The sequence below is a fragment of the Nicotiana tomentosiformis genome, chromosome 1 (genome assembly GCF_000390325.3).
Source record: "Nicotiana tomentosiformis chromosome 1, ASM39032v3, whole genome shotgun sequence".
Taxonomy (NCBI): domain Eukaryota; kingdom Viridiplantae; phylum Streptophyta; class Magnoliopsida; order Solanales; family Solanaceae; genus Nicotiana; species Nicotiana tomentosiformis.
In genome coordinates, this window is record NC_090812.1 from 109,567,709 (window position 1) to 109,639,797 (window position 72,089).

The following is a 72,089-nucleotide window of genomic DNA, read 5'->3' on the forward strand; positions in this document are numbered from 1 at the left end:
AGTGAGAGGATGGATGGCAGATTTTGGCGAAGGCCTTCCAGTGGATGCCTGCTTGTATTCAGGTAAAAGAGGGTCAAAAAGTAGCACCAGGTTTCAGTTTTCTTTCACCTTATTGCTGAATTAACCAAAATTAAAAAACTTCTCCGACATTTGTGTTTAATTATTCAGGTGAAGATCCAATTGCAGCACATAATAGATATCCAGAATTATGGGCAAAACTCAACAGGGAATTTGTGGATGAATGGCGAAGCACACACGTAGGCCAAGAGAGAGAAGATCTAGAGGAAACTTTGGTTTTCTTCATGAGGGCTGGTTATAGGGATACTCCTAAGTGGGCAATGCTATTTTGGGAGGGAGACCAAATGGTGAGTTGGCAAAAAAATGATGGCATCAAGAGTGCAGTGGTTGGCTTGCTTAGCGGAGGACTTTCAGGATATGCTCTTAATCACAGTGATATTGGAGGCTATTGTGCAGTAAACTTACCATTTTTCAAGTATCACAGAAGTGAAGAGCTTCTCTTGCGATGGATGGAATTTGCCGCTTTCACCACCGTGTTCCGGACACATGAAGTAAGTTTAACGTTCCATCCCCTGGAATGAAATTCCATGATTTTTTCTTTCCACTCCCAATGCTGAAAGATTTAACGAGTTTTGCCATTTCTGAACATTCACTTCAGGGGAACAAGCCATCTTGCAACAGCCAGTTCTACTCCAATAATAGAACACTGTCACATTTTGCACGTCTTGCAAAGATCTACAAAGCATGGAAGTTTTACAGGATTCAACTAGTTAAGGTAATATACGATCACAATCTGGTTTTTTCAAATCAAAATTTTAAACCAAAAGATCTAAGAGTTAATACCTTCTTGAATTGCACAGGAAGCCTGTCAGAAAGGGCTGCCAATTTGTCGACATCTCTTCCTTCACTATCCAGAAGATGAACATGTATATAGCTTAACACATGAGCAGTTCCTAGTTGGCACAGAGATACTTGTGGTACCTGTGCTAGACAAAGGCAGAGAAAATGTTAAGGTCTATTTCCCGATAGGAGAAAGCTCTTCATGGAAACATATTTGGACAGGAAAACTGTATTCAACACAAGGTTCCGATTCTTGGGTGGAAGCACCAATAGGATATCCTGCCATTTTTGTTAAAAATGGTTCTCCTGTTGGAGAAACCTTCTTGGAAAAACTCAGCGAATACAATGTCTTATAATGCAACAGCCTAGAGATAGACGATGCAATTGGTTTTAGGGCACATAACCATGAAAGTAGCATTTAACATTCTTTCTATTCCATAAGTACATGGATGTTGGTGATAATACACGTGTAAAGTAGTGAAGAATGTATTTAGTAGAATCATTTGACTTTATATCAAAGACTATCATTGCATTAAAATTTCACCAGAAGTTGAACAAACGGAAATTATTTGTAGAGTTTGAGAGCACCCTTCTCCATGAGTGAATAAATACAGCAGTCTATAGGAATAAGTAAATCCCTTAGATATTCCTCGAGCTTAATTATCAGTTATTGATTTTGGCTGAGTGGAATGCGTGAACCAGTAAGTACAGTTTGATTTTAGCTGCTGCCAACCAACACAACCAAAGTCCCATTATTTCATAAGATTGCTATATATAGTTACAATTATTCCATATGTCACATGCTGCGTGTTGGAACTCTAACAGGAAAAAATTGCCTAAGTACTTGCCTTCAGAGAGTTAACATCCAAACTTGACTTTTTTATAGCCTGTTTGGCCAAGTTTTTTTTTGGCCCAAAAGTATTTTTTTCAAAAAGTTGAGGTGTTTGGCCAAACTTAGATAGAAAAAAAGTACTTTTGAGGATAAGCGGAATCAGTTTTGAGAAGCAGAAAAAAGTAGGTTACTCCAAAAGTACTTTTCTGAGAGACACTTATGATAAAAATACACTTAGAAACAGTATTTAAAAACTTGGCCAAACACTAATTACTATTCAAAAGTATTTTTCAAATTAAATAACAAAATACAATATGCTTATCGCCAAAAATACTTTTTTGAAAAATATTTTCGAGAAAAACACCTCCGATTTTAGAAGCTTGGCCAAACAGGAATTTAACCATCTAAGTCTTCTGAACAGAGTGGTCCAATTAAAAGCAGCAAAAACGTGAGCAAATAATCTGAGCTTCTAGTTTTCAGTTACATTCAAATAATATATTCATTGATGCAGAAACTTATTTTGTCAGCTGCTTAGGACACAATTACCGATATATTAAGGTCAAACTCCAGTATATTATACTGAAACTCCAGTATATTATACTAGATATACTGGAACTCCAGTATATTATGCTGAAATATTTTTCGAATTTTGAACAATATTTTTGTTCAAATTTATCTTTACATTGACTAAATTTTAATTACTTTTGAAATTGTGACTATCTTTCAATTATCACTTCTAAATCTGGTTATTTTTTAATTTCACCCCAATTTATGCGCTATTCACGCGAAGAGAATTTTAAAGGTTGCATTATATCAAGCAGCAATTGGAACAGAACTAACATAAACGGTTCTATTTATTGAAGTGTTTAATAATTGTTGTTTCCAAAAAAATCACTCCTTCATAAAGTATTTTTTATCAAATCATTAAATACATATCATTTGTCTTCGATTAAACTTGGTGTAATACGTATTTTTTGTCTTGAACTAGCAAAGAAATTCTTAACACAATTTAATTTAATGGTATGATTCATTACGTACCCAACTTGTAAAGATTGACGAAGTTGAGAAATTCAAATGGTCCGGCAACAAGGTCGCTCACTTTTTGGCTACTCAAGGGCTCAATAATAGGCCTACGTCAATCAACTAGCTCTATTACCAGCATCTCCTTAGAACGTTGGTACTGGCGGATAAGGATGATATTGTTACTACTAACAATATTCCTACTATTGTTCACAATAATTTGGCCGAGCTTGGGAACCTATGTGTTCTTACAAACTCTACTGATGTAATGTCTAGTACTAGTTTATACTCTTCTTTAGATTTTTACTAATGTAAGGCATGATAATCCCAATGAGACATGTAGGATGTGTAATGCTGTTATATAGAAATGAATAGAAGCATTCCAACTTCCAAAAAAAAAAAAGAGATTAAAAACTTCCAAAAGAAAACGAATAAATAGAAAATTCTGTAAAGGAAAAGGATAAAACCAAAATGTTAGGCCCTTCAAAGTTTTTAGTAAGAGTGAATCTCAGCCTTCGTTTTTCTCTTGTACACATGACATGCATCGGAGTTACCAAAGGACAATACGTAAAAGCAATGGACCAAAGACAATAGGAGAAAAAGCCTAAAGGCAAATCTAAAGTTTCTAAACAAAAAAACAAAAGAAAAGGTACCCCTAACATATATATGAGGACCGCAAAAACCTCATTGTTCTCCCTTATTATATAGTAGAAGTATAGCGTATCAAGCTAATAGAAGAAAAAAAATTATAAGGAAAAAATAATAAATTTCAGAAGAGAAAAAAAGATTTATGTAATTCGAATTTTTTCCTACTTCACGACCACACAAATAATACCTTTATTGATACTAAAAGAGAAAGAAAAATAGGAGGGATGATTTATATATAAACAGGGCCGGCTATAGGGTAAAGCGTCTAAAGCAAATGCTTGAGGCCCCAAAATTTGGGGGCCCATTTTTTTAATATCAAAATAAGTTTATAGGCTGTTTTAGAAAAATAATGAGTAGTTTTTACCTTAAAAATTAGATATTTTTTTTTATAAAAAATAATAATAGATGTGTAACTAATTGAAGTGAGGGTAATACTTTTTATAAATGTAAATTTCTTTCAAACCTTTTTCGGTATGAATAAAAAATCTAACAAGTGAAATTATTATATTCCACTTTTTACCCATTTTTTCATTTTCTTTTTTTGATTTGTCCAAGAGTTAATCGCTCGCATGACTTTATACTCTTATATATTCTCTTTCTTGCTTTTTTCAGGTTTAAATATGATAACTTAGTAGGAGTAGTTTTATTCAAAAACCCATAGCTTAAAAGTACTATTGATATCATATATTGTGCATTCTTTTTTGTTTTTTTCCTGAATTTTCAAGCATTTTGTGTTATTGAAGGAGCAAAAAGATATCTTGAAATAAAAAATCATCATTTTTCTTGTATTAAATTCTATTATTATAACTTTCAAGTGTTATTATCATCTCATTTTATTCTTACTTCATAGTTATATATTGTCTTTTATTCATTTATTAGAATTTAAATATGCCACGAAAAATCTGAATTAAGTTGTTCAAAATTAAAATAAAAGAGTTAAAAACTATTATAATATTGTCCAAAACAGTTTTAGGAGAGATCAATTATAAAAAGTTAGTATTAATAATTTTGTATCTCAAAATATTAGAAAAATAGAATTTAAATAAATAAATATATATATATATATAAAATAAATATATGTGTGTATGATTTTTAAAAAATAAAAATAAAGTTTAGGGCCTCTTATCTAATATTGGCTTTAGGCCACAAATACTGTTAAGCCGCCCATGTATATAAAGAGCGAATATTTTTATATAGGCAGGGTTGATGTGAATCGCGGTATCACAACGCAATTTGTAACCAGATTTCTTTCTTTCACATTTTGCAAGCCACCAATTGTGACCTTTTCTTTCTTTTGTAGTTTTTTTAAATCTTTTTGTCTTTTCTCTCTTTTTATGGAGTATTTGTTTACATATGAGTTTATTATCATTAATCTCTTCCTAAACTCATATCATACCATAAAGAAAAAAAAATATTATTTTGGCGTCTTCATATTTGTGATGACCCAAAAGGTCATCTTATGATTTAGAACTCGAATCTGCGCTCTTAAACCTTAAAAATCTCATTTTTATCCTTTTCGATTTGTGTGCGCAGTCCGGGCAGGTTTTCAGAAAGCTTTTATGTTGAAAATTAATGAAAATAAGAATTTTTACCTTAAAAGTTGATTTTTATTGACTTCGGTCAATATTTTTGGTAAACGAGCCCGAATCCGTATTTTAATGGTTTCGGTGGGTCCGTATCGAATTATGGAACCTAGGCGTATGCCCAAAATCGAATTTGGAGGTCCCTAGCTCAAGTTATGAATTTTTAATGAAAATTAAAAGTCTAAAAATTAATTATTTTAAAGAATTGATTGATGTTTGGCATTGTTAGTATCGGGTCCGTATTTTGGTTTCGGAGCCTGGTACAGGTTCATTATGATATTTAAGGCCTATCTGTAAAATTTAGTGAGAAACGGAGTTGATTTGACGTGATTCAGACATCCAGTTGAGAAAATAGAAATTTTAACGTGTTCTTGAGAATTTTATTCGATTTGGTGTTAAATTCGGAGTTCTAGGTGTTATTTTGGCGATTTGATCGTGCGAGCAGGTCCGTATGATATTTTTAGACCTGTGTGCATGTTTGGTTTGAAGCCCCGGGGGCTCTGGTGAGTTTCGGATAGGCCACGAGATGTTTTGGACTTTGGAAATGTGGTTTTCTACAGATTCTGGTGTTTGTCATATCCTTCTTTGCGTTCGCAAAGGTCCTCTCGCGAACGCGAAGAGTAACCGAATGAGGCTGAGACTTCTTCTTCGCGAACGCGAAGGCCTGGTCGCGAACACGAAGTGATGGGGGTTTACACTTCGCGAACGCGACCGGCTCAACGCGAACGCGAAGCATGTGGGGACCTGGGAGGGGGGAGTTGGTTGTTCCTTCATCGCGAACACGAAGTCCAAGGGAGAGTAACCATCGCGAACGCGAGCTGGGTCTCGCGAACGCGAAGGCTTGGCATTCAGTACCCTTCATGAACACGACAGTGGCCTCGCGGACATGATGCATGTTGTCGCCCAGTGCATAAAACAGAATCAAAAACGGTATTTTAGCCAAAATTCTTTTTTCTCAAAAATAAAACGGTGAGATGCGAGTTTTCAAGATCCATTTCTTCCCCAAATTGTTGGTAAGTGATTCTAAATTATTTTCTTTCAATTACCCATTACATTTCTTGAATTTGCAACCTAAAATCTAGAGTTTTCATAGTAGAATTAGGGGTTAGGGTAGAAACTAGGGATTTCAAGAATTTGGGAATTTATACCTCAATTTGAGGTCGTATTCCAAAACTAATTATATATTCGGGCTCGGGGGTGAATGGGTAAAAGTATTTTGGTCCGAACCTCGGGTTTTGACCAAGCGGGCCCGGGGTCAATTTTTCGACTTTTTGGAGGAAAATTTGAGAAATTTAATTTATGCAATATAATTGATTCCTTTAGAAATATTTGATATTATTGAGTCATTTTTTAATAGATACGAGTGGTTTGGAGGTGAATTCCAAAAGAAAAGTTGTGATTGAGAATTAAGTGGTCTTCGGAGCGAGGTAAGTGTTGTGTCTAACCCTGACTTGAGAGAATTAGGCACATTAGATTACTTGCTAAGTGAAATCCATGTGAGCGGCGTATATGTGAGGTGACGAGTACTTATGCGCCGCCAAATTTACCTGTTTTTTTTTCTTCATGTTTGTTTGTTTTTCTTAAATTGTCTTTTCATATGTCAAATTGCTATGTGTTATGCTAGTATTGTTTAATTTATCGTTCTTATCATGTTTACGGATTTTCTAGTGATAATTGAGTTTTTATTTCAAAGTTAGAGATTGATATTATGGAACCAAATATTGAAGTAAGGTTTGTACTTGTTATTCTGTCTCCCTGTTGTTATTTATGCATTGCATTATGGTAAGGGAGAGTGTTAATGCACGAAGGGTGATGTCGTGCCATATTGTGAGTGTTAATGCACAAAGGGTGATGTCGTGCCATATTGTGAGTGTTAATGCACGAAGGGTGATGCCGTACCATGATATGAGAGTAAAAGCACGAAGGGTGATGCCGCGGTGTTTCTATTAATTTGATGGTGAGATTGAGAGTAAAAGCACGAAGGGTGATGCCGCGACGTTTCTATTAATTTGATGGTGAGATTGAGAGTAAAAGCACGAAGGGTGATGTCGTGTATTTTTCCTTACTGTATTCACTATTCTTGTTGATTCATGGTATATTGACTGCTCCGGTGATCATTCTGTTGTAATTCTTTATCTTGTATTCCCCTCAGTATGTTTCCCCTCCCGACATTTCCTGTTTAGTTATTCATTCCTGTTATTTGTGTATACACTGTTAAATTATACAGGTTGATTTGTAAGTGCCTTGCCTTAGCCTCGTCACTACTTTGTCGAGGTTAGGCTCGACACTTACCAGTACATGGGGTTGGTTGTACTAATGCTGCACTTAACACTTTCTGTACAGATTTTGATACCGGCTCAGGTTGATCGAGATTTGCTACTGGTCCGCTGTTCGGAGACTCAAGATAGATCTGTCGGCGTTCACAAACCTTGAAGTCCCCGTCTATCTTTTATGTCTTACTGTTTTCTTTTATTCAGATAGTTGTATTTCTTTCAAATTATTACTTGTAGTAAATTTTAGAATGCTCGTGAATTATGACTCCAGATCCGGGTGGTAGTAATTAATACAGTTTTATGATATTTTGCACTTTTTATATTTTATTTTAGTTAATTATTGTTATTTACTGAATGGAAATAAGGAATTGGTTTAATGATTCTCTAACGTTGACTTTCCTGGCAAGTGAAATGTTAGGCGTCATCACGGTCCCGTCGGTGGAAAATTTTGGGTCGTGACAATATTATTAGTCTTGAAGGCCGTTTGAGGAGTGCTAAATCTCAATTTATCAACACCGATAACTATGGTCAACATGTCTGCCGAGTTATTCGATCATGATATCTTTTGTCGGGAAAGAGTTCAATCACTTAAGAACTCTCGGATATGACGATATCTTAGTTGGATTATTTTTTAAATCTTGCATGTAATAATAATTTTTTAGCAAGATAAATTGCACTTTGATTACCTAGCTATTTCAAAAAGTTCTTGAGCTAACCTAGTTATTTCAAAAAGTTTTTGAGCTAAATCATCTCCTTTTCACCTTCTGAGATTGTCATGTATTCTGCTTCAGTTGTAGATATAGCAACAATTTTCTGAAGTCTGGACATCCAGCTAACATAAGTATCACTCAAAGTGAACACGTAGCCTATGATACTTTTTTGACTATCTGAATTACCGCCTAAGTTTGCATCAACAAATTTTTGTAAGATAATATTGCTCCTTTTAAAATAAAGTACCATACTTGAAGTACCTTTGAGATATCGTAAAATTTATTTTGTACCTTCCCAATGCTCCTTTCTTGGATATGACATGTATCTACTAAAAACTCTAACTACATGGCTATGTCTCGTCTAGTACCAACCATAACATACATCAAACTTTCTACTGGTGAGTTTTATCAACCATACTAGATTTGAATTTTTATCACCTTCCACTATGTAAATATTTTTTTAAATATTATATATATTTTTTAGCTTTGTTACATTTTTTTTATATAGGTTAAGAATAAAAATATAATTTAAAAGTTTAATTATTAATATTAATATTATTTTTATTTTTATCTTTATTTTAAAATAAAATAAATTTAAAAACCGAAAACAATTATTTTTTAAAAAAATTTCCGGATGGGAATAAAAAATATGAAAAGTAGAAGTATGGAATTAAAAAGTAAAAGTAGGTGAAAATTGTTTAATAAAAAAGTAAAAGAAAGTAGAAAATTAAAAAAAATAAAAGTAAAAGAATGTGGAAATTTTAAAAAAATAAAAATTAAAATAAAGTTGGAATTAAAAAATAAAAGTAAAGGTAGGTGAAAATTTAAAAAAAAAGTAAAAGAAAGTGGAATAATAAAAGTAAAAGTGGGAAATTAAAAAATAAAAGTAAAGAAAAGTGGGGAATTTATTTTTATTCTTTAAAAAGAAGAAAAATGGGAAGTGGGAATTTTTTAATTAAAAATATAATAAAATAATTTAAAAAAAACACTGAAAAAATTCCGAAATATTTTCTATATATAGAAGAGAAAATGTGAAGAGAGAAGAGAGAGGAGGGAATGGAGAGAATTGTTTTCTTCTTCTACGCTAAGAGAATTTCTACTCGTGTCATTCTTTCTTCCTCTTTCTTTCGAAAAATTTTGCAATTCATCACCCCGTTTAAGACTCCAAAATACCCCAAAATCCAGCTTCAAAGCACCCAAAATCAGCCCCAAAAAATACCGTCAAAAGCCAACGCCGAAGTGAAGTCGCGTTAGAATTCCGTCGTTTGAGATCCTGGTTAAGCGCTGGTTTTGGATTTTTGTTGTTTTGGAGCTTCTCTTTCACTGTACCTGCTAGAAATTTTAGCAATAAAGGTGCATCCTCTCTTTAAACTTCTCTTTGAATTTATAATGTTGGATATTAATTTGTTAGAATAGAGTCTGCTTTATTACATTGATATAAATGCTCATAAATTTGATTATTTGCATAATATCTCTAATTATGTTTGAGGTTTATTAAGTAGTATTCTTTCTTAGTTTAGTTTGGTTAGTTTATAACTAATTGCTAAGTGGGTCATATGATTTGTTTGCAAATTAATTTTAGGCATCATTAGTCAGTAATGTTAAATGACCCACGTTTTGGGCCCAAGGCGAGAAGAATAATTAAATTGTTGGCATGTTCCCAATAAACATGTAAGCTAGCTCTCCTTTATAAATTAATATAACTTCAAATGACTTCCATAATACCTACGACATTCACAATAACTTCCATAATTCAATAGCTTCACAAATAATCTCAAAGTAGTTTAGCAAAATTAACTCATGAACATCGTAGCTTGCTTTAGGCGCGATTAATTTTAAATCATCGTGACTATGGGTACGGCTCCCGTGGCATAGTCATGATACATAACCTCAAATTCGAGCGCGCGTTTCACGTGACTTGACCTTACAACTTCAAATCAATTAATAATAATAAACATGTTGCAAATCACGGGTACAAAACTACATTTCATGTGGCGCGGTTTGCAATGTTTACAAAAATAGCTAGTGCGCAACATCGCGGCTTGTTCAAATAAATTTCATAAATATTAAAAGCGATTAAAAAGTAAAAATGCACAATAGGTTTTAAATGTGTAATAAATTAGAAAATTAGGCCATATATTAATTGTTAAGCGACCGTGCTAAAACTACAAAAATCGGGAGTGCCGCATACCTTCTCCCGAGTTAACATAATTCCTTACCCGGTCTTCTGTATTCGCGGACCATAAAAATAGAGTCAATTTCCTCGATTTGAGATTTTAAAATAAATCGGTGACTTGTGACACCATAATAATTATCCCAAGTGGCGACTCTGATTAAATAAATAATTCCATTTTAAATAATGTCACATTAATTGAAAAAACTCCATATCCCCTATCCCTAGGGAAAAAGGGAGGTGTGACATCTCTGGTGACTCTGCTGGGGACCGAATTCAGAATCTATGGTTCAAGGTTCAGAATTCAAGCTTAGATGACTGTTATACTTGGCTACTTGTGGTTGTTTGATATTACTTGTTTGAGCCTAATATGCTAAATGACGCTTTTTACCGCTTTGATATTGCTTGAATTGTATATAAAACTATTATGAAACCCTTCTTCTCTCTGAGTCTTCTAAATCTTTTAGGAAGTGCACGCCGGCGTGCAGAGGCGGAGCTAGGGATTTAAGTGTATGGGTTCTAAATTTTAAAATAAAACATTACTTCCAGGGGGAATCGAACCCCCATCTTTTTCAGCGAACCCACAATATTTACCGTTGAACCAAGATAACTTTTGTTACTAGGTTCGGCAGTATATATTTATATAGTTTCAATACAAATATATGGTTCCAGAAAAAGTCATTGGGTTCGCCCAAACCCGCACCCACAACTGTAGCTCCGCCCCTGATGACGTGATTTCTTTTCTATTAGTGTCATACCCTAATTTAGAACGAGGATCGGATCAGTTATAAAGCCGGATCGCCTTTAGGTTCCTGGTACGTTGCCCTCCTCCCCCATCCCGGCTCGAGTTGTCCGCTCGGGTAAGTCATGTCTAGAATAACACACCCCAGGATTCAAACCTAGAATAACATAGCCTCATGCCGGATTCCTAGTAGGAATGTTTGTTTGCATCATGTGTATTTGACTTTGGGGACTCAACACAGGGGTTGGGTCCGTCTAGGATAGGTGTACCCAATTTAAAAGACCATCTGATGCATTTTACGTGCTACTTGTGCATTTATTTATTTCGGCTTGCATGTTGACCGATTTCTAGAATAAGGAAAGAAAATAAAAAAAAAACAAGAGTGAGGTAGGAGAGAAAACCACCCGGTTCTGAAAATCCCGAAATTCTGCCAAATTTTTGAAAAAAAAAAAGAAGTAGAAAAAGAATAAGTCATTTCAAAATAAGTCATATTTTCTTGTTGCGTCAAAACTTACCAAATTACGCGGGTCTGATTCTCACCGGATGTGAGATACGTAGGCAAACCTCATCGGTTCCGCTCCCAAATTTTCAAAAATCCAAAAATATTTTTCTTTAATTCCTTCTTTAGAAGTTTTTCCTTCAAAAATCCCAAATAAAAGAAAAAGATTTTAAAGCCAAAAATTATTTTCTTTCTTTTTAGAAGTCTCTCATTTGGAAAACAAAATCAAATCAAAATCTAAAAATGTGTTTCTTTTTTTTAGAATCTTTCGATCTAAAAAGATTGATGAATAAATTAGAAAAAGAGTTAGCTTATTTAGTTTATTTCTGGTATTCCCGAACTACGCAAGATCTGATTCATGCGGTGTCATAATACATAGGCAATCCCCATCGAATTTGATCATATCTATTAAATAAACTGAGTGAAAAAAAAATAGAAAGAAAGAAAAGAGTGACAAAAAATAACAAAGAAAACAAAGAGCGAAAAAAAACAAGAAAGAAAAATCCAAAAAGATAACTCTGTGTCCAGTTTAAAAAGAAAACCGCGGAAAAGTTTCGTGAATATTCTGTCCAATGGCGTAAGCAAGCTGCCAGGGTAAAACCTTCAATGGACGAATCAGAAATGATTACAGTCTTCCTACAGGCCCAGGAAGCGGACTACATCCAAAACATGATATCTGTTATGGGTAATTCATTCGCTGAGGCTATCAAAATTGGGGGAATGATCGAAAATGATTTAAAAACGGGCCGAATCTTGAGTCATACTGCCTTTAAGGCCACATCACAGGCTGTTCAAAATAGTTCAGGGGTTTTGATGAAATGAAACAGGAGAGAAGAGGGAGCCATGATGGTTTCTAGCTCGAGGGGACCCGCAAGTCATTCAACCAATCATATATGCTTCCTAAGGTCCCATAACACTATTATCCCTATCAAGATACTGCTTATGTCGTGGCACCGCCTCCCTATGCGGTGATGAACGTGCGACAGTACATGCGGCCACAACATTATATACAAAACCAAGCTCCACCTCCCCAAAATGCCCATCCTTACCAAGCTCCGTATAATCCCCAACCAAATTTTCCCCAATACAATCCTCGCCCAAGATATCCCCTCAGAAGGAATTAGTTCACCCCTACTGGTGAATCATATTCCAGTTTGTTTCAAAAGCTAATCGGGCTAGGTCTGTTGCAGCCAGTGGCCTTGAACCAGCCAAACCTCGAATCCCCCTCGCACCAAGCTGATGCTAGATGTGAATACCACTCTGGAGCAGTGGGACATGATATAGAGGATTGTTGGACCCTCAAAAGGGCAGTTAAAGAATTGATGATCCAGCATTGAAAGCCACAGTAGCCATTGTCGCGACAGAAGAGAAACCTAAAAACGGGCGCCAAACTTGAAAGTTCCATGTCAGACGGGAGTCTCGGTAGCTAGTCTTGCTATCTTTTCTACGTCCGGATTATTTCAGGGTGTAATCCAGAAGTTTTACTTTTATTGTCTTACTTTCTGATGTAAACCCTTCTATCTTTAAAACATAAATATTTCTGAGGCATATTTCATTGTCGAGGAATGTCTCTTTTCTTAATCTTGTCACTTTTCTTATTCTCTTTTCAGTTATGTTAATGCATATTTTAATGACATGATATGCTTGCAAACTTCATGCTCATATCCTAAGACGCCGTTAGACCCCGAAATAATGAATCAAGAAACAAAATATTTTGAAGACAAGGCTTGTAAGCAAATAAATAGAAAATTGTAACGAAGTTGAGATTCCCTCTCTTCAGATCATTGTTGAAGTCGATATTGAGGATAAAGATTGGGTCCATAACAGATTGGAATAATTAACACTGATTAATGAAAAATGATTGACTGCAGTTTGCCACGGGCGGTTGTACCAACAAAGAATGACTTGTATCTACAATAAGAAAGTGAGGCCCAGAAAATTTGAAGTGGGCAAACTCGTTCTGAGGCATATTCTCCCGAATCATGAAGAAGCCAAAGGAAAATTTGCTCCTAATTGTAAAGGTCCATACATTATAAAAAGAGTGTTGCTGAAGAGAGCGCTGCATTTGGGAGACATCAAAGGAAATGATCCTAAGACTGCTGTCAATGCAGATGCAGTCAAAAGGTATTACGTTTGACTACTTTCACAGCTTTAACATGCTCCGATTGGGATGACGAAGGCTTTATTTCTCACTATCCAAACACTATCAATCCTTTGCAAACCTTTTGAGTCGGTTACCTTTCTTTGATTACCCTCTTTGGAACCTGAAAATGTTATTAACAAAAGGAAAATGAAAATTGAAAAAAAAAGAGAAAAAAGTAAAAACAAAAGAAAATCAGAAACAAAATTTCTTGAACTACGTTCGACTTGATTCCGAAAGGATACGTAGGCAGCCTCTCTCTAGGGTTCAGTCACACCAAAACAAAAATCCACATTCCCTCAAAAGTTGAAACTGGGGCAGATGCTACAATAGTTCGGCAATGGTGTCACCTCAAAGGTTCCAAAGTTGTAATTCAATCCAAATCTTTTTACCCAAATCCTTTTCAAGCCCTTCCAATAAATCAACGAGAATATTCAAGAATTGGATGATACAGTCACTTGGATCAGATGCCACCAAAATGAGAGAGTCTTATTGGTGAAATCCCTCACGGGTACCATAGGGCGATGGCGAGCAGAGAAAATGAAAATGAGAGAGTCTTGTTAGTGAAAACATGCAAAGGGCACTATAAGGCGATGGTAAGAAGAGAAATGAGAGAGGTCATCTAGTGAAAACCCGCAAAGGGAACTACTGATCGAAAAAAGGATCTTTACAGCCATTGGTATGGACAGTCTTGGGCAAGGTTACTCGGTTTTGAGGCAAAAGTTGTGATGAATTTCAGAGACAGTTTACACATATCAGGAATCCAATCCAAAAGTCATGTCATGTTTATTGAAGTCCGCAGGTAATCTAGATAAGTCCTTCTTTCCTTTCCCCGAAAAGGATACCTCTTGTTTAAACTCAATTTTCATTCCATTATTTATTTTTCTTTGAATCTCTTTCGGTCTAACTTTATTCCAAAACTAAGGCAAAGAAGGGATGGCAAGACTGATTTACAGGGCTCTTATTTGATATAAGCTAATATGTAAAAAAGAGTTACCCAGCCTCGGCATGGGCATCGAGTCAACCCCGACTGACTATGGTGGCTGATACTTTGAAATCAAAAACTCTAGAAAGGAGGAAATCAAATTGAAAGTGCCTACAAGGGCAAAATTAAGTTGAAAAGGTTAAGTCTCAAGTGGCTAACCATCTTGGCAAAGTTTGAAAGGGCAAAGGTTCCCCAATTCTCTAAAGTTAAAATTGGAAGAAAGAAGTCAGAGGCCAACAAAGGCAAAATAAAGTTGGAAAAGGTTAAGTCCCATGTGACCGACCGTCATGGCAAAGTTTGGAAAAGCCAAAGGTTCTCCGAGACCAGAAATGCAATCGGTATTCGTAAACTAGCAGTTGCAGGTGAAATTATCATCAAAGAAGCCGGCCAAGATCAAGCGTTGAAACACTCAAGGCCGCAAAACCAACCATCGTTTCAAACTAACAATTGTTCTTTGTTTGCAAAACATGAAACAGGTGCAACCAAAAATCAACCTTGCAAGAAGCAGGTGCAACCAAAAAAAAAAGGAAGAAGAAGAAGAAGAAACCGCGCGGGAGCTAGAAACAGCTCTGCAACAGGAACAACTCCAAAAGGGAAGTCTTTGTCAAATTCTTTCCGGCATTTACTCATTCTCAAAAACATAATTAAAAAAAATTAAAAAAAACATTAAAATGATGAAAAAGAAATAAAAGAAAGGAATTTCAAAATCATGGCAGTACAGGGTACACCCAATCCTTAGCTGCATTTTCAACATAGGGTCTCCACTCCCTAGTTGATTTTATTTTAGACATAGGGTCTCCACTCCCTAATCGCTTTTCCAACATAGGGTCTCAAATCTCTAGTTGATTTTATTTTAGACATAGGGTCTCCACTCCCTAGTCATTTTTCCAATATAAGGTCTCCACTCCGTAGTTGATTTTATTTTAGACATAGGGTCTCCACTTCCTAGTTGCTTTTAGGGTCTCCACTCCCTAGTCGCTTTTAGGGTCTCCACTCCCTAGTCGTTTTTCCAACATAGGGTCTCCACTCCCTAGTTGATTTTATTTTAGACATAGGGTCTCCACTCCCTAGTCTCTTTTCCAACATAGGGCCTCTACTCCCTATTTGATGTTATTTTAGACATAGGGTCTCCACTCCCTAGTCTCTTTCCAACATAGGGTCTCCACTCCCTAGTTGATATTATATTAGACATAGGGTCTCACACCCTAGTCTCCTTTCCAACATATGGTCTCCACTCCCTAGTTGATGTTATTTTAGACATAGGGTCTCCACTCCCTAGTCGCTTTTCCAACATAGGGTCTCCACTCCCTAGTTGAAGTTATTTTAGACATAGGGTCTCCACTCTCTAGTCTCTTTTCCAACATAGGGTCTCTACTCCCTAGTTGAAGTTATTTTAAACATAGGGTCTCCACTCCCTAGTCTCTTTTCCAACATGGGGTCTCCACTCTCTAGTTGAAGTTATTTTAGAAATAGGGACTTCACTCCCTAGTCTCTTTTCCAACATAGAGTCTCCACTCCCTAGTTGATGTTGTTTTAGACATAGGGTCTCCACTCCCTAGTTAAAGTTATTTTAGACATAGGGTCTTCACTCCCTAGTTGATTTTATTTTAGACATATGGTCTCCACTCCCTAGTCGCCTTTTCCAATATAGGGTCTCAACTCCCTAGTTGATTTTTATTTTTAGACATAGGGCCTACAATACCTAGTCTATTTTCCAACATAGGCTCTCCACTCCCTTGTTGATTTTTATTTTTAGACATAGGGTCTCTGATCCCTAGTCGCTTTCCAACATAGGGTCTGCACTCCCTAGTTGATTTTATTTTAGACATATGGTCTCCACTCCCTAGTCACCATTTCCAACATAGGGTCTCTACTCCCTAGTTGATTTTATTTTGGACATAGGGTCTCCACTCTCTAGTGTCTTTTCCAACATAGGGTCTCCTCTCCCTAGTTGATTTTATTTTAGACATAGGGTCTTCACTCCCTAGTTGCCTTTTTCAACATAGAGTCTCCACTCCCTAGTTGATTTTATTTTAGACATAAGGTCTCCACTCCCTAGTCTCTTTTCTAACATAGGTTCTCCATTCCCTAGTTGATTTTATTTCAGACATAGGGTCTCTACTCTCTAGTCTCTTTTTCAACATAGGGTCTCTACTCCCTAGTTGATTGATCTTAAATGCAGGGTACACCACTCATTCCCAATATAAGGTATATCATTCCCTGGCCACATTTTCCCAACATAAGGTACCCAACATAAAGGAACACCATCCAAGAAAAAAAATCAACATGATCTTTTCGGGGTATACCACTCCCGACCTTTTATTGTTTTCAATAAAAGAATTTTGTTACAATAACTCACAAAATTTTTCTAATGCAAATTGGGCAAAACAAATTCGTTCGTTTATTTGTTTTGGTATCTGAATAGGTTTTACCTCGAGACATAGGGTTCGAGATGACCAAAAGAGAAAGTCTCAATTCAGAATAAAAGAAAAGAAAAATAAGTGAATCCAAAATGCAAAAGTAGTTGATAAGATGTGGAATGCTCAAGACATGACTGAAGCCACGAGCAATGGAGTCCTGTTTTGATCAAAAGAAGCTATAGACCAATGAACTAGCACCTACAGCTAGCGAGTATCAAGGTTTATATGAGAGTTTGCATGAAGAACCAGTCAAGACTCAAGATCAAGTTTCAGAAGACTCAAAGATAGGAATCTTGTAACTCATATATGATAGGCTTATTTAGTTTCTTTTTTATTTTGATATAATAGTAGGACCGCGGACCGGAGGCTCAACGGAACCTCACTCGACTCCTCAACTCATCATTCTCCTTGAACTACACGCGAACTGATTCCCCTATAACCCGGGATATGTAGGTTGTCCAAAATCAGGACTCGGTTTTACCCTATCTTTTATTTCTTTTCCTTTTGAATAACGGTTTGGTCAAAAATTAGTCATATGGCTCACCTAGTCTTTGCCTGAAAACTCTTCATGTTTCCAAACACAACTGTGAGCACCTAATTTTTGACTATATTTGATTTTTATCACCTTCTACTATGTAAATATTTTTAAAATTTTAATATATATTTTTTAGCTTTGTTACATTTTTTATATAGGGTAAAAATAAAAAAATAATTTAAAAGGTCAATTATTACTATTAGTATTGTTTTTATTTTTATTTTTATCTTTATTTTAAAATAAAATAAATTAAAAAACCGAAAACAATTAAACATATTTTTTTAAATTTTTGGATGGGAATAAAAAAATATTAAAAGTAGAAGTATGGAATTAAAAAATAAAAGTAAAAGTAGGTGGAAATTATTTAATAAAAAAGTAAAAGAAAGTGGAAAATTAAAAAAATAAAAGTAAAAGAATGTGAAAATTTAAAAAATGAAAAGTAAAAGAAAGTTGAAATTAAAAAAGAAAAGTAAAGGTAGGTGAAAATTTATAAAAAAGTAAAAGAAAGTGAAAATTTAAAAAAAGAAAAGTAAAATAAGTGAAAAATAAATAAAAGTAAAAAAAATAGAAATTTAAATATAATAAAAGTAAAAGTGGGAAATTAAAAAATAAAAGTAAACGAAAGTGGGGAATTTATTTTTTTTAAAAGAAGAAAAATGGGAAGTGGTAATTCTTTAATTAAAATAATAATAAAATAATTTTAAAAAATACTGAAAAAATTCCGAAATATTTTCTATAAATAGAAGAGAAAATGTGAGAAGAGAGGAGAGGAAAAAAAAGAGAGAGGAGGGAGTGGAGATAATATTTTTTTTTCTACGCTAAGGGAATTTCTACTCGTGTGATTCTTTCTTCCTCTTTCTTTTGAAATTTTTTGCAATTCATCACCCCGTTTAATACTCCAAAATACCCCATAATCCAGCTTCAAAGCACCCCAAATCAGCCCCAAAAAATACCGTCAAAAGCCAACGCCGAAGTGAAGTCGCGTTAGAATTCCGTCGTTTGAGGTTCTGGTTAAACGCTGGTTTTGGATTTTTGCTATTTTGGAGCTTCTCTTTCACTATACTAAAGGTTCATCCTCTCTTTAAACTCCTCTTTGAATTTATCATGTTAAATATTTATTTGTTAGAATAGAGTCTGCTAGATTATATTGATATAAATGCTCATAAGTTTGATTATTTGCATAATATCTCTGATTAGTTGTTTGAGGTTTATTAAGTAGTATTTTGTCTTAGTTTAGTTTGGTTAGTTTATAATTAACTGCTAAATGGGTCATATGATTTTTTTGCAAATTAATTTTAGGCATCATTAGTTAATAATGTTAGATGACCCACGTTTTGGGCCCAAGGCGAGAAGAATAATTAAATTGTTGGCATGTTCCCAATAAACATGTAAGCTAGCTCTCATTTATAAATTATTATAACTTCAAATGAATTCCATAATACCTACGACATTCACAATAACTTCCATAATTCAATAGCTTCACAAATAATATCAAAGTAGTTTAGCAAAATTAACTCATGAACATCGTAGCTTGCTTTAGGCGCGATTAATTTTAAATCATCGTGACTAGGGGTACGGCTCCCATGGCATAATCATGATACATAACCCCAAATTCGAGCGCGCGTTTCACGTGACTCGACCTTACAACTTCAAATCAATTAATAATAATAAACATGTTGCAAATCACGAGTACATTTCACGTGGCGCGATTTGCAATGTGTACAAAAATAACGAGTTTACTATATCGCGGCTTGTTCAAATAAATTCCATAAATATTAAAAGCGGTTAAAGAGTAAAAATGTACAATAGGTTTTAAATATGTAATAAATCAAAAAATTAGGCCAATTATTAATTGTTAAGCGACCGTGCTAAAATCACGGAACTCGGAAGTGCCTCACACCTTATCCCGGGTTAACAGAATTTCTTACCCAGTCTTCTATATTCGCGGACCATAAAAATAGAGTCAATTTCCTCGATTTGGGATTTTAAAATAAACTGGTGACTTAGGACACCATAATAATTATCCCAAGTGGCGACTCTGATTAAATAAATAATCTCATTTCGAATAATATCACTTTAATTAGAAAAACTCCATATCCCCTATCTCTCGGGAAAAAGAAGGTGTGACAGTGAGTATACGGAACTTTGGACGTGTATTTGCTTTCTTCATCTGTCTTTGGTAGTTGGTCATTCGACAGATTAAGATGGCTTTTGAGTAGAGTGATTTTGGTCTTTGCATCATGAAGACTGAACCTGCCTAGTACCTCCTGTATTTATTTTCCTGAGACAACCTTAAGGTTCATTCAGAACTATTTCTGCTAGTTTTCACCTACACATTTGCTTGGTTGGTCCTAAGTCTTTCATTTTGAACTCCCATGTCAACTATTACTTAATTCATTCAATCTCATCTATGGTAGACCCTGTAATCAGTATATCATCAACATACAATAGTAAGATAATATTGGATTTCATCATGATTTTTTATATAACAATAGTGGTTCGTCTCGCATCTCATGAATTCATTGTTATACATGAATCCTTAAATTTCTTATATCACTATCATGGAGCATGTTTCAAAATGTATAGGCTTTACTTCAACTCGCACATAAGATTTTCTTTATCACGAATTTGAAAACCTTCAAGTTGCTTTATGTAGATATCTCTCTTAAGGTCATCATGTAAGAATGTAATTTTAACATCTAACTGCACGAAATGTAAATTTTCTGCAGTTATGATGCTTAGCACCAACCTAATAATAGTTAATTTGACTACATGAGAGAAGATCTCATTTTAATCAACTCTTCCTTCTGGTGAAAGCCCTTTACTAGTTGTGCTTTGTATCTCTTCTCATCATCATGCTCTTCTTTGACCACCCTGTACACCCACTTACTTTGTAAGATGTTCTATCTTTTTGGTAACTCCAAAAGTGCCTATGTCTTCTTTTTTTTTAAAGTATCATTTCTTTCATGACTAGCTTCCACTTATAAGAGTTTATCACCTGAATTGCTTCAATAAATTGCTCTTGCTCTCTAGCATACGTCAGCAATAAATAATAAAGAGAGTGAGATAACCTATCTGGAGCTTTAGAAATTATTTGAGATCTCCTTAATGTAGGCTCAGAAGTAATTGATCCTGAATTTGGTTCTAGTTTTGTCTCTAAATCTTATTCTGGTTTTGATTCTATCTCTGGTTCTGGTTTTGATTTTGATCCAAATACAACTTTTGGTTATGTATCTCTAATTTCAGAATCAATTTTATTTCCTCCAGGTAGGGGTGTACAAAGAAAATCGATAAACCGCACCAAATCAATAATCCGAGTCAAAGCGAAAAAAAACCCGATGTGGTTTGATTTGATTTGGTTTGGTATTGAAAAATAAAACCCGACCATAATTGGTTTGGTTTGGTTTAAACTAAAAAAAGTCAAAACGAAATCAAACCAATCCGATAGTACATTTATATAATTTTTAAAAATATTTTATACATATAAATATTTATTGTAATGTAATTTATAAATATTTCTTAAACTTTTTCACACTTTTATCTTTTAACGTATTATTTCAAGTTTATACTTAACATTCTTGAATGGTAAATAAATTTTAAAGCCCATAAATATAGTAACTCAAACAAAGTTCAAATCAATACTAATGCTAACAAAAGAAATTCAATTCAATACTAGGAATGACGATAATGTTGAATAATTATTTTAGTTTTACATTAGTTTATAATGAAAATGCATAACTTAGTTTATCTTTTTCTTTAATGCTTAGTTATGTAATTAATATTAGTATTTATTAGCTATACTTATTTTAGCATGACCTATATAATATTTTTAGATTGTGAATAAATTAGAGTTGCTTGAGAGATTTGACCTTGCTATCCGAAAGAGAAAGTTTGCTGAAAAGATTGATATAGATCGAGGAATTTGTGAAGGCTTTAATAGATTTTCTTAACGGTTTTCGCAGCAGGGCAGTTTGATAATTATTCTCTACTATTTTTCTAATTTTGGGCCTTCAATTAGCTAGTTCGGGCTTCCGCCGTCGAGTTTCTCTGTCTAAACCCGCACATATTCATCTAATTCTTGTATTGGTTGGGTAATTTTTGATCAAAGAACTGATTTTTTTTTTCCTTCCATCCTGCTACTCCACGTACTGGTTGGACAATTTCAATTCGAGATTATTCTTCGTCTCGCAATACATCGATTTTCGTTTATTTCAAGAGTTGCAATTCAGGTTCTATTGTTCCTCTCTTGTTTTGATATTATAATAATTTGATATTTTAGCATATTTATATCTCCTTGCCCGCCTATTTTGTTTTGGAATCTTTAGTTAGTATTTGCCCTAGCATTGTCAAATTAATTGCATTAGTGATAGCTTTGTCTACTTGTTTATATTGTTATCTACCTGTTTACATCTTTATTTTAAATCTTTATTTCAAATATCACTTAGTAGTTCTGTTCAATTTTGCACATTTTCGTTGTGACCTTTAGTTGTAGATTATAGCCCCCATTTAGCTCTTGTATTCTATTTCTTCACCTATCTTTCTATCCTTTAGTCGTAGATTATAGTTCCTTTAGTGTCACGACTCAAAATCTGACTAGTCGTGATGACACCTAACTCAACCCGCTAGGTAAGCCAGTTAACCACTAACCAATTCCAATAATAATTTATAAAGAAATTAAGTAATGAAATATATTAATCTTAAATATTCCCCAAAAACTAGTAGTACAAATCATGAGCTTCTAAGAATAGAGTTTACAAAACGGAAATGAAATAAATACATAATTTGTTTGAATAGTACATAAACAGCGTTTTACAGATCTAAAGCTACCACGAACAAGAGGCAGCTATAGCCGGGACGTAGGTACATCTTCAATCCAGCTACCATCGAACACGGCAACAATAACAGCCAACATCTGCACACAAGGTGCAGAAATGTAGTATGAGTACAACCGACCACATGTACTCAAAAGTAACAAACCTAACATTAGGTTGAAAGTAGTGACGAGCTTGTACCAAGGTCGGGTTCCAACTTCAATACCAACAACAGTTCATAACAACATAAAACAAGTAATACCAAAAGTAACCCAACAATTTCAACAAAAACATGATTTTTGAAAATAGTTCTGCCTTTCGAATATTTCAATGAAAACCCAAATCGTTTACCAGAATTACCAAAAATATGAATAAGTTTGAAAACAATAATTTTCCAAAAAAACTCCTTTCCATAATAAATAAGATATTTCATTTTCTTTCCAGATAACCAGTGTAAAACAAATGCATCACTATGCCCACCTGTCAATATGTGTGAGAAATCATGAATGAGGTGATACCGTACAGTATGAGGAAAATACATCTCTATGCTTATATGTCATGTGTGCATGTCAATGCAATGCATCTCAGAGATGAACTCATGTACTCACACTCTCAGAGTACTCAATCTCACTGTCTCGCATTCTCTCTCACTATGCTCAAGGCTTAGCACACTCAATCACTTAGCATTGTATAATACCCGATGCGACGTGCAGTCCGATCCACATATATATATAGTCGACTGCGCTCACTGGGGGTGTGCAGACTCCGGAGGGGCTCCTTCAGCCCAAGCGCTATATTGTTGCGGCGTGCAGCCCGATCCAATATTGCTGCGGCGTGCAGCCCGATCCAATATTATTGCGGCGTGCAACCCGATCCAATAATATATATATATATATATATATATATATATATGGAGCCCGAAGGCTTGTTGCGGTGTGCAACCCGATCCATATAAAATATAATCAATATCATATGCTGCGCCGTGCAGCCCGATCCCAAAATGTCACTCTCACTCAGGTCCTCGGCTGCACTCAGTCATCAATCTCTCTAGTTTCACTCACGGGCTCACAATGCCATAAAACTAGCCCGACAATAATGATATGATGTATCAATAAACAACAACTGAGACTAAAATATGATATGAATGCATGAATATGACTGAGTACAATATATCAATAAAATCAGTGAGATGACAGTAATAAATGACCACTATGGATCCTAACAATATCAACATAAAGCCTAAACATGATATTTAGCATGATCGACAGCTTAACTACTTTATCACATGGTGATAACACATATATCAACAAAATAGGTCCACTATACAGTGCCATGGAAACAACGGAATCACAATTCACAGGGTGCACGCCCACACGCCCGTCACCTAGCATGTATTTCAGGGTTTCATACCCTCAATACTAAGATTAGAAGAGTTACTTACCTTGAACAAGCCAATACCAATGTCGAGCAAGCCAAACGATGCTCTAAAATGCTATCCCGCGTGTTCCGGCCTCCGAACGGCTCAAAACTAACCAAAAAAACTCAAATACATCAAACAATGCTAAAGGAACAAATCCCGATCGAAAAAGATCAAATCTTGAATCAAAAGCCCAAAATCGGCCAAAGGCCCAACAAAAGCCCGCACCTCGGAACCCGACAAAATTTATAAAATTCAATAACCCATTCAATTAAGAGTCCAACCATACTAGTTTTAGTCAAATCCGACCCCAATTCGAAGTTCAAAACTCAAAAATTCATATTATGAAACTTTAGGCCAAAACCCCCAATTTTCTCTTTAAATTTCATCAACCAAAAGCTAAAATCGAAGATACATTAGTGGAATATAACCAAAACCGAGTAGAGAAGACTTACCCCAATTCATATGGTGAAAATTGCTTCAAGAATTGCCTCAATCCGAGCTCCATAGCTCCCAAAATGTAAACAATGGCCGAAACCCTCGAAATAGAGTACTTTGTAATCTGCCCGGGCATAATACACTTCGCGTTTGCGGTAAACACCACGTGAACGCGACTCACAGCTGGATCAGACCTTTGCGAACGTGTCTCCAACTACGTGAATGCGATGAATAAGGCATCCAGCTCCAGTTGCCAAACCTCAACACTTCGAGACCGCAGTTCCTCATACGTGAACGCGGACAGTCTTCAACACAAAGCTACGCGATCGCTTCTGGCCAATCACGACTGCGAATAAGAAACACCCCAGCTCCATTTTCTCATTACGTGATTGCATCAACTGATCCGCGATCGCGAAGAAAAAACCACGCACCAGAAAACCAGAATACACCAGCAATGCCAAAATGGAGGAAAATAGTCCGAACACAATCTGAAACACGCCTGAGCCCCTCGGGACCCCGTCCGAATATACCAACAAGCCCAACAACATAACACGGACCTACTCGATGCCTTAAAACACACAAAACAATATTGGAACGACGAATAACACCTCAATTCGGATTTAATGAACTTTGAAACTTTAACTTACACAACCGATGCCGAAACCTATCAAATCACGTTCGATTGACCTCATATTTTGCACACAAGTCACATTCGATATTACGGACCTGCTCCAACTTCCGAAATCAGAATTCAACCCTGATATCAAAAAGTCCACTCCCGGTCAAACTTTTCAAAATTTTAACTTTCGCCATTTCGAGCCAAATTCAAGCACGGACCTCCAAATCACAATTTGGATGTGCTCCCTTGTTCAAAATCACCCAGCGGAGCTAACAGAACCATCAAAATTCCAATATGAGGTCAAATGCTAAAAAGTCAAACTTGGTCAACTTTCCCAATTTAAAGTTTCAACAATGAAATCCATTTTTCCAATTTGATTCTGAAATACCTGAAAATCAAAATCGACGATTCACACAAGTCAAAATATATCATACGGAGCTACTCACTCCCGTAAACTACCGAGTGAAGTGCAAATGCTCAAAATGATCGGTCGGGTCATTACATTTAGTTCCTTTATTTTATTTCTTCACATGTTTTACTGACCTTTAGTTGTAGATTATAGTTCCCGTTAGTTCCTTTATTTTATTTTTTCGCCAGTTTTACGACCTTTAGTGGTAGATTATATTTTGGTAATTCATGTTATTTTTGTCGCTTATTTTCGGGATAGTAGTGTCGCCTAAATTATAGTGGCTTTGGTGAATGATGGTAGGGTAAGGTCTTGTCCTCGGGGGAGTCATCATGGGGGAGGGGTGCGGGGGGTAAGAGGGCTAAGGGAGCTACTATTGTGAGAGTGGGGTGGGTCTTGGAACATAGGAAATTTGACTGGAAAATCTGTAGAGTTAGCGAAGATTCTCGAGAAAAGGAAGATTAATATAGTTTGTGTACATGAGACTAAGTGGGTAGGAGAAAAGGCGCGGGATGTGGGCAGTTTCAAACTATGGTATTATGGGAGGATGGGGGCAGGAACGGGGTAGGTATCTTGGTTGATAAGGACCTCCATGAACTAGTGGTGGAGGTTAGGAGGGTGAATGACAGGCTGATGACTATTAAGCTAGTTGTTGGAGGTTTTACTTTGAAGATAATCAGAGTGTACGCACCCCAAACAGGCTTGGATGAGGAAGTCAAGAGGCGTTTCTGGGAGGATTTAGATGAGATGGTACGTGGTATCCGCATACCGATAATCTTTTCATATGAGAAGATTTCAACAGTCACATTAGAACGACATCTGGGGGGTATGATGATGTGCATGGTGGCTTTGATTTTGGAGATAGAAACGGAGGAGGAACGCCTCTGCTGGACTTTGCTAGAGCATTTGATTTGATGATAGCAAACTCGAGTTTCCCGAAGAAGAGGGAGCACTTGGTCACCTTCTGTAGTTCGGTGGCCGAGACTCAGATTGATTATTTACTCTGTAGGAAGTCCGATAGAGGTCTTTGCACAGATTGCAAGGTCATCTCGAGTGAGAACCTCTCGACCCTTCATGAGCTCCTGGTCATGGACCTTGAGATCACGAGAAAGAGGAGGAAGATGGCGATGTATAGCCAACATATGATCAAGCGGGGAGCTTTGACGGAAGCTAAAGCGTAGGAGTTGGGGGTCAAGCTGGTGACTTTGGGGGCTTGGAGGACTATCTGGATAATGACTGTGATGTGCCTTAGGGAAGCCGCGAGAGAGGTATTAGGGGTCGCAAAGGGTTAATCTGGTAGTCACAAGGGAAACTAGTGGTAGAATGGAGAGGTGCAAGGAAAAGTGGAAACCAAGAAAACAGCGTATCTGAAACTAGTGGAAAGTGTATACGAGGAGGAGAAGAGGACAAATAGGGAGCATTATAAGCTGGCTAAGAAAGAGGCAAAGCTAGCAGTTATGGCGGCCAAGATCGCAACTTTTATTCATTTGTATAAGGAACTCAAGGGCCGAGGTGGGTATAAAAGGTTGTTCAGGTTAGCCAAGGTGCGAGAAAGAAAGGCGTGTGACTTGGACCAAATGAAGTGCATCAAGGACGAAGAAGGTAGAGTTTTGTTGGATGAGGGGCTTATCCATCGTAGATATCAGACCTACTTCCATAGTCTCTTGAATGAGGAAGTGGACAAGAACATTGTATTAGGTGATTTGGAACTCTCCGGGAGTCATTATGACTTTGGGTATTGTAGGCGGATTAGAGTTGATGAAATTAAGGGGGCTATGCGTAAGATGAGCAGGGGCAAAGCAACCGGTCCGGATGAAATCCCGGTGAAGTTTTGGAAGAGTGCAGGCAAGGCAGACTTGGAGTGGCTCACTAGGTTATATAATGCCATTTTTAGAATGAAGAAGATGTCCGTAGAGTAGAGGTAGAGCATGATGGTTCATGTATACAAGAACAAGGGTGATATCCAAAATTACAATAACTATCGGGGTATCAAGCTACTGAACCATACTATGAAAGTCTAGGAGAGAGTGGTAGAGCTAAGGGTAAGGAGGAGTGTATCTATTTTTGAGAACCAGATTGGGTTTATGCCGGGGCGTTCGACTACAGAAGCCATCCACCTTGTTAGGAGATTGATGGAGCAGCATAGGGAGAGAAAGAAAGACTTATATATGGTTTTCATCGACTTAGAAAAGACGTACGATAAAGTTCTGAGGGAGGTTTTGTGGAGATGTTTGGAGGTTATAGGTGTACATGTTGCCTACGTTAGGTTGATTAAGGACATGTATGATGGAGCAAATACCCGAGTGAGGGTGGCAGGTGGGGACTCAGACCATTTTTTCGGTTATGATGGGGTTGCATCAGGGGTCGGCACTCAACCCTTTTTTGTTTGCTCTGGTGATGGATGTACTGACGCGCCATATCCAATGGGAGGTGCCGTGGTGCATGCTATTTGCATATGATATTGTATTGATTGACGAGATGCGAGACGATGTGAACGCGTAATTAGAGGTATGGAGGCAAACCCTGAAATCTAAAGGTTTCAAGTTGAGCAGGACCAAGACAGAATACTCGGAGTGTTAGTTCAATGGCGAGACTCAAGGAGGGGAAGGGGAGGTGAGGCTGGACTCGCAGGTCATCCCAAGGAGAGGGAGTTTTAAGTACCTTGGGTCTATTATTCCGGAGAAAGGGGAGATTGATGAAGATGTCACACATTGTATTGGGGCGGGATGGATGAAATTGAGACTCGCCTCTGGTGTTTTTTATGACAAGAAGGTGCCACCGAAACTTAAGGGTAAATTTTACAGAGTGGTGGTCAGACCAACGATGTTGTATGGGGCGGAGTGTTGGCCAGTCAAGATCGCTTATGTACAGAAGATGAAGGTAGCAAAGATGAGGATGTTGAGATGGATATGCGGGCACACCAGGTTAGATAAGATCAAAAATGAGGTTATTCCCGACAAGGTGGGTGTGACCCCTATTAAGGACAAGATGTGGGAAGCGCGACTTAGGTAGTTTGGTCATGTGAGAAGAAGAAGCGCAGACGCCCCGGTGAGGAGGTGTGAGAGATTGACATTGGAGGGCCTATGGAGAGGTAGAGGTAGGCCAAAGAAGAGGTGGGGAGAGATGATTAGGCAAGACATGACGCAACTTCAGCTGACCGAGGACATGACCCTTGATAGGAAGGTATGTAGGTCAAGGATTAGGGTAGTAGAGTAGGTAGTGTAGAGTGTTCATAATAGTAGTATTGGCACGCAATCCCGCTTTCTATTGGTAGTAGGTTTTTATGACTAACCGTTGTTTTCTTTCATTGTTGATCACCTTACTATCTTGTTGTTTTTATTCTACTTTTATATGACTTTTTGGTACTGTCCCTTCTTGTCTATATTTTCATTAATGTGGTGCTTATGCTTTCCTGAGCCGAGTGTCTATTGGAAATAACCTCTCTATCCTCACAAGGTAGGGTAAGGTTTACGTACATGTCACACCTCCTTTTTTCCGAAGGCGTATGGGATAGGGGAGTTTTTTCAATTAAAGTGACAATATTCGAAATGGGATTATTTATTTGATCAGAGTCGCCACTTGGAATATTTATGGTGTCCCAAGTCACCGGTTTATTTTAAATCCCAAATCGAGGAAATTTGACTCTATTTATGGTCCGCGAACATAGAAGACCGGGTAAGGAATTCTGTTAACCCGGGAGAAGGTGTGAGGCACTCCCGAGTTCCGTGGTTTTAGCACGGTCGCTTAACTAGTAATAATTGGCCTAATTATCTGATTTAAGACATATTTAAAGCCTATTGTGCATTTTTACCTTTTAACCGCTTTTAATTATTTATGGAATTATTTCTGGAACAAGTCACGATGTCGTACACTTGTCGTTTTGGCACACGTCGCAAACCGCGCCACATGAAATGCACCCGCAATTTACGACAGGCTTATTTTTATTATTATTTGAAGTTGTGGTCGAGTCACGTGAAACGCACACTCGAATTGGGGTTACGTATCATAACTATGCCACGGGAACCGTACTCATAGTCACGATAATTTATTAATCGCGCCTAAAGTAAACTACGATGTTTGGATATTATTCAATTTTTGCTAAAGTGTGAGATTACAAGTGAGAGTCTAGAATTATGGAGTTATTGGTGGGAAAAAGCATATGCAGTGTTCTATTAAAATACTAGTTATTTTAACGAGCTCATACTATGTCTGATGTTCTTCTTCAATAAATCTTCCAACGCATGATAAAACTAAAACTGGAGTCTACGTACATGAAGGCTAATTGAAACTATTTGGTAAACATGGAAATATCGACATAGTTGAATGGAATTCAATTAACACCTTGAATTGTTGGGAAATTCCACGCCAAATAAACTGGCAGGGAGTTATTAAAATATTTGAAAATCCTCTTCCTAATTAATTAACTCAATCAAAAATACATCAGAGTTCGAAATTCTAGGCCAGACATCTGGGCCTCTGAAATGGACCAGTAGCCTTAACCACTGAATAATTGCGGACAAAAGATTAATTAACAGTCCATATTGATATAAAAGCCATTTACACAATCAAATTGGCTAGTCATAACATAAATTACATCATTTCATTAGCACAAATATAAACTCTATACTTCTTCTCTTTTTTCGGATCTCTAACGGTGTAATGCTTCTTTCTCAAGGCCATGTTTGATATACAAGGAGATAGTCATTTGGGCTACCCTTGTAAATTAACTTGGTTGTATCAACAAACAACAGTAACAACATATTAATTAAACAACACATTCCAACTTGAAGTTCATTTAAGCAAGTAAATCATTATTCAGAATAAGCAAACTTGCTACAAAGCTATCCTCACTTGCTAAGTTCGGCCACTATTTGAAAGAAAACATGAAACTAGATTTTTGCATCAATTAATTGTACGCAATAGAACTTGAACATTTTTTTAGAGAAACAGAACAACATTCATCAGATGCTAGGCTGCTCATTTGCATTCAATAGACCAATACTTGATTTTAACATTCCAATCAATTCAAAGATCAAACAAGGAAAAGGATTTCAAACAGATTCAGACTTTAAGCATGTTGAATCTAGGATCAGAACTAAAAAAAATACATAATATTTCCAGAACTTAACAGAGAAAAATAAATTGAGACCAATCGACAGTACACTTAATGAATCTATGAAATGGGAAAGAATCAGCTCATAAACAAATCAAAATTTTCATTCCAGATTCAAACAAGCTGAAAACTACTAAGAGTATTGCAAGAGGATAATTTAACAAATCCAGCTTTATTTATGGTTTAAATAAAGCTAAACAAAGTGACTAAACGAACCTATGAACAGCAGAACAACGACTAAGAGAAATCCGCACTTCAAAAAAGGCAGCCTCTCGAGCAGCAGCGAACTCAACAATTTCTCAGTCAAAGTTCAATTTTCAACTCAAAATCCAGATTGAAAAGAGACGGAATATGTGTTTTTTTTAATATTTACACAGTAATCAAAATAAAATCAACAGACGAACACTGAACGTTTTTTTTTGTATTTTTTGTTCTGAAACTAAACCAGAAAATCGAAAAAAATGAATATGAACCACTCAAAAGAAAAAGAATATTTTTTAGAACCCTAGCTTTCCTTTCCGATTATTTTTCTCTTAAATTTTTGTTCCAAAAAAAATCGACCTCTAAGAAATCCCTTAACCTCCCTATATATACCCAAACCAGAAATTTTCATACCTATTTTCTTCAAGTTGTGCCCTAAAATTCCTCTTTCTGTTCGAAAAATCCGCGAGAATCCGATTCTCTTTCTTGTGAACCAAATCGGACAAATGGAGGTCTAGGATCTTGAATCTCTCAGATCCTACGACCACCATTCATCCGAGATTGTTCTCAATACAAAAAGCGCGTGAAGCCTAAGGGAGAGAAGAATCTTTTCTGTCAGAGGTCGTTACGGGACGGGTGACGTGGAGGAGGGAGGGTGAAGGAACCACGTGCATGAGTTGGAGGGAGGGTGAACTCGCTTGAGTTCAAGCGAGTTCAATCGACGGAGGGAGAGAAAAGGGGGTGGGCGTCGCTTGGTTAGGAATTAGGTTTAGGGTTCTGGGGGGGAGACGCATAATAGGCTTTTTATATGGGGGGTGAGAGTGGACTGTGTCCGTTGGATGGCGATGGATTGAATGGTCGAGATCGATCTGTCCAAAACGACGTCGTTCGCAGTTAGTTGTGATACTGGACCGGGTGAGGGGTTGGGCTTGGCGGAATTCAAGTGAGTGTTTTGGCCAAATTGTTTTGGCCCAGATTTAAACCCAAACCGAATTTCCTTCTCTTTTTCTTTTTCCTTGATTTTAAATAAAATTAATTAATCAAAAACCTAAATTAAGTGTTAAATCAATCTAATTTGTAGGAATAAACCTAGTTATCTATTTTACCATTAATTAATTTAGACTAATGAAGGAAGAATTACTTAATTTGTGATTAAAAGCTAAAAATACGAAAATGACCCATATTTTGTGATTTTCTGTTTAATAATGCAATTAACTTATGTAATTAAATCCTAAATGCAACTAAACCTAAAGTGTTATGCATGAAATACTTTTAGACATTTTGGTATTTTTCTTATGATTTTTAGAATGTTAAATATGCAAATAAATGCAAGAAACAATTAACCGAAAATCCCTACAAATTCTATAAAACCTAAAACAATTAAGAAAAAAAAATCTATTTGTGAATTTTGTAGGAATATTTTAGACGGGCAAAAATCACGTGCTCACAGCTGCCCCTCTTTGCTTGGAAACACGAAGAGTTTTTGGGCAAAGATACATTGAGCAAATACGAGCGATTTTTGACCGTTTGCATACTCCATGGAAGCATTTTGAAAACGTTTGACCGAACCTTGCTTCCGAGGTTGCCTACATATCCTCGGCTATGGAGGAATCGAGTCAGTGTAGTTCTGGAAATTTTGGTAACTGGAATTACCGAGAAACTGTGTTTCACTGTTGCTGCTGCTTCTGCTCTTTCTTGCTAAGCTTCTTATTACACCAAACTCAAAATGAAAAAGAAACTAACTAAGCCTATCAGCTACGAGTTACAAGATTCCTATCTATGGGTCTTCTGAAGCTTGATCTTGAGTCTTGAATGGTTCTTCATGCGAACTTTTGACTTGAACCTTGATGTTTGCTAGCTGCAGGTGCTAGTTATTTCTTCTTCGGTTTTTCGGATCAAGATGGGACATGCAAAACTTGCGACTTCAATCATATCTTGAGCAGCCCATATCTATTCATCGGCTTCTGCATTTCGGATCCACTTCTCTTTTATTCTGTGTTGAGACTTCTTCCTCTGGCCATCTCCGACTGTCAGCTCGCATTCTTGAGGCGAACTTTTGCTACTTCTAACTTGAATTGAATTCTTAAGTGACTTCCCTTGTTTTCCAGGTGGGTGCCTGATGACTTGAAATAAATTCCCTCATTTTCCAGGTTGGCGCCTGCTGACTTAAAACTGAAATGAATTCCCTCGTTCTCCAGGTGGGTGCCTGATGACTTAAAAACTTGAAATAAATTCCCTCGTTCTCCAGATGGGCGCCTGATGACTTAAAGCTGAAATAAATTCCCTCATTCTCCAGGTGGGCGCCTGATGACTTAAAAAACTTGAAATATATTCCCTCATTCTCCAGGTGGGCGCCTGATGACTTAAAAACTTTGAAATAAATTCCCTCATTTTCTAGGTGGGTGCCTGATGTTGACTTAACACTTGAAACGAATTCCCTCGTTCTCCAGGTGGGTGCCTGATGCCTTAAAACTGAAATGAATTCCCTCATTTTCCAGGTAGGTGCCTGCTGACTTAAAACTGAAATAAATTCCCTCATTCTCCAGGTGGGCGCCTGATGACTTAAAAACTTGAAATAAATTCCCTCATTCTCCAGGTGGGCGCCTGATGACTTTAAACTGAAATGAATTCCCTCATTCTCTAGGTGGGCGCCTGATGACTTAAAAAACTTGAAATAAATTCCCTCATTTTCCAGGTGGGTGCCTGCTGACTTAAAACTGAAATGAATTCCCTCGTTCTCCAGGTGGGTGCCTGCAATCATGACAACACAGACAAAACAGAGAAAAGTTTTTGCCCGAGTTTGTACCAGGAACATTCATTGATTGTTAGTTGCATCCCATTATCCAGGAGGGTCCTGAAAACTTAAAACTAGATCTCATTATCCAGGAGGGTCCTGAAAATTTGAACTTAAATCCCATTATCCAGGAGGGTCCTGAAAAGTTGAAATTAACTCCCATTATCCAGGAGGGTCCCGGAAACTTAAAACTGAACTTATCTGGAACATGCTTTCTCATGGAGGATTCTTGGCAAAGCAAACAAGATTTCTTGCCCCTGCTTGAAACAAAGAAAATTTTGTCAGTTTGAAACTGTGGCGGTTAGTGTGTGGCATCCTTGCTGAAGGTGTCTTCTTCTGTCACTATCCCGCTTCATTCTGATTAGCTGCTTTGGGCTACAAAGAATTGTTTGACCTTTCAATCGGACCTCGAACACAAAACCTCTGAATGACTTGAATCCCTTACACTCAACTCGTCGTATGGCAATTTCATTCTGACAACTGTCGAACCTTTGCATTTCCTACAAATTCACGAATCACTTGACCACCTGAACTTCAGTTACCACCGCATTGCTAATTCTACATTATGTCACTTGGGATGTGCCTGGCCGAATTTCGCTTAGTGCAAATAAAAAAGCTGGTAATGAGCTTTGAAGTCCTTTATTGCTTGCTTAACAACAGACTAATTTGACTGAGACTTAGAAAAATAGACCTAAAGGAAACGAAGCGAAGTGACTTTGAGAATTGGGAATAAAATAAAAGAAAAAAAAACAGAGATGACTATTTGAAGAAAAATGGAAAAAAGACTTATCTGAATGAAGCAACTGGCTCCAATGATCATGACATGCATTTCGGACTGATCAGCCTAATCCATCCAACTAATCACATTTCAGTTCATGCCATGTCTTCATACTTCAAAACCGGGTTTTCCATAATTCAATTTCTTTGTAAAGTCATGAACCTGATTCAGCTTGTAATGCCCCGAGGGGTTTTCACCAGCAAACCTCTCTCATTTGCTCCTCTCTCAACTCATTGTCGCCTTACAGTGCCCGTAAGGGTTTTCACCAATAAGACTCTCTCATTTGAATTTTCTCTCGACTCGCCATCGCCCTATGGTACCTGTGAGGGTTTTCACCAATAAGACTCTCTCATTTGAATTTTCTCTCGACTCACCATCGCCCTATGGTGCCCGTGAGGGTTTTCACCAATAAGACTCTCTCATTTGAATTTTCTCTTGACTCACCATCGCCCTATGGTGCCCGTGAGGGTTTTCACCAATAAGACTCTCTCATTTATTCATTTTTCCTTGTGCCCATGAACCAAGGTGTTACCAGTGATGTAAATCGCACCTCTATCTCATTTGGCTTGGCATCCTCAAAGTTGATCAGAAGGTCTTTCTTTGGACTGTAGTGTAGGGTTTGGACAGGGTTAGAAAGAAAGGGTAGCATGCGGGCTCAAAATAATTCAAGATGAAGGGGTTCAAAATTACAACTTTTGGAATCAGATCTTTTTACAAAACTAAAACTTCTGCCCCAGTTTCTTCGAATCTGGGGAATTTTGGATTTTTATTTTGATGGGACCGAACGGTGTAAGGCTGCCTACGTATCCTTAAAAGAAATCAGGTCGAACGTACTTCAAACATAAGAGTTTTGTTTTTGTTACTTTGCTTTTCTTTTTTTTCTTTTCTTTTTTCTTTCTTTGCTTTTCTCTTTTCCTTCTTTTTCTTTTTTTTTCTCTTTTTTTTTATTCTTTTATATTTCTAACACTGCTTCTGATTCTAAAAGAGGGGTATGAAAGAAAATAAATAAGGCTCAAAAAGGGGTAACAAATGATAAAAGTGTTTGGGATAGCAGAATAAAATGCATTCGTCATTCCAACTTTGAACGTGTCTAGTACAAAATGCGATTGAAGATAAGCAAAGAAATCATACATAATATCTCTTGACTGAATCAGAATTGATAGCCATATCCACACATTTACCTTCTATGTTTGTTAAATACAAAGCGCCATTGGGCAACACCTTTTTCACAATGAAAGGCCCCTTCCAGTTTGGGGCAAACTTGCCTTTAGCCTCAGCCTGATGTGGAAGGATGCGTTTCAATACCAGCTGACCCACTTCAAATTTTCGGGGCCGAACCTTCTTATTGTATGCTCTTGCCATCCTTTTCTGATACAATTGACCATGACATACTGCTGCCAATATTTTTTCATCAATCAAACTCAATTCCTCTAGCCGGGTTTTGACCCACTCATCATCATCAATTCCAGCTTCAACAATGACCCGCAGGGATGGAATCTCGACTTCCGCAGGTATAACTGCCTCGGTTCCATATACCAGCAAATAGGGGGTTGCACCTATTGAAGTGCGGACAGTAGTGCGATAACCTAGCAAAGCAAATGGTAACTTTTCATGCCATTGCCTCGAATCTTGCACCATTTTACGAAGTATCTTCTTTATGTTCTTGTTAGCAACCTCAACAGCTTCGTTTGTCTTAGTACGATATGGAGTGGAGTTTCAATGCGTAATCTTAAACTGTTGGCATACCTCTTTCATCAAATGACTATTGAGGTTAGCAGCATTATCTGTGATGATTACCTTGGGAATTCCGAACCGGCAAATGATGTTTGAATGAACAAAATCTACCACTGCCTTCTTGGTCACGGACTTGAAAGTTACAGCTTCGACCCACTTGGTAAAGTAATCAATGGCCACCAGAATAAACCTATGCCTGTTTGACGCTGCCGGCTCAATCGGTCCAATGACATCCATGCCCCAAGCAACAAAGGGCCAAGGTGCCGACATTGTGTGCAGCTCAGATGGCGGGGAATGAATCAAATCACCGTGCACTTGGAATTGATGACATTTGCAAACAAAGCTGATGCAATCACGTTCCATGGTGAGCCAATAATAACCTACTCGAAGAATCTTCTTCGCCAAGACATACCCACTCATATGTGGCCCGCAAACCCCGGAATGCACTTCGGCCATGATAGTCGAGGCTTGTTTAGCATCTATACACCTTAGTAATCCCAGATCTGGAGTTCTCTTGTACAATATTCCCCCACTTAAGAAAACTCCACTAGCCAGACGTCGAATGGTTCTCTTTTGATCGCCTGTGGCATGTGCCGGATATACCCCTGATTTGATGTATTCCTTGACATCATGGAACCAAGGCTTACCATCAAGTTCCTCCTCAACCACATTGCAATAGGCATGCTGATCACGGATTTGGATTTGCAGAGGGTCGACATAAATCTCATCCGGATGGTGTAACATTGATGCCATAGTAGCCAAGGCATCGGCAATCTCATTATGAATCCTGGGAATATGCCTGAATTCTACCGACCTGAATCGTTGACAAAGATCATGCAGACATTGTCGATACGGTATGAGCTTTAAATCACGGGTCTCCCATTCTCCCTGAATCTGGTGAACCAGCAAATCTGAGTCTCCCATAACCAATATTTCTTGAACTCCCATATCTATAGCTAGCCTCAAACCCAGAATGTATGCCTCATATTCAGCCATGTTGTTAGTGCAATAAAATCGAAGTTGAGCTATTACAGGGTAGTGATGCCTTGTTTCAGAAATGAGTACAACCCCTATTCCGACACCTTTCATGTTAGCAGCTCCATCAAAGAAGAGCTTCCAACCTGGCTTTTCATCATGATCAGCCCCGTCAACATACATCACTTCTTCATCAGGAAAATAAGTCTTCAGTGGCTCATATACTTCATCCACCGGATTCTCGGCCAAGTGATCGGCTAGGGCTTGGGCTTTCATCGCGGTTCGAGTCACATAGATGATGTCAAATTTTGTGAGTAAAATCTGCCACTTTGCCAACCTCCATGTAGGCATAGGCTTCTGAAAGATATACCTTAGAGGATCCATGCGAGAAATGAGGTAAGTAGTGTAGGATGATAGATAATGCTTCAACTTTTGCGCCACCCAAGTTAGGGCGCAACATGTCCTTTCAAGAAGAGTATACTTAACCTCATAAGGAGTGAACTTCTTGCTGAGGTAATAAATGGCTTGCTCTTTCTTGCCCGTGATGTCGTGTTGACCTAACACACAACCAAAAGAATTATCTGTGACTGTCAAATAGAGGATTAAAGGTCTCCCAGGTTCTGGCGAGACCAACACAGGGGGGTTCAGCAGGTAATTCTTGATCTTATCAAATGCTTCCTGACACTCATCGGTCCACTTAACCGCATCATTCTTCTTTAGTAACTTAAATATGGGCTCACAAGTCGTCGTGGGTTGAGCAATAAACATGCTGATGTAGTTTAACCTCCCGAGCAGGCTTATCACCTCAGTTTTATTCTTTGGTGGTGGTAGTTCTTGGATGGCCTTAATCTTTGATGGATCCAACTCGATGCTGCGTCGACTGACTATGAATCCCAACAGTTTCCCCGACGGGACACCAAATGCACATTTCGCCGGATTGAGCTTGAGGTTGTACCTGCGGAGCCTTTGGAAAAACTTTCTCAAATCCCCAACATGGTCGGACTGCTTCTTTGACTTTATGATCACATCATCTACATAAACCTCAATTTCCTTGTGTATCATGTCATGAAATATAGTAGTCATTGCCCTCATGTAAGTTGCCCCAGCATTCTTTAAACCGAATGGCATTACCCGGTAGCAATACGTCTCCCATGGCGTGATGAATGCTGTCTTTTCTGCGTCTTCCTCGTCCATCAGGATCTGATGATATCCCGTATAACAATCCACGAAAGACCTGATCTCGTGCTTGGCACAATTATCAATCAGAATGTGGATATTCGGCAATGGAAAGTTATCCTTTGGACTTGCCTTGTTGAGATCATGATAATCAACACACACACTCGTCTTACCATCCTTCTTTGGTACTGGTACCACATTAGCTAACCAAGTGGGATACTGAGTGACCCGAATGACCTTTGCCTCCAGTTGCTTTGTGATTTCTTCTTTACTCTTCACACTCATATCAGTCTTGAACTTTCTTAACTTTTGCTTGACAGGAGGGAATGTCGGGTCAGTTGGCAATTTATGAGCTACCAAATCAGTACTCAAGCCCGGCATGTCGTCATACGACCATGCAAAGACATCTTTATATGCAAATAGTGTTTTGATTATTTCTTCCTTGATTTGCGGTTCCAGATGCACATTTATCTTGGTTTCTCTGACATTATTTTGATCCCCTAAATTGATTGCTTCGGTTTCATTCAAATTAGGCTTGGGTTTTTCTTCGAAGTGTTTTAGTTCTCTACTGACTTCCTCAAATGCCGCCTATTCATCGTATTCTGTTTCATCATCACCCTCTACTTCTTGGATCGTTATTTCAGCATTAGATTGGCTTTTAAGATTTGGCTGAAAATTCCTCATGCATGTCATGTCATTGAAACCAGCATAAAAGGAACTGTACAGAAAGAAAAGCAAAAACAAAAATGAAACGCTATCAGGATTAATGGAAAAACTGGAAATTGTATTTCATTGAAAATAAAAGGATAGAAGGGTTTGTACATTGAAACAAGCAAAAACTAAGAAAAATCTGGGTTACAACCCTAGAATAACCCAGATGACAGAAAGGAAAACAAAGAAAACTACCAAAACTCCTTCCGGATGGGGAGGGGAGTAGCTTTCCAATTGCTAAGCTTCACGTTTGGCCCGACAAACTGCACATTGGCATTACTGGAACCTTCCCTAATTTCGACCATATTGACCTCATCAAACAGACTTTGGAACCTCTTGATCAAATCTTCATCAAAGTCGACCACCGGTTTTGGGACCACTGACATTGGGCGTTTGGCGACCCCTGACTTGACGAAAGACTTGGAGATATGCGGAACAGGTTTAGGGAGTGACCATGCCTTTCCTTTCAAACTTTTAGCCCTTTTCATGTCTTTCCTTGTGAGTGTGAATCCCAAACCAAATGTACCAAAACTTTCACATGGGCACAATGGATGCACGATACCTTGCAGAGATGAACCCAGACCTTTGCCCGGCAGAAAACCATTCTTCAATATTTCACTTGCTACCATGACGGACGCGGATGGTATCTTCGAACCTGGAGTGCATTCCCCTTCGAGAATTTTCTCAACAGACACTATTTCAAACATTTGGTAAACCCAAGGCCCTTTGTCGTCTTCAACTTCAATAAATGGAACGATTGTGTCGTTGTAAGCAGATAAGTTCTCATCACCGTGGACAACTATTTCCTGCCTGTCCCATTCGAACTTTACCATTTGATGCAGAGAAGACGGGATTCCCTTGGTTGCATGTATCCGGGGCCTGCCCAACTGCAGGTTGTAGGAGACAATCACATCTAGCACTTGGAACTCCATAGTGAACTCAACTGGCCCTATTGACAATTTGAGCATTATATCACCGACAGAATCTTTCCCTCCTCCATCGAAACCTCGAACGCACACATTATTAGTGTGGATCATTTCAGTGCCAATTTTCAACTTTTGCAAAGTGGACAGAGGGCAGATATTTGCACTGGAACCATTATCCACCAGTACCCTTGAGACAACAGAATCCTCGCACTTTACTGTGAGATAAAGAGCTCGATTGTGTTCTGTACCCTCTATAGGAAGTTCATCATCTGATAAAGTGATCCTGTTTGCCTCAAAAATCTTGTTAGCAATCTTTTCCAAGTGGTTCACCGTGATCTTGTCAGGAACATGGGCCTCATTCAAAATCTTCATCAAGGCTTTGCGGTGTTCATCTGAATGTATCAGCAAAGACAAAAGAGAGATCTGAGTTGGTGTCTTCCTCAACTGTTCTACAATGGAATAGTCTTGCATTTTCATCTTTTTCAGGAATTCCTCGGCCTTTTCCTCGGTGACCAGCTTTTTTACTGGGATGTGGCCGTCCTTTAATGGCTTGGTTTTCCTCAGTTCTTCTGGGGCAAGAACATCTCCCAGAACGAGTTAGTCCTCTGATTTCATTGATTTCTTCTTCTACTTCTTTCCCTTTATATGTTATTATCACCTCTTTGTAATTCCATGGGACGACCTTTGTGTCAACCATCGGTAACTGGGTTACTGTCTTAATGATAACGGGGGTAACACGAACCCCTTCCACTATTATGACCGGCTTGCCCGGGACCCCTGACATGATCACTTTTTGCCTTTCCTAGTTCGCTTCAACATCAACCGGAGGCCCTTTCATAACCAATACAGAAGGCTTCACATTGAGCATGCTTGGCTTCTCCGACATCCCTTTAATCGTCAAGGATATTGCTTTTGCAGAATCTAGAGCTTTGATTGGATTACTCTCGCTAGCCCGGATCATCATGACAGACTTGGAAGAGTTTTTGGGCTCCCCATCCTTATGAACTATCTCGATCATGTGTGTCTCTGCATGGGCCGGCAAAGGATTTTGGTTGATGTTTGGCGCCTCCGGGCTCTGGACCACAATTTGATTTGTATCAATGAGCTCTTGGATCGCCCTCTTCAAATGCCAGCACTTCTCTGTGTCGTGCCCCGGGGCATCAAAACAATATGCGCATCTAAGGGAATAGCCAAGGTTCCTTGGAGGCGGGTTTGGTGTCTTGGGCTCAATCGGCCTCAAAACGTCCAACTACCTCAACCTTTGAAACAAACTGGTATAGGACTCTCCAAGAGGGGTGAAGGTTTCTTTTCGTTGTTGCCTTTCTTTTCTGTAATCTGGCTTCGATCGAAAACTTGGACCAGTAGGGTTTTGGTATGGTTGTGGGGGTGTATAAAGATTTTGTGGAGTTGGAGCACGCCATTGCGGGTAAGGAGGGGGTTGAGCATATGACTGTGCATGGTGGACATGGTATTGGGGTAGCTCGACATAATATCGAGGGTCTTGTGGCGGGAGATAGTGTTGAGATGGATTATATGGAGCTTGGGTGTAGGCTTGAGGTTGGGGTCGAGTTTGGGTGTACTGGTGAGGCGGACCCCTTGGGCCATGCCATGATCCAGAGACAAACATAGCGACATCTTCTTTCTTCTTTTTGCCTAACAGGCTTCCGGTGCCACTTTGAATTGCCTGTGTGGTCGCTTTTATGGCAGAGTAGCTCATGATCTTGCTTGACTTGAGTCCTTCTTCCACCATTCCTCCCATCTTTACCACATCGTTGAAGGACTTACCTATGGCTGAGATCAAATGGCCAAAGTAAGTGGGCTCTAGGGCTTGAAGAAAGTACTCGACCATCACATCTTCCTCCATTTGAGGGTAGACTCGTGCAGCTTGTTCTCTCCATCTGAAACCATATTCCCTAAAGCTTTCATTGGGCCTCTTCTCTTCCTTGGTCAAAGATAGGCGATCCGTGACAATATCTATATTGTACTGAAAGTGTCGAGCAAAGGCCTGAGCCAAGTCATCCCATGTGTACCACCTGCTAGTGTCTTGGCGGGTGTACCATTCTAAAGCTGCCCCACTCAGACTCTGACTGAAATATGCCATTAATAATTCATCTTTCCCACCGGCGCCTCTCATATTGCTGCAGAAGCCTCTCAAATGGGCCACGGGATCTCCATGTCCATCGTACGGGTCAAACTTGGGCATCTTGAACCCAGCGGGCAGTTGAACATCTGAAAATAAGCATAAATCCTTGTAAGCCACACTTACTTGGCTTCCTATCCCTTGAATGTTCTTCAAAGATTGCTCTAGGCTCTTCACTTTCCTGAACATCTCATCCTGCTCCACATTCCAGGATGGTTTCTCAATTTCGACAAGAGGTTCAAAGCGAGGGGCATGGGAATAAGGATCCGCGACTTTGAAAGTTGGTTCGGGAACATAATATTGGGTATCTGGAGCTTGGAACGCGGGTTCACTAGAAGATCTATGAAGGGTAGCTCGCGGAGGGGCTACGAAAACAGGAGCGGATGTCGGAGCAGGGTATGTAGTTGTTTTGGCTGGTGGAGCATGAAAGGTTTGGGACTAGGTGCCAGGGTAGTGGCGATAAGGGGTAAAGCCTGGTGCGTGCTGAGGGGAAAGATCAATGGTAATGGGATCTTGGGCTTGTGACAGTGGTGGGATGAAAGCGGGATTTTCTGGGTAGTTAGCGGGGAATGCAGGTGGAGGATTCCCCCTGACCCAGACTTGATACATTTCTGCCATTTGGTGCTTCAACCTGTAGACCTCATCTTTAAATTCAGACTTCGATTCTACAATCTCCCTTGGCGGGTCGACAACACCCGTGCCCAATTCTTTGCTAGTCATGACTGCCTTGCACTTTGATCTGGTGTTATAAGGGTGACTTGCCAGGATGCCAACAAACTAACCACCTAAAACAAAACCTATCTATGCGCACACAAAAACTTGGTCAGTTTTAAAAGCAATTTACAGATAGTTAATCGCACATTGGGTATGTAATGCACCTGAGCAGTTAACGTTCCTAGATGCTTTGCGACGGCTCGTATGTTTCATCCCGGCTTTTCCAAATTCTCCAAATCCTGACTTTTCCCTCTCACCTCCTGCTATGTTTCGCTCTTTTAATTCTTATTCTTTCCTCTCTTTTTTTTAGTTTGGCCCCTCTTTTCTTTCTTCCTCTCCCTTCTTTTCCTCTCTTTCTTTTAAGAATATGATCGAATCCTATGGGAATTGCCTACGTATCATGACACCGCATGAATCAGATCATTACGTAGTTCAGAGCAATAGACGCAAAATAATTTATTTCATTAATAAAAGACAATCTTTTTGGATTTTCTATTACAAGGACTAAAGTAGAGATGACTGCAAAAGGAAAATCTACATACTCAAAATAAAGTAATAGACAACCTTGACAAAGACGAACAAGACTCAGAGAAAGTAAAACACAGACTACTAAAGGAAATCAAAAATACATAAGAGCCTTCACAGGTACTCCGGAGGTTTGTGCGACATCAGCCGGTCTCCGCACAGGCCTGCGGGCAATATCTTCTTGAAGGCGGTCTAGGCCAACCATCACTTGTCGGACGAATGTCATTACAGAAGCAAAAAACATAGACTTGGTCATGTCTTCACATTCATGGCATTTCATTACAACATAATCAGCTATCTCTTTAATCCTCATTCTGATGACACCCTTTTCTTGAAGCAAACGTCCAATCTGCTTGGCCCGAGCGTCCAACACTTGTGCATCTGCGTTGTTTTGGTCTTGTAACTGCTGCATGCTTTCTTGTAATTGATAAATCAATGCGTAGCAATGCTCTCTTTCTGCCTTAAAATCCTTAGTTTGCTTGACCATTTCATTCTCAAGGGCAACCATCCTTTTCTGTAAAATTACTGCTTCTTTGTCATATTTCTGCTTCAACTGGTGGACTAATCTAGCTTGTTCCTCCGCACCTTTGGCCAACTTTGCTTGAGCATTTAACAAGTCTCTTTCGGCCTTTGTCAAGTCAAAACCGTAATCATGCACTTTTCGCCTCAGGTTGGTTATAATTTTCTCATCTCTCTCACTTATTGCTGGTGTCTTAGCGGCTATTTTCATTCTCTGAATTTGGGCTCGAAGGGCTTCATTTTCCTTGGTCAACCTCTTCTTTTCCCCTTCATCTTCAGCTGCCTGCAAACTACTATCAAATTTGATTTTTTCGATTTGCTCTTCTAGCTTGCTTATGGTGGTCTGGTACTCCCTTTCTTTAGCTAACCAAGCCCACTGCTCCTGCGATGCGTCAACAAATTCTTGGATATGAGGTCTTTTAATTGGTCGTTCAGATTCACCATTCGTCGGGAATATCTTTCCATACCAGGCAACATAACTAGGTAAGACTTCACCCCTAGACAAATCACGTACTCGGGTGTTTGCCCCCAAATACTGGCATTCGCTCCAAATTTGGCGAACCGCTTCTTCGGGAAATTGGGCATCAGAGCGGATTTCGACCACATAAGTGCTAAGATCTTCATCTCTAGGAACTGTCTGGCATCTTCCAAGCTGTCTTAAAACCCGGTACGGAGCATACGGTTGGATGCTTCGGAGACCCATTAGCAAGAAGTAGGGACCAGTGGCGGGCATATAAACAATCTCATCAATGGGAAGCCAACCCAATGTACACTCTATCTGATCTGCGGTCGTAGATCGAAGGCGGGTAATCCAATCTTTGATCCCTTTCGGCATTTCGAATCCTGTTACTCACGTACCAAACTCTTCAATGCAATTTTTCCCCGTAGACCCATAGTTCATGTATCGGGGACGACGACAAAGGTGTTCGATCATCCACATTTGCAACAGCAGGTTGCATCCCTCGAAAAAACTGACTCTGGCCTTACAGAATATGAGGGCTTGGAATATATCTGATACGATCATGGGTGCGAGAGTACTCTTGGCCTGAGTAGTCAGAACGTGGACAACCCCGGCTACCCGTAAATCAATATGCCCATCTTCCCTTGGAAACACCAAAAGGCCTAAAAACGCCACCATGAAGGCAAAGCATCTATGGGTCTCCCATTTTGATCGGTTTCCTTTACTGCATAGTCCATTTTCCGGGTCTTCGAATCCCCTTAAATGCCCGTATCGCTGATATAGAAAATGAAAAGTGGAAGTTTCCCCTGCTAGACTTCCAGTCTTGATTTGTGTGCTTATCTCTAGTAAGTCCAAAAACTTGTGGGGAGTAACAGTCCTTGGAGATACCGGGTACTTGTGTCTCAATCCCTCTGTGCTCCCAGTATAACCCGCCATTTCTTCCAAAGTAGGCGTAAGCTCAAAATCTGAGAAGTGCAAAACATTATGAGCGGGGTCCCAGAATGCCACTAATGCCTCTATCAGGTCCCTTCTAGGTTGAATTTTCAATAGTCCAGTGAGCACCCCTAGGTATTGGTTGACCATGTCTCGTCCTTGTTTTCCCAAATCCTCCCACCACATGTGGAGTGCCAGTGGAATCTGATCCATAACCTTCACAGGTAAGTTCTGAACGGTGCTCATTCTGCACATTTTAGATTAGGGTGACTAGATTAAAATTTTGTACAAAATTGACCATGAAAAGATTACTATCATTATAATTTTTTGAAAAATATAACCGAAAACAAATCACGGCCACTTTTGCAAATACGGCCTTTCAACACTTCGGAGGAGAAGATTTTAGGGTTGTGTTTGCGAAGTGGTCAAAAAAAAAATTAAAAAAACTAAAGACTTGTAAAAAGAAAGAAAATATTTTTGGAATTTGATTATTCTGTTTTTTTTTAATTTTTGAAAAAGAAAGACTTCTAAAGAAAAAAGAAAAAAAAATTTGAATTTTGATTTTATATTATTATTATTTTTCCGGAATTTCGAAAGAAAAACTTCTAAAAAAAAGGAAACGGGAAATACTTTTGGATTTATGGACTTTTATTTTGAATTTATAAAAGAAACACTTCTAAAGAATCTTGAATTTTCTTTTCAATTTTCGAAAGAAGAATGAAAATATTTTTGGATTTTAATTTCATTTGTTTTCTTTTTCTAATGAAAGACTCCTACAAATAAAATATATATTTGTTTTGGTTTAAAATTATTTTTTAATCTTTTATTTGTTTGGGATTTTCTAAAAAAACAAAACTCCTAAAAGAAGGAATTAAAGGAAATACTTTTGGATTTTTTTAAAAATGGAGTCTCAAAGAAAGACTTTCTCAACAAGAAAATAAAGGAAAATATTTTAGATTTTTGAAAATTGGGGGCCGGAACCGATGAGATTTGCCTACGTATCTCACATCCGGTGAGAATCAGACCCGCGTAGTTCAGTCATTTTGATGCACAGAAAAATATGATTTGTTTTGGAATGATTCTCTCTTTGTTTTTGAAATTTAGACAGAGTAACGGAATTTTTGAATACCGGAATTATCAAAACCAGGTATTTTTCTATCTTACCTCACTCTTGATTTTTCTCTTCTTCTTTTTTTTGGATTTTTTTTCCTTAGTCACGAAGCCGGTCAACATACAAGCCAAGCAAATTAATGCACAAGTAGCACGTAAAGAATGCATCAGGATGGTCCTTTAATTTTGAGTACACCGGTCCTAGACGGACCCAACCCCTATGTTGAGTTCCCTAAGTCAAATGTACGTGATACAAGCAAACGTACCTACTAGGAATTCGGCATGAGGCTATGTTATTCTAAGTTTAAATCCTGGGTATATTGTTCTAGACCTGGCTTACCCGAGCGGACAACTCGAGCCGAGGGGGGGCAACATACCGGTAACGAAAAGGCCATCCGGTTTTGTAACTGATCCGATCCTCGTTCTAAATTAGGATATGACACTAACAGAAAAGAAGTCACGCCAGCGTGCACTTCCCAGAAGATTTAGAGGACTCAGAGAGGAGAATGGTTTCGTGACAGTTTATATACAGTCCAAACAATATCAAAGCAGTAAAAATAGGCATTTAGCACATTAGGTTCAAACACGTAAAAAATCGGGATAATAAGTAAAAGCCAAGTATAGCAGTCATCTAAGCTCGAATTCTGGTCTGCGAAACCAGAGATTCTGGGTTCGATCCCCAGCAGAGTCGCCAGAGCTGTCACACCTCCTTTTTCCCGAAGGCGTATGGGATAGGGGAATTTTTCCAATTAAAGTGACAATATTCGAAATGGGATTATTTATTTGATCAGAGTCGCCACTTGGAATATTTATGGTGTCCCAAGTCACCGGTTTATTTTAAATCCCAAATCGAGAAAATTTGACTCTATTTATGGTCCGCGAACACAGAAGACCGGGTAAGGAATTCTGTTAACCCGGGAGAAGGTGTGAGACACTCCCGAGTTTCGTGGTTTTAGCACGGTCAATTAACTAGTAATAATTGGCCTAATTATCTGATTTAATACATATTTAATGCCTATTGTGCATTTTTACCCTTTAACCATTTTTAATTATTTATGGAATTATTTCTGGAACAAGTCACGATGTCGTACACTTGTCGTTTTGGCACACGTCGCAAACCGCGCCACATGAAATGCACCCGCAATTTACGATAGGCTTATTTTTATTATTATTTGAAGTTGTGGTCGAGTCACGTGAAACGCACACTCGAATTGGGGCTACATATCATAACTATGCCACGGGAACCGTACCCATAGTCACGATAATTTATTAATCGCGCCTAAAGCAAACTACGATGTTTGGATATTATTCAATTTTTGCTAAAGTGTGAGATTACAAGTGAGAGTCTAGAATTATGGAGTTATTGGTGGGAAAAAGCATATGCAGTGTTCTATTAAAATACTAGTTATTTTAACGAGCTCATACTATGTATGATGTTCTTCTTCAATAAATCTTCCAACGCATGATAAAACTAAAACTGGAGGCTACGTACATGAAGGCTAATTGAAACTATTTGGTAAACATGGAAATATCGACATAGTTGAATGGAATTCAATTAACACCTTGAATTGTTGGGAAATTCCACGCCAAATAAACTGGCAGGGAGTTATTAAAATATTTGAAAATCCTCTTCCTAATTAATTAACTCAATCAAAAATAAATTAGAGTTCAAAATTCTAGGCCAGACATCTGGGCCTCTGAAATGGACGAGTAGCCTTAACCACTGAATAATTACGGATAAAAGATTAATTAACAGTCCATATTGATATAAAAGCCATTTACATAATCAAATTGGCTAGTCATAACATAAATTACATCATTTCATTAGCACAAATATAAACTCTATACTTCTTCTCTTTTTTCGAATCTCTAACGATGTAGTGCTTCTTTCTCAAGGCCATGTTTGATTTACAAGGAGATAGTCATTTGGGCTACCCTTGTAAATTAACTTGGTTGTATCAACAAACAACAGTAACAACATATTAATTAAACAACACATTCCAACTTGAAGTTCATTTAAGCAAGTAAATCATTGTTCAGAATAAGCAAACTTGCTACAAAGCTATCCTCACTTGCTAAGTTCGGCCACTATTTGAAAGAAAACATGAAACCAGATTTTTGCATCAATTAAGTGTACGCAAAAGAACTTGAACATTTTTTTAGAGAAACAGAACAACATTCATCAGATGCTAGGCTGCTCATTTGCATTCAACATACCAATACTTGATTTTAACATTCCAATCACTTCAAAGATCAAACAAGGAAAAGGATTTCAAACAGATTCAGACTTTAAGCATGTTGAATCTAGGATCAGAACTAAAAAAAATACATAATATTTTCAGAACTTAACAGAGAAAAATAAATTGAGACCAATCGACAGTACACATAATAAATCTATGAAATGGGAAAAAATCAGCTCATAAACAAATCAAAATTTTCATTCGAGATTCAAACAAGCTGAAAACTACTAAAAGTATTGCAAGAGGATAATTTAACAAATTCAGCTTTATTTATGGTTTAAATAAAGCTAAAAAAAGTGGATAAACGAACCTATGAACAGCAGAACAACGACTAAGAGAAATCCGCACTTCAAAAAAGGCAGCCTCTCGAGCAGGAGCGAACTCAACAACTTCTCAGTCAAAGTCCAATTTTCAACTCAAAATCCAGATTGAAAAGAAAAGACGGAATATGTGTTTTTTTTTTATATTTATACAGTAATCAAAATAAAATCAACAGACGGACACTGAATATTTTTTTTGTATTTTTTGTTCTGAAACTAAACCAGAAAATCGAAAAAAAAATGAAGATGAACCACTGAAAAGAAAAAGAATGTTTTTTAGAACCCTAGCTTTCCTTTCCGATTATTTTCTCTGAAATTTTTGTTCCAAAAAAAATCGACCTCTAAGAAATCCCTTAACCTCCCTATATATACCCAAACCAGAAATTTTCATACCTATTTTCTTCAAGTTGTGCCCTAAAATTCCTCTTTCCGTCCGAAAAATCCGCGAGAATCCGATTCTCTTTCTTGTGAACCAAATCGGACAAATGGAGGTCTAGGATCTTGAATCTCTCAGATCCTACGACCACCATTCATCCGAGATTGTTCTCAATACAAAAAGCGCGTGAAGCCTAAGGGAGAGAAGAATCTTTTCTGTCAGAGGTCGTTACGGGACGGGTAACGTGGAGGAGGGAGGGTGAAGGAACCACGTGCGTGAGTTGGAGGGAGGGTGAACTCGCTTGAGTTCAAGCGAGTTCGGTCGACGGAGGGAGAGAAAAGGGGGTGGGCGCCGCTTGGTTAGGAATTAGGTTTAGGGTTATGGGGGGGGAGACGCATAATAGGCTTTTTTATATGGGGGGTGAGAGTGGACTGTGTCCGTTGGATGGCGATGGATTGAATGGTCGAGATCGATCTGTCCAAAACGATGTCGTTCGCACTTAGTTGTGAGACTGGACCGGGTGAGGGGTTGGGCTTGGCGGAATTCAAGTGAGTGTTTGGGCCAAATTATTTTGGCCCAGATTTAAACCCAAACCGAATTTCCTTCTCTTTTTCTTTTTCCTTGATTTTAAATAAAATTAATTAATCAAAAACCTAAATTAAGTGTTAAATCAATCTAATTTGTAGGAATAAACCTAGTTATCTATTTTACCATTAATTATTTTAGACTAATGAAGGAAGAATTACTTAAATTGCGATTAAAAGCTAAAAATACAAAAATGACCCATATTTTGTGATTTTCTGTTTAATAATGCAATTAACTTATGTAATTAAATCCTAAATGCAACTAAACCTAAAGTGTTATGCATGAAATACTTTTAGACATTTTGGTGTTTTTCTTATGATTTTTAGAATGTTAAATATGCAAATAAATGCAAGAAATAATTAACCGAAAATCCCTACAAATTATGTAAAACCTAAAACAATTGAGAAAAAAAATTTATTTGTGAATTTTGTAGGAATATTTTAGTCGGGCAAAAATCACGTGCTCACAGTACACACTACCCTCCCCAGACCCCACGGTGTGGGATACTACTGGTATATTGTTGTTGTTGTTGTTGCTGTTGTTGTTGTATATAGTATTTTTAGATTATGTTAATTTTCATTATGACTTATTAATTAGCAATATTTGTTTTATGTAATTTTATTATTTTATCTTTGTTATTGAATATTTTAGTATAATGCTATGACTTATCTCATATTATTGTGTTAGTTTCTTGGAAAATACATTTTATAGTTGTATTTTACTAGGACTTGAGAAATATTTGGAGCACAAGTTACATATTTTATGCTATGAAGACTTTACCAGGAAAAAAATCCGAAAACTCGAAAAAACCCGAGATTGAAAAATCGGACTTTGTTGGTTTGGTTTGGTTTGGTTTATAAATTTAAAAACCCGACCCCATTGATTTGGTTTGATAAATGAAAAATCCGAACCAACCCGACCTATGTATACCCCTACCTCCAACCAATTTATTTTTTGAGATTTCTTCCGACTCAACCATTTTAGATGTCTGTCTGCTGCTAGTTGGTTCTACTTCAAGCTTGACCTTTGACCTCACATCTATATAAATATATAAGGTTGGGACTTGACACAGTGATGTGGCATGCCTATATGGCCAAGGAACTTAATTATCCTTTTTGTCAATTATTTTGGCTTTTATCCTATTTTTCCAATTTATTTGCTATTTCAAAAAACCCGTAAGTCACTTCTTCAAAAATCAAAAGTCACGTCCTTTCCTCTTCTTTTTCGTTAAGAAAACAGTTATATGCTAGACGTTAAATTTTAATTAAAGGGGAAGACATTCAACAAAATATGAAAAGACCTATGCTTTTAATTTCTGGACGTTACATTTCCTACAACACGTTACGATTGCATTGCTACCCATATTTCACAATCCAGTAAACTTTTTAGTCTGCTTTGGTCCAAATTTTGAAGAGAAATTACATATTGTCATTTTCCATAACTGAATTTAAGAAGAATTCTTACACTTCCGTCTTAGCAGCCTATCGGTTTAGAAGATTAGAAAAAATTAATTGCTGAAATGCTGTGATTGTGGGATTAGAATTGTGTGTAAAAGATTCTACTTTTTCTTTGTTTCTCATTTCTTTTCCTGCAAAAGTTGTTATTTTGCGCAGAAAATTCATATAGGAGACTCCAGTTAATAGACATTGGGGTATGGTTGTTTTAGAGATCATTCTTTTGATTCATTGGGTTTCTTGATACGTTACTATTAGTTTTGTGTTCTTATTTTATAGCTGATTTTGTATACTTTTGTTTTTGTAAGTATGAATAGTAATTGATATTTGAATACTTTCTCTAATGTTATTAAATAACTGACTAACTCACTCCCTTTTCATTCCCACTTTTTCCTCTTTGTACTGTAACTTATTTCTTCTTTATTATGATTAATTTGTTTTTCATTATTTTCTCCTCTTCTTTTTATATTTATTTGATATTTTATTTAGCATACATTTGTCTAACTAAAGGTAATTACATTTGATTCTATATTTCTTTTACATTTCATTGCATATTATTATTATGATGTAATTCCCTTAAATGGCTAGAAACCGAATGATTAAGCATTCAAATTCCAAATAACCCAATTAACCTTTTAATAATCGGGAAAACAATGCTACTTTTTATTTTTTGAATGGAAACTATAATCGCTTAAGAATATTTTTTTGGTAAGTTTAGAATTTTAATGTGAGAAAAAAGAAACTGCGGAATTTGATCCCAATAATGACAGGTTCAATTTGATATTTTTTTTCTTTATTTTTCTACTATTTCTTTTATTTTATTCTTTTTTTTTTGTTTATTCAAGTTCACATATACTGAGTTAAATGGATTATTTCATATATATTTTTTGATAACCATTTCCGGGCCAACTTAGCGCATAAACGGATTGTTTCATATTTAATTTATATTATTTTTCTAAAAAATTATATTAGATGTTAGAAAAATCACAAAAAATGACAGAATTACAAAAAGTTTGTTTAGTATAGATTAGACTTTTAAAAATAATTTATGACATTAATATTAAATTATATTTTAATTTTTTATAACCACGCAAGGCGTAAGGTAGTACACTAGTTTTCATTAAAGGTGACACACATATGTCTTATGATTGTTCTATTCTAATCATGCCAAAATCGATAACCAAAATTATAATCACCATAGTCAATAAAAAAAATATTTTTTGGTTTTAAGATCGTACTTATCTCTATTACTGGAGTTTATATACACATAAACAATAGAACTAAATATTTTCAAATATAAGAAAGAAGTTCTTTCCGGTCCATACCTCCCCAGAAATCAATTCTTTTCAGTTTGTTGTTGTTGTTATTGTTGAATATCTTCACATAGAATCAAGTCTCTAATATCATCCAATTTAAGTTTGGTATTTTTTGATGAACTACTAACTGTAGTTACTTTTTTAGACCAACTCTCCTGTAGAGATAATGTCACGACCCAAAATCCCACCATAGGCATCGTGATGACACTTAGTCTCTAAGACTAAGTAAGTCAATTTTAAATACAATTTAAGCCATTTTAAAAATAAAATAAAAAATAACAACGAAAATAATTACAAATATAACAACCTCCCAAGACTGGAAGTACTGAGTCACGAACTCTAACTGAATACATGAAATGATCTCAAGGATCGAATACTCAATACTGTTTGAATAATAAATAACAGTACAATAAAATAAAAAGATTCCAAGGAACTGCGACGACCAAACAGCTTTACCTTGAATCCTTGCAATCCCACTCTAATTCTGTTCGAGTCCGATATCTCCAATACCTGGCTCTGCACAAAAATATATAGAAGTGTAGTATGTGTACACCACGGTCGGTACCCAGTAAATATCAAGACTAACCTCAGTGGAGTAAAGACGAAGTACAGTCAAGACACGCACTAGTCTAATAACATGTGCAATATAATATACAAAATAATAGGAACATATAACAATAAAGGCAACATAAAACAACCATTGATATGCACAACAAGACAACAAAACACCATTAATATCGATCAACAAATAATAAATATAAGTACACCCAATTAAATCAAATTTATCAAATAAATGTCTTTCACATATAATTCTTCCAAATAACTCTCTTTCAAATATAATTTTCTCAAATAATTATCTTTCAAATATAATTATTTCAATAAATCTCTTCAAATATAATTTCTTCAAATAAATATCTTTCAAATATAATTCTTTCATATAATACTTTCTAAATAAAAATCTATCCAAATAAATATTTTGAATGTAATTCTTCAATTAAAAAGTCACCATGTGACACCTCATTTCATAATCATAAAAATACGGGTCTCAGCCCATTTATATATTTTTCATAAACACGGGTCTCAACCTATTTTTCATATCTCCACGGCACTTCGTGCCCATAATTAAATCATCATATTTTCCCGGCACCTCGTGCCCTCATTTCATATCACAACTGCACGGTCAATTCACGTGCCAAGTATCATTATCATCTAATCACAGCACCTCGTGCCCTCATTTCATACCTCAACTGCACGGACAATTCACGTGCCAATTTCCTCATTATTTACTCACGGCACCTCGTGCCCATATTTTATTTTATAATCCGCCTGGCAATAGCCACATGCTCCCAATTTTAACATAAATCAGATTGTTATTAATTTACCAACAACAAGACAAATTGCACAAAGTATAAAAATGAACACAAGAAAATCACATGAAAATTATCAACACCACAACATCACATATCGTCCCTGACAATAGCCGCCCTTATCTCTCCTATAGCCACCCGTATCTCTCCTATAATAGCCTATCTTATCCCTCCACCCTAACAATACCAATAGCCACCATTATCGCTCATATTGCCACCATTATCGCTCATATTGCCACTCTTATCCTTCATATAGCCACCATTATCGCTCCGCCCACACAATATTCGAACAAATACAATAATAGTGAAATGCCACCCTTATACCCACATAATATCAACGGTGAAATTCCATCCTTATATCCTCAAAATAATAAATTACACAACACAATAATTTACACGAAAAATTATCACGGCAACATAACAAAAATCAATTCATATCACAATTTGCCCAATGGCCACAAACAATTTCAAAGATACAATCAAATCAATTAATTTCACAATAAATAACCCAATGCTCCACACAATATATATAAAACCTCAAAAATAATCAACAGAGATAGAAAATAATCACCATAGGGCAACACCTTCATTAGTCCAAATTTAGATAATTATATTAACACTTCTTTTTAAACTTGCTTAATTAAATATTTGCATAGGAAAAATTCATAATGAAATTAAATTCCAAGAAATATCAAACCAGCAATACTCACGAAATTACATACATTTTCAAGTAACAATCACATCAAATTGTCATATAAAAATAAATTCAACAACAAGGATTTAGGCATGGCAATTAAATAATTTAATAAATGCCAATAATTATTCAATTTACTACACTATAATGCCTAAGACTTTAATCCAATAAAATTTGCACATATAAGCCCGAGTAAGTACTTGTCACCTCGCGTACACGGCTTTTCACATTTCACAAATGGCACATAAGACTCGATGCCTAAGGGTAATTCCCCCACTTGAGGTTAGGCAAGACACTTACCATTTTGAAGTTATGTCGATATTCCAAAATTGCCTTCTTGTTTGAATTGACCTCCGGACCGCTCGAATCTAGTCATAATTATTCGATACAATCAACAAAAATTATAGAATCAATTCCATAAGAAAATACTATATTTTTCAATAAAATTCCGAAATTAACTCAAAATTTCGCCCGTGGGGACCACGTCTCTAAATCCGGCGAAAGTTACGAAATCCGACAACCCATTAAACTGCGAGTCCATCCATACTAATTTTATCAAATTCCGATAACAACTCGACCTCCAAATCTTAAATTTTTGTTTTTGGAATATTTTGCAAAAATCTTGATTTTTCTTCCATAAATTCACGGATACATGATGTAAATGAGTATGGAATCATGAAATAAAATCAATATAGGATAAGGAACACTTACCCCAATATTTTTCCGTGTAAATCGCCCAAGAACCGTGCTCCAAAAATCCAAAACGAAATGAAGGAAATGACTATTTTTTATCCTTAAGTTTCTGCCCATCCGTCACTAAAAGTTCATTTTCCATCACTAAAAGTCCATTTTCCGTCACTAAAAGTCCACCCAGAATTTGCTTGCACCAGCTTTCATTCAATCGATCATAACTTTATGTATAAATGTCCAAATGATGAATAATTTAACTTTCTGGAAACTAGATTAAAGGACTACAACTTTCATGCTTTAATAATTTTCTGATTCCTTATGCATTACGAGATATAAGCTTCCAAAGTCAGCTCCACGCATCAGAAATTTCTAGCGAAACTGCACCAGCCTTTATTCAATCCATCATAACTTTCTGTATAAATGTCCAAATGATGAATGGTTTAATATTATGGAAACTAGAATCAAAGGACTACAACTTTGATATTTTAAAACATTTTAGATTCCTTATATATTGCAATATATAAGTTTCCAAAGTTGGCTCCACGCACCTGAAATTTCTGGCGAACAGCTCTGCAACAGGAATTTTCAGCAACCCTCTTTGTCCAAAATCCATTCCGTTTACCTTCCGAAATCCACCTGAGGCCCTCGGGAACTTAACCAAATATAACAACATGTCCCAAAATACAATAAAAACTTATTTGAGGCTTCAAACCACGCAAAATAACGCCAAAATTATGAATCGCGCATCGAATTAAATTATGAGTTTTCAAATCTTCCAACTTCTATATTTTGTGCCGAAACGTATCAAATCAATTCCGATTGATCTAAAATTTTATACACAAGTCATAAATGACATAGCGGAGCTATAAAAATTTTTAGAACTGGATTCCGACCCCGATATCAAAAAGTTAACCCCCGGTCAAACTTCCTAAAAATTCATCTTTCGCCATTTCAAACTTAATTCCTCTACAAACCTCCAAATAAATTTCCGGACATGTCCCTAAGTCCATAATCACCATACGGATCTATTGACATCATCAAAATTCTATTCCGGAGTCGTTTGCTCAAAAGTCAACTCTCCGGTCAACTCTTTCCATTTAAGCTTTTAAATAAGGATTGTTCTTTTAATTTAATTCCGAATCTTCAGCAATTCAAACTCGACCACACCCGCGGGTCATAATACATATTGTGAAGCTGCTCGAGACCTTAAGTCACTGAATGGGGCGTTAATTCTTAAAATGACAAGTCGAGTCGTTACATTCTGCACCTCTTAAACATACGTTCGTCCTCGAACGTGCCAAGAAACTTTCTGAGGACTTTTAAATTAGTGAGTGTATCCTTACACACATACTCGTGGGTGATTCTACGTCCCACAATCTAACATGGGTCTGACAGCACCATCTCGATTGAGATTATTTCTTTTATCCATATTATAAACTTTTAAACAATTTTCTTACACTCCAAACATTTTTAAAAAGCCTGATTTTCACATCAACACACGGTATTAGTCTCAACTGGCTATAGTAACTCGTGCATACGCACACATCAACTTTCTTTATAGTGTTGAAGTACTTCAAAAAATTTTTGAGGTGTTACATTCTCCCCCGGTTAGGAACATATGCCCCCAAACACACAACATAACTTATATCTTCTTTTGCACATCTCAATCCCCCAAATTTTACAAACTCCCAAATTTTCCAGAATTTTCGGTAGAGTCTCCCCTGTAATTGGGTCTATCCACCTGCCAGAGTAATACCAAAACAACTCCTAACAATACATCCACAACCAAACAAAGCACCACAATGTATATATCAATAACACTAATCTCAGCATTACAAGCACTGCATTATCATAATGATATCAGGACATGAAGCACATCATATGTATGCCAATCACCACATCTCTGGTCTTAATAGTTGTTCATAATCGATTACAACATCGCCAATTAACCTCATATTAACAAAAACCTCGTTTCTAATTTTCACAACATTGACAGTAAAATGTGAGGCATGAAAACCTCATAACTATTTACCCGACTTAACGAGACACATTTAACGCCACCTCGGCACTCACCTCGTAGGCTAAAATTCAATAATTATAGCACAATTATGGCACAGAAACACATAAAAGAATTATCACATAAGTGTATCAGGCATAACTCCCTATTAGTACTATAGTACGAATTAAATTTCACAAAGGGAGAATTTAAACTCATAAATATTGCACCACAAGGACCTCGTCCTTATATAACTTCCACTGCGGCTCGTAGCCCGGTTTAAATATTTCACATCATATAAAAATACGAGAATCTCGTCCTCAACTCTAAATCACAAGTATTTTGCACATTGTGCCAACTGAAATTTCAATTTCCCTTCTTTCTTCTTTTCAATAAATTTCATAACATTTTTCATAACACATAATGAACCTTCATACCGGTAGGGCATATAATTCATAAAATTAGAATCAATTATTTCGAAATACATCAAACCAACTGTAATGAATAATAAAAATTACTTTTGGACTTATAGCCCTCAATGGTGCCTAAAAATAAAAATGACAGACACAAGCTCTCATCTTCAAATCTTCCAATAGGGATAAACATATAAGTGGGTCACAAAATTATGAAGCTCACCCATAAGCGGAGCATAATAGGAGGACTCGCCTCAAAATTCAAAACCGAATCAAATTAAGGAATATATCCTTTTATAACAGATCGGGATCATACCTGTAACTACACCATCTGGTGTATCTGCCTCAGCCAATTCATAGCAATTATAACAACGGGTCGGGCCTCCAACTCTTAGTCTCCCTCTACCTGCCTTTCCTCCAACCCTAACTGGCTATGCACGTGGAGTATTAACTGGAATAAAGCTTGTAGACGGAGTATTATGATGAAATCTGCCTCTCCCAAGACTGGGACAATCTCTCATGATGTGCCTAGTATCACCACATTGATAACAACCTCTTTGCAGGTTTGGATGCTCATACTGAGTCTGTGCCAGATAATTAGAATAACCATTATAGGAACCCTGTGTCGGTGGTTCACTAAAAGAACTTATTGTAGCACCCCTAATATTGTGACCCCGTTGATACTGAAATGTAGAATTATTAAGGATGTGGGAATACCACAAGCCCCAGCATCATCCCATACATATCTCACATCTTAATCATATACAAATTTCGGAGAACTTTTCAATACCACATAAATACTTCTCACGCCAAAACTGATATAACACATGACCTTGTAATCTGATCGTTGATAGTGGACTCCCCTCACTTGGTGCGAAGCCATAGGACACAGTCCGATGATTCATAATACTAACCTTCAGCGCTCGTACGTCACCAGTCATAAAATATATCAAGCCATTTATTAGGCGCAAGTCATCCCTGTGACAGACAAATATTGCTTGCTCGAGTGCCTTGACTGCAAGTATGTACCTTTCACTAAATGGAAATACCATACGAACTACATAATCTTTAATGCCACCAACTATCTTCAGATCTACATCCACCTCGTGACCCTACCACGATTGTGACGATTAGGCAACTAATTAAACCTTCTTAAGATCGTACTTATCGACCAGATGTCAGAACCTGTTGCACCCCAATGTGCACAACTGAATGATCTCTCAATAATTGCACATCCTTTATCTGGACGACATGCTGTAACAATGGTTGAGCAACCCTGGCTCCCTTATAACCCCTTTGTAGTATCACGAACCATTGGCGCATAGTTGATATTGAGTGCGCAATTTCATACACGAGTGGATGCAAAAGAACATAAGATATATGCTTCAAGCTGAATAAATGTCGCACGATAAGGAATGAAAGAAGCGGAAATTTCCTAACAGTTATGTAGCCTCTCGAAGATAAGTACAAACTTCTCTGTACCGATCCACAAGACTTTACTAGGCACGTTCGTGACTCGTAGAACCTATGAACCTAGAGCTCTGATACCAACTTGTCATGACCCAAAATCCCACCACATGCGTCGTGATGGCACTTAGTCTCTAAGACTAAATAAGCCGATTTTAATTACAATTCAAGCCATTTTAAAAATAAATAAATAAATAAATAACAACGAAAATAATTACAAATATAACAACCTCCCAAGATTGGAAGTACTGAGTCACGAACTCTAAATGAATACATGAAATGATCTCAAGGATCGAATACTCAATACTGTTTGAATAATAAATAATAGTACAATAAAATGAAAAGATTCCAAGGAACTACGATGACCAAACAGCTCTACCTTGAATCCTTGCGATCCCACTCTAATTTTGTCCGAGTCCGATATCTCCAATACCTAGCTCTGCACAAAAATATGCAGAAGTGTAGTATGAGTACACCACGATCGGTACCCAGTAAGTATCAAGACTTACCTCAGTGGAGTAAAGACGAGGTACAGTCAAGACACTTACTAGTCTAATAACCTGTGCAATATAATATAGAAAATAATAGGAACAAATAACAATAAGGGCAACATAAAACAACCATTGATATGCACAACAAGACAACAAAACACCATTAATATCGATCAACAAATAATAAATATAAGTACACCCAATTAAATCAAATTTATCAAATAAATGTCTTTCACATATAATTCTTCCAAATAACTCTCTTTCAAATATAATTTTCTCAAATAATTATCTTTCAAATATAATTCTTTCAATAAATCTCTTCAAATATAATTTCTTCAAATAAATATCTTTCAAATACAATTCTTTCATATAATACTTTCTAAATAAAAATCCTTCCAAATAAATATTTTGAATGTAATTCTTCAATTAAAAGGTCACCATGTGACACCTCATTTCATAATCATAAAAATACGGGTCTCGGCCCATTTTTATATTTTCGTAAACACGGGTCTCAATCTATTTTTTATATCTCCACGACACTTCATGCCCATAATTAAATCATCATATTTTCCCGGCACCTCGTGCCCTCATTTCATATCATAACTGCACGGTCAATTCACGTGCCAAGTATCATTATCATTTAATTACAGCACCTCGTGTCCTCATTTCATACCTCAAATGCACGGACAATTCATGTGCCAATATCCTCATTATTTACTCACGGCACCTCGTGCCCACATTTCATTTTATAATCCGCCTCGTAATAGCCACATGCTCCCAACTTTAAAATAAATCAGATTGTTATCAATTTACCAACAACAAGATAAATTGCACAAGGTATAAAAATAAACACAAGAAAATCACATGAAAATCATCACCACCACAATACCATATCATCACATATCATCCCTCACAATAGCCACCTTTATCTCTCCTATAGCCACCCTTATCACTCCTATAATATCCTCTCGTATCCCTCCTCCTTGGCAATATCAATAGCCATCCTTATAGCTCATATTGCCACCCTTATCCCACATATAGCCACCCTTATCGCTCCGCCCATACAATATTCCAACAAACACAATAACAGTGAAATGCCACCATTATACCCACATAATATCAACGGTGAAATGTCATTCTTATATCCTCAAAATAATAACTCACACAACATAATAATTTACACGGAAAATTATCACGGCAATATAACAAAAATCAATTCATATCACAATTTGCCCAATGGCCACAAACAATTCCAAAGATACAATCAAATCAATTAATTTCACAATAAATAGTCCAAGGCTCCACACAATGTATATAAAATCTCAAAAACAATCAACAGAGATAAAAAATAATCAGCATAGGGCAACACCTTCATTAGTCCAAATTTAGATAATTATATTAACACTTCTTGTTAAACTTGCTTAATTAAATATTTGCATAGAAAACATTCATGATGAAATTAAATTCCAAGAAATATCAAACCAACAATACTCACGAAATTACATACATTTTCAAGTAACAATCACATCAAATTGTCATATAAAAACAAATTCAACAACAAGGATTTAGGCATGGCAATTAAATAATTTAATAAATGCCAACAATTATCCAATTTACTACATAATAATGCCTAAGACTTTCATCCAATAAAATTTGCACATATAAGCCCGAGTAAGTACTTGTCACCTCGCATACACGGCTTTTCACATTTCACAAATGTCACATAAGACTCGATGCCTAAGGGGTAATTCCCCCACTTGAGGTTAGGCAAGACACTTACCATTTTGAAGTTATGCCGATATTCTAAAATTGCCTTCTTGCTTGAATTGACCTCCAGACCGCTCGAATCTAGTCATAATTATTAGATACAATCAACAAAAATTATAGAATCAATTTCATAAGAAAATATTATATTTTTCAATAAAAATCCGAAATTAACTCAAAAATTCTCCTGTGGAGACCACTTCTCGGAATCCAGCGAAAGTTACGAAATCCGACAACTCATTCAACTACGAGTCCACCCATACTAATTTTATCAAATTCCGATAACAACTCGACCTCCAAATCTTAAATTTTCGTTTTTGGAAAATTTTGCAAAGATCTTAATTTTTCTTCTATAAATTCACGGATTCATGATGTAAATGAGTATGGAATCATGAAATAAAATCAATATAGGATAAGGAACACTTACCCCAATGTTTTTCCGTGAAAATCGCCCAAGAACCGTGCTCCAAAAATCAAAAATAAAATAAAGGAAATGACCATTTTTTGTCCTTAAATTTTTGCCCATCCGTCACTAAAAGTTCATTTTCCGTTACTAAAAGTCCGTTTTCCGTCACTAAAAGTCCACATCAGAATTTCCTTGCACCAACCTTCATTCAATCAATTATAACTTTATGTACAAATGTCCAAATGATGAATGGTTTAATTTTCTGGAAACTAGAATCAAAATACTACAATTTTCATGTTTTGATAATTTTCTAATTCCTTATGAATTACGATATATAAGCTTCCAAATTCGGCTCCATGCATCAGATATTTCTGGGAAAATTGCACCAGCCTTCATTCAATCCATCATAACTTTCTGTACAAATGTCCAAATGATGAATGGTTTAACATTATGGAAACTAAAATCAAAGGGATACAACTTTGACATTTTAAAAATTTTCATATTCCTTATATATTGCAAGATATAAGTTTTCAAAGTTGGCTATACGCACCAGAAATTTCTGGCGAACAGCTCTGCAACAGAAATTTTCAGCAACCCTCTTTGTCCGAAATCCATTCCGTTTACCTTCCGAAATCTACCCGAGACCCTCGGAACCTTAACCAAATATACCAACATGTTCCAAAATACAATACAAACTTAGTTGGGGCTTCAAACCACGCCAAACAATGCCGATATTACGAATCGCGCATCGAATCGAATTATGAGTTTTCATATCTTCCAACTTTTATATTGTTCGCCTAAACGTATCAAATCAATTCCGATTGATCTCAAATTTTGCACACAAGTCATAAATGATATAACGGAGTTATAAAAATTTTCAGAACTGGATTCCAACCCTGATATCAAAAAGTCAACCCCCGGTCAAACTTCCCAAAAATTCATCTTTCGCCATTTTAAGCCTAATTCCTCTACATACTTCCAAATAAATTTTCGGACCTGTCCCTAAGTCCATAATAACCATACGGAGCTATTGACATCATCAAAATTTTATTCCGGAGTCGTTTGCTCAAAAGTCAACTCTCCGGTCAACTCTTTCCATTTAAGCTTCTAAATAAGGATTGTTCTTTTAATTTAATTCCGAATCTTCATTAATTCAAACTCGACCACACCCGCGGGTCATAATACATATTGTAAAGCTGCTTGATACCTTAAGTCACTGAACGAGGCGTTAATTCTTAAAACGACAAGTCGGGTCGTTACAGATAATAATAGAATCAATGTCGTATCTTCATTATCAAATGTTATGTTAATCGAACTCAACTGAGTTAAATTTACATTAAACTCATTGGTACGTTCTATAACATATTTACCTTCTACTATCTCCGTGTTAAAAGTTCAGAGCATCAAATGCATTTATTTGAAGCATATGGCTTCTCGTACATATTTGACAATGCTTTCTTCAGGCCTGTGATGGCCTTCTTGTTAATGATATTGAATGCCATACTTCGTTCTAGCGTTAGATGAATCACACCAAAATCTTGACAATCTAATAGATTCCAATCTACTTTGTCCATTCTCTCTGATTTTACCCTATTTAAAGGTAAGTGTAACTTTTTTCTGATACAAATAATACTCTATCTGTATTTTTCAGAATGCAAAATATTCACAATTGAACTTGCCAATGTTAATCTTCCCTTTTTCTGACGCATTTATTAAAAACAATACTATTTTTTTATGTGAATAGTGCCTATAAGTAGTAACCTTGAAGAGTATTTTGTGTAGGAAAAATAAATTTTCAGCTGAATAAGATAAACAACACTCATTATTAGTGAACAATATTTATTATTAATGAATAGTACTTTCACTATTGTCAATTGTCACGACCCCAATTTTTCTCCGTAGGATGTCATGATGGCACATGGTCTCTACGACTAGGTAAGCCTAACATTTAATAATAACTTGATAGAAATAATTAACAAAAATACTAAAGCAAATCTGATGAACTGATATAATCTCAATAACACACTCCCCAAAATCCGTGGAACTGAGTCATAAGCTCAACAGAGTAATACTAGAATGTCTACTACATCACTATCTGAATGAAAATACAACAGGAAGTAAATATAAGAAAATGTGACTCTGATGTCTGCGGACGCCGAGCAGGTATACCTTGAAGTCTACGAAAAGCAACTAACAGTCGATCACTAACGTCCGACACTAGCAGACGTACGTGGATGTGCACAAGAAGATATGCAGAAGCATAGTATGAGTACACCATAACGATATTAGTAAGTATCAAACATAACCTCGGTAGAGTAGTGACGAGGCTAGGTCAAGACACTTACTAGGATATAAAAACAAAATAAAAACATAATAACAAGAAGTAACGAAAAGCGGAGCAATAATTAATATGAAGCAAGTTAATAACATAGACTTATGAAAGGATTTTGAGCATACAGATAACATAAGGGAAGCAATTGAAAAGAACCACAATGTTCATATACGGACAATAACTAATGGAACAAGGAAGAACAAAACAACAAGAAGTGTTCCCACCAATAGACTCTTTGCAACATGAGATAAACAACAAGAATCACAACGGGGTACCTCCTCGTGCACAATAAGAATCACAACCGAGGTACCGCCTCGTATATGACAAGAATCACAACCGAGGTACCACATCGTATTCATATTTCTCAATTTCAATCACAATCTTTTATTGTACTGCCGCATGAGCCTTACATTTAAATAGTTTCCAGAACATTTTTTCCGAAATAGCTACACGCACTTTAGCCTAGCTTATGACGCCGTGTGGCTTCACGTAATTCTCTTACAAGCAACACGCACATAAGTCCCACCTTATATTGCCGCATGCATATTAACACCTATCCTTATACTGCCGCAAACGCGTCAATATCACCTCACAATAACAACTCGCACCACAAGTGCCCATATGTCACAACTTGCCAAAAATCAACAATATCAACATTTTCATAACAATAACACTGGCTCCACCACAACGTATACAAGAATATCAATAATAACAATGAATGTAATTCTCAATAAGAAAGATGTCTCAACAATTAACACTTCACCTCAACGTGATAACGACTTTCACAACTTCAACACCAATAACTCAACAATAAGAAACATAATGTGTAACCACGATACTAAATAAGAACAACTCACAATAAAAGGATAATATATACCGATGACTTCAAATAAGGATAATCAACTATGAAAGAGATAACATGTAATAATGACCTCAAGTAATGATAACCAACAATGAAAGAGATAACGTGTAACAATAACTTGAATTAATGATACATCAACAATGAAGGAGATAACATGTGATAATGACTTCAGTAATGATACTCAACAATGAAAGAGATAACATGTAACAATAACTTCAATTAATGATAAATCAACAATGAAAGAGATAACATGTGACAATGAGAGAGGCAACATGTTCAACTAAAGTATAAGAACAAAATATCAAGTAAGATGTGAATAAGTATTAACAAAGTCATTTAAGGCATGCGAAGATAGACTAACACAAACAAGAGTAGACTGACTATGAGCATTTAGAACATGATATGACAATTCAATTAAAGAATGAAAGAGTCGAAGTAGCCTAAATTGGTCAAATACCACGTACAACCCGTGTATCCACTTGTCACCTTGCGTACACGGATTTCACATAGTACAAATGACACAATCAATCCCAAATACTAAGGGGTAGTTCTCCCACACAAAGTTAGGCAAGATACTTATCTCAACTAGGCCTATTCAACTCTCGGAAATAGTTTTCCCCTAAATTTCACCTCCACACGGTTCAAATCTAACCAAAATCAACTTAATATCATCAAACAATACAAGGAAAATTAAATTACAATAGATAAAGTTATGATCTTTACACTTTTTCCAAAAAGTCAACAAAATTCAATCTAAGACCCGTTCAGTCAAAACTCCGGTCCAATGGTATATTTCGACTACCCATGACCCTACTAGTTCATATATGTGATAAGTTCAAAAATTCGAGTGGAAATCGACTCTCAAAACTCAAATTCTTATTTTTTAAAAACTTGATAAAGTTTCAATTTTTTTTACTTTGATTAACATAATTTTGATGTTAAAATCTAAGATATATTGATGAAATATATTTGAAAATGGATTAGAATCACTTACCCAAGGTTTGTAGATTAAGATTCCCTCTCCAAATCGCCTCATACCGACTCTAGGGTTCTAAAATGAGAGAATGTATTGAAAAATCATGTCTCGCTGCCCTTTGTACCAACTAGAGTTGTCGCATTTGCGACACAAGGATCGCATTTGCAAACTCTCGCAATTGCGGACTAGGGATCGCATTTGCGAACCCTGATAGCCTCAATGATTATCGCAATTGCGATAGAGGCATTGCAATTGCGAAGTTGGACATACCGCAAAAATGAAACAAATGTTCGCAAATGTGAACCAAGTAAAAAGCCTACTAACTTCACAAATGTGAAGGGGAAGTCGCAATTGCGACATCTAAGCCCCCATTGTCACCTTCCCAATTGTGAGGCTGGTGCTCGCAATTGCGATAATTGAGCACCATCAACACCAGCAGTTCATTTTCAGTTCAAAACATTCTGAAACATGTCTGAAACTCATCCGAGACCTCGGAGCTCTAAACCAAACATCCACACAAGTCTAAAAATACCATATGAACTCGCTCGTATGATCAAAATACAAAAATAATATATAAAACTACGAAACAAAAACGAAAACGTATAAATTTCAAAGTAAAGTTTGAGAATCTCTAGAATTGCAACTAAACGTCCGAATCCTGTCAAATCAACTCCAAATTATACCAAATTTTGCAAACAAGTTTTAAATATCATAAAGGACCTATTCCAAGTCCCAAAATCAAATTTCTAGCTCGATAGCTAAAAGTCAACCTATGGTCAAACTTTTCAAACTTCAAATTGCTAAATTTCTACAAAACAACATAAATCAATCTACGGACTTTTGAATTCAATTCTGAGCATACGCCCAAGTACAAGATCATGAGACGAAGCTATCATAGCCATCAAAATAATGGTCCAAAGTCGTTTTCACAAATGTCAACGTTTGGTTAATATTTCTAATTTAAGATTTTAAGTCAAGAATCAAAGGGTACGAATCAACCCAAAAGCTTCCCAGAACAAAACTAATCAACCCCGCAAATCATAGAACCATAAACACACATGTGTGAAGCATCAAAAAGGGGTAACGAGGCGCAATTACATAAATAACCAGTCGGGTCGTTACATTCTCCTCTCTTAAAACTAACGTTCGTCCTTGAACGTGCATAAGGACATACCTGAAGTGATGAATAGATGAGGATAATGACTCCGCATTCCATGCTCGGTCTCCCAGGTCACCTTCTCGACTAGATAACCCTCCCTTGAACACTTCTTGAAGCAATATTCTTTGATCTCAACTTCTGGAACTTTTTGTCCAAGATAGCCACCGGCTCCTCAATATAAGTCAAATCCTTGTCCAATTGGATCGTGCTAAAGTCTAAAACATGTGACAGATCACCATAATACTTTCAAAGCATAGAAACATGGAACACTGGATGAACCGCAAATAAACTAAGTGACAATGCAAGCTTGTAGGCCACATCACCATTCTCTCAAGGAGCTCAAATGGTCTATTATACCTAGGGCTCAACTTGACCTTCTTCTCGAACCTTATCACACCCTTCATGGGTGAAACATGGAGCAAGACTCGCTTTTAAACCATGAATGCAACATCACAAACCTTCCGATATGCATAACTCTTCTGTTTAGATTGGGCTATACAAAGCGGATCCTAGATCAACTTGACCTTCTCCAAGGTATCTCGAACCAAATATGAGCCTAATAACTTAGCCTCCCCTGGTTCAAACTTCAAACAAACCAATTGGAGAATGACACCACCTCCCATATAGGTTTTGCGCCCCTTTTTCTCTCGAAAGTGGGTTTCGACATGTGACAACTCTTTTAAATGGGTATTAAAAGAGGAGAGTTGCCACCTAATAATTTTTAAGGTGCGTTAGGGCACCTATTTGCAAATAACTCCATTTAATTAGTTTACGTCACCAAAAAGCGGGTAAGGGATCAAATTACCTTAAAGAGAAGGTATTAGGCACTTCGAGGTCCACAACGATGGGTCCCGAGCAAAGTTTACACTATATGGGATTATCAGATTATAATTGTCCTATGTGATCATTTAAGTGAGGGAAGACAAGGAATTTAAAGGTCCTATTATGGAATAAACAAGTGTAAAGAAATTTGTACTATATAAATACTCAGTACAAGTCTTTAGAGGTTACAAGGTACAACTTAATTATTCTAAATTCAATGACTAAGTGCAAACAATGAACATATAAAGGAGGGGGTCCTAAGGTTTTTAGCCTAAAGGATCACCATGTGCAACATAAATAACACTTCGCAACTCCCTTATGGTAGGGGTTGCTCATATTATTCAGCGGGCATAGAATATCATCTCCCGCTACCCAATTACTATGTTAAAGTTGTTTACCTGAAGCGTTCTAATTCAATCCTAAACCATGTTCTATGTGTGCACTACTCGTCCCATGCCTATTGTTTAGAAGGCTTTAGACTTACTATTTGAGTGGTTTTAGACTTCACTTAGGGTGTTGAAAATGGTAAAATCTAGGCACACATTCAAAACATATAGGACCTCACATAAAGACAATGAAGGTCTCAAGTTAGTCTCTACACATAAATAATAAATGCACATGGGCAGATTAGGCAGTAGACAATTTCAGACGCATTTGGGTCGTTAAGTCTTATAGGTATGGTTTCTATATGATTCTGATTTTCAGTATTGTACAAGCAATACTATATCTTTAGACTAATGAATTTGCATATTAAAGGCGTTAAAATCCCTATAGGCATGATCTCTAAATTGTTCGGGCGATGAGATAATATAACTGTTTGAAAGCTTAGAATTAACAGTGTTGATTTATAGACATGCTTCTTAGATGAGTAACCGTGTCCTATAGACATGATTTCTAACAGTTGACAATTGACCTTGATTTTATGATACTTTATCCCTATAGGCATGTCATCTAGGTGGGGCAGTATATTGAAAGCAATAAAAGTAGTTGGTTAATTGATTAGAATCCTATAGTCATTATATCTAGATGAGCACTAACGAAGGCATGTATTATTACATCCTATATCCATGCGGTCTAATAATTAAGCAAGGCGTTTGATCCCTATAGGCATGTTGTCTAAGAGCGCACAGTAATAGACATGGAAACAGGTATAGTAATTACTTAAACTAATATGCTTTGAATAGTGTGCAAGTATTAGACAAGTTAAGTGAAGTGTGTGATTCCTATAGGCATGATTCCTATTAGTGTGTAGAATCAAAGCACGCCAAACAAATATCAAACAAGGTAATTAAACCCTATAGACATATTTTCTACCCATTCATGCAAGCATTAGAATACCCCCCCCCCTCCCGCACTAATTTCCCCCATGATTCAGTTTTACAAGCTATTACAAATCATTTTAAATAATTACAGGCCCAAATACGAATATAGAATAACCTAGTAATACATTTGGGCCCTCAAAATAGGCTTAGGACTTCATATGGACAGCAGGCCCAAACTCCAGGAGCAGACAATATACTTCGAACCCCCAATACTAAAGGCATGCCCAAACGATTCCAGTGATTAAGCTAATGGATGCCAAACTCAGCCATACAGGTGACAGAACTACTCAGGGAATAACTTAAACACTCAGTTTTAAAACTGTAACTAGAAACAGTTCTAATAAAGGCATATAAGCAAGATCATGCTTAAATTGGGAGGCATACAAGACACATATGAGGCAAGTTTATGCTTATCATTCCAGAAACAGAGTTTAAGAGCAACATGATTATTTCAAACAAAGTTTCAAAACAAAGCTTGGTCTAGAACTATCCTAAAGAGTTTTAGGCAGGGGTTTGAACATGAAAACCTAGTAGTGTCATAGACAAGAGCAAGTGAGATACAGTTTTAACATGGAAGCTTTAATATGAGAGTCTAATTGCAGCATAGCAACATGCTAGTGGGCATAGTTTGGCACACATATCACTTAGTTGAACATGAGACTTAACATGGTTATCATTGATCATAACATAAAGTCCCTAAAGGGCTCATGGTAGGTAAAAGCATATATCAACTCTAGGTTAACAAGGCAAGCAGACATCAGGATTCATACCAGTTGACTACACATAAGAGAAGAAGTTAAACATTGAAATCTACCCAAGAATTCTTAGGCAATGCTAAAGAGTACATGATTAACAAGTCGAGAAGTACATTCATCAAAATTACAAATAGTAGAAAAACATGTTTGACTGGACATTAAGACAGTATTGTAACATGGGGGTTCACATGATCATGGTCAGTTTGTAGAGAAACAGTAGGTTACACATAAAAGATTCAGTGAAGAAGTTCATTCAAGCAAGTTCTGGGTAGGAGATGATCTCCTAAGAGTTTCAGTACAGGAACCCAAATCAAGGCATGAGAAGGGGGCTCATAACAAACAATAGGTGATCACAATAGTCAGAGTCGCTAAAGTTACACACATATAATGGGCATACACCGAAGCTTAGAGTTCAAACAGGTTCAGATGCTAGAAAAACACAAAGGCAAAAAATAATTCCAAAGCAAACAAGAATACCAACAGAGGCAAGCAATAGCATATTGATTTACAAAATCCTAAATGGCATGAGCATACAAATCATGAACACAAGCAAAAGAGAATGAAATTGCGAGAGTTTCAGTACTTACCAGTTAACAGAACTAAAGAGCAAATAAGATAGAAAACTAAATGCCAATAACAACTTGTTTATCAGTAGCAAGGAGAACAACAGAAACCCCAAAATTCTCAATGTGTTAGAGTTCCCAAGGGTCTCAGATGAACCCTGTGCAGTGCTCACACTGAGAGAGTTTAAACAATTAAATTTCGGTGGACTTGGCTTTCAGCCGACCAAAATCAAAGTCTCAGAATAATATAGAATGAATGATAATGAGAGAATAGTGGTAGTAACAGTAGTCAAGTGATAGTCGTTCAGACCTAGAGGGGAGCGAGAAATGAGGGTTTATATAGTAGTAGAAATTAAACGAACAAACATGGAAAATAATTAATTAAGCACAAATAAGGAAAGAAAATATCACATGCAATCAGTAATAGAGCCGGTAAAGGGAGAAATCGAAGTTCAAACCCTGATTAGGGTCAATGTTTGAAAATTAGCCTGCTGGTATGAAAAATCAACCCTTATTCCATGTATGTGGACGAGATATTGTCCGGATCTTAGAGATTGAAGTTGAACGGGCCTGATTCTAAGAGATAGTACTTGCCAAGTTTAGGCATATACTAAGTAACACCATAGTCTTGTAAGAAACAACGAGATAAAACGTAAAAGGTAAGTAAATCACAGAAGGAATCTATGATTTGATCAGATTCGAAGAAGATTGGGGGAGGTGGCTAGGGTTTCTAAAGGAGGGATAATACGAGTGTTTAGGGGCAGTTGTCTTAGAATAATGGATGTTAGGATTGGGGTTGGGTTAATTAGAAGAGGGGATATGGGTTGTGGGTCATTGATCTCCGAGATCAACGGCTAAGATAAAAGGAAGAGCAGGGCGGATCACAGGAGTGGGTCGCGACAGGGTTTATTAAAGGGTCGTTTAGTTTGGGCTGGTAAAGGGTGAACTGGGATGGGCCAAATGTTTTGGGGCCAGATTTTGGTCCGAAATTAGCCCTGTATTGGGCTATAAATTTAAATATATGAAATTTGTTTTAAAAAGTAATTTATAAATAATAAAAATATTACTTATGCAATAAAATAATTGAAAATAATAATATTATAAAAATATAAAAAAATACTATTTTAGTATAAACAATGTAAATAATGTAATTATGTACAAAATATAGGTTATTATTGCAAAATTATATAAATAGCTCAAAAATACAAATGTAATTATATGAAATGAAGCAAAATGTTATAAAACATATATGTGGGTGTAAATAATAAATGTAAAAAATTAAGTCATCACAAAATAAATTGAAAGTATAATTAAATAAATATTTGAATAATTTAAATGCAAGAAAATTAATTTTAAAGCTTTGAAAATTAATTTTAAAGCTTTAAAAATTATGGAAAATTATAGAAAATACTTATATGACTCTTTTAAATTAGGTGATGATCCAAAATGATATTTTGAAAGTATGTATAACACTTCATAAGATATGAGGATAAAATTGGGTATCAACAATAGGGCCTCATAATGAGCCATCTGAATACTCGATTGGTAGTTGTTGTAGGCAAACTCCGCAAGCGGCAAGAACTGTTCCCAAGAACCCCCGAAATCCATAACATAGGCATGAAACATATCCTCCAATATCTGAATGGTGCGCTCGGACTGTCCGTACATCTAGGGGTGAAATATTGTAGTCAACTCAACCAGTGTGTCTAACTCACGTTGTACAGCTTTCCAGAAACGTGATGTGAACTGCATACCCGGTCAGAGATGTTGGATATTGGAACGCCATGAAGTTGGACAATTT

The 72,089-nt window shown here is 36.9% G+C and overlaps 4 protein-coding genes and 1 long non-coding RNA gene across 5 annotated transcripts in view; 3 read left to right on the forward strand and 2 right to left on the reverse strand.

Moving 5' to 3' along the window:
• Positions 1-1,002, reverse strand: part of LOC104089683 (uncharacterized) — a 3,458-nt gene extending 2,456 nt beyond the window's left edge. The window contains exons 1-2 of the long non-coding RNA XR_004505239.2: positions 862-1,002; positions 1-753 (exon numbers count right to left, since the gene is read on the reverse strand). The exon at positions 1-753 is cut by the window's left edge and continues 2,456 nt beyond it. This is a non-coding gene — a long non-coding RNA (uncharacterized lncRNA). The remainder of the gene's footprint in view (positions 754-861) is intronic.
• LOC104089684 (uncharacterized) overlaps positions 1-1,370 on the forward strand; it is a 3,782-nt gene extending 2,412 nt beyond the window's left edge. The window contains exons 5-8 of the mRNA XM_009594634.4: positions 1-62; positions 169-569; positions 677-793; positions 879-1,370. The exon at positions 1-62 is cut by the window's left edge and continues 191 nt beyond it. Of these exons, the coding sequence (XP_009592929.1) occupies positions 1-62; positions 169-569; positions 677-793; positions 879-1,214 (916 nt within the window). The 3' untranslated portion in view covers positions 1,215-1,370. The remainder of the gene's footprint in view (positions 63-168; positions 570-676; positions 794-878) is intronic.
• A 24,270-nt stretch (positions 1,371-25,640) lies between these two features.
• On the forward strand, positions 25,641-27,028 carry LOC138908584 (uncharacterized). Its single transcript, XM_070199261.1, has 2 exons — positions 25,641-25,859; positions 26,432-27,028. The coding sequence occupies exons 1-2, from the start codon at positions 25,641-25,643 to the stop codon at positions 27,026-27,028; spliced, it is 816 nt and encodes a 271-aa protein (XP_070055362.1).
• A 165-nt stretch (positions 27,029-27,193) lies between these two features.
• LOC138908589 (uncharacterized) lies at positions 27,194-27,568 on the forward strand. Its single transcript, XM_070199269.1, has one exon. It carries the CDS (start codon positions 27,194-27,196, stop codon positions 27,566-27,568), a length of 375 nt encoding a protein of 124 aa, XP_070055370.1.
• Positions 27,569-35,120: 7,552 nt separating this feature from the next.
• On the reverse strand, positions 35,121-36,725 carry LOC138908597 (uncharacterized). The gene is made up of 2 exons (XM_070199276.1): positions 36,114-36,725; positions 35,121-35,687 (listed from the first exon to the last, which is right to left on the reverse strand). The coding sequence occupies exons 1-2, from the start codon at positions 36,723-36,725 to the stop codon at positions 35,121-35,123; spliced, it is 1,179 nt and encodes a 392-aa protein (XP_070055377.1).
• Positions 36,726-72,089: the final 35,364 nt, after the last annotated feature.

Excerpts from the sequence above, each read along its gene's own strand:
- LOC138908584 (XM_070199261.1), top strand. The coding sequence starts at position 25,641 with ATGGTATTATGGGAGGATGGGGGCAGGAACGGGGTAGGTATCTTGGTT. Across the intron at positions 25,860-26,431 it reads GGGAGGATTTAGATGAGATG|AATGGAGAGGTGCAAGGAAA; the intron begins GTACGTGGTATC and ends AACTAGTGGTAG.
- LOC138908589 (XM_070199269.1), top strand. The coding sequence starts at position 27,194 with ATGCCGGGGCGTTCGACTACAGAAGCCATCCACCTTGTTAGGAGATTG.
- LOC138908597 (XM_070199276.1), bottom strand. The coding sequence starts at position 36,725 with ATGGCTGAATATGAGGCATACATTCTGGGTTTGAGGCTAGCTATAGAT. Across the intron at positions 35,688-36,113 it reads TGGCGAAGAAGATTCTTCGA|ACAAACGAAGCTGTTGAGGT; the intron begins GTAGGTTATTAT and ends TATCGTACTAAG.